Source organism: Schistocerca americana, chromosome 5 (genome assembly GCF_021461395.2).
Source record: "Schistocerca americana isolate TAMUIC-IGC-003095 chromosome 5, iqSchAmer2.1, whole genome shotgun sequence".
NCBI lineage: Eukaryota > Metazoa > Arthropoda > Insecta > Orthoptera > Acrididae > Schistocerca > Schistocerca americana.
This window is the reverse complement of record NC_060123.1, coordinates 718,896,920-718,969,008: the sequence shown is the minus strand read 5'-3', so window position 1 is coordinate 718,969,008 and position 72,089 is coordinate 718,896,920. Positions and strand designations below refer to the sequence as shown.

At 44.7% G+C, this 72,089-nt stretch overlaps 1 protein-coding gene across 1 annotated transcript; it reads left to right on the top strand.

The window, feature by feature from the left end:
- Positions 1-29,507: 29,507 nt before the first annotated feature.
- LOC124616198 (bursicon) lies at positions 29,508-54,017 on the top strand (the record flags this gene model as incomplete). The annotated part of the gene is made up of 3 exons (XM_047144498.1): positions 29,508-29,654; positions 44,575-44,700; positions 53,806-54,017. Coding segments are annotated over 3 exons (408 nt in total), but the record flags the coding sequence as incomplete, so codon positions are not given.
- Between the last annotated feature and the right edge of the window lie 18,072 nt (positions 54,018-72,089).

The window sequence follows — 72,089 nt, the reverse complement described above, 5'->3', positions numbered from 1 at the left end:
AGAATGTCGAAGATCTCTGGTAAACTTCCCTACATGCAGAAAACATGCATTTGAAAACTAGACATCGGTACATTGATCTAAGCATGAAAACTAAATAATCTCACAAAAGAAATCGACCAACAAAAAATTCTCATCCTTGCTCTTCACGAACCACGACTAACTGACAGTGAAACCTTGCATTACGGAAACCATTGCATCTTCAAAATACAACAAAAGGTAGCGAAAGGAGTACCAATCGTCGGCATTGCTTTTCTCGAACACAGATCTATCATCAACTCTGTCAAAGAAATCACACCCATCAACAATCGACTTATGACTAGGCTCATTCAGAGCCCCAGTAAAAAATATACACTCATCAATGCAAATGGCCCCACCAACATCGAAAATAAGAAAAACAACAAAAATGTCGAAAAATTCTGGAACACACTCGAAAATACTATGAGCATAATTCACCAAGATGACGTGAAAATACTAATGGAAGACTTCAACTCTGTATTTGGAACAGAAAAAAAAATGTAGAAAAATCATTGGTACAAATTCAACATACCGAAACGCTTAGACCAACGGCACACGTCTGACTGACATTTGCCAACAATTCAACTACAAAAGGATGTCTTCCCACTTTAGGAAAAACCAGTTCCCAGGTAACCAAGCTGCTGTCGTTCGCCTTTCGAGACTCGCTGAAAGCCAGATTTTTAATTCTTTTGTAGCTGAGCTACAAGCAGGCAGATACAAACTCAATAAGGGAATCGTAAGATAACGCTCGAGCAAAATTCGGCTTGCTCCTTACAGTAACCCTTAGTGTCAGAGCGGAAACCTTACGGTACTGTCAATTTCATAATGCCAGTTTTGTTTTCTACCAACATATTTTTTGTTGTTGTGTATACATAATTTTACCTATGAAATGCCATATTGTCATAATAGTTGCGATTGATACAGGAAATGAAGTAAATACAAATCTTTTCAAAGTCAAAATTCGGTAATATCCCACTAATTCGTGTTAAAATAGGATCAATCGTCTTACAGACACATAATGCTTTGCTACAGTCTGGAACCGCGCGACCAGGAGGGTTGCAGGTTCGAATCTTGCCTCAGGCATGGATGTGTGTGATGTCTTTAGGTTAGTTAGGTTTAAATAGTTCTAAGTTCTAGGGGACTGATGACCTCAGAACTTAAGTCGCGTAGTGGTCAGAGACCTTTGAACCATTTTTGAACTTAATGCTTTATTAAGATAGACTGCCGTCGGATGTTTCTGTAGTAAGCTGAATTTAATTTGTATTAGTAAAGTGAATATTTTATTTGCATTTTCCTTTAGTTTACAAAACGCAACAGTAATCATCAAAGAGAAATTTAACAGCAGCTGAATTTTCTTTCACGATACCTACAACAATGTGACAATGCAACAGTTGTTTACAAATTCTACGCCCGTAGAAACCTACTTGTTTTAACGATGTCATTAAACCATAATAATTTTAAAGAGTGTTTTCGTCTAGAAATGAATTGCCTTGACGGTTGATCGATCAAGAGCGGGAAAGGTAATATTTTACGAATATATGACGAGAGGGACAAGTGCTTGAGAGAGGACTTCCCTATCAATACAGGTGTCTGAGAGACGATTTTCCTATCAATCTCCTGGATAGTTTTGTTTTTCAAATCAACAGAGTGAGTTATCATGGAGTATCACAGGTGATGTAGTTTTGTTGCTCGACTTTCTTACACTGCGACCGAAAGGTGTCTCAGTTGTTGACAACAAATTCCAGCTGTGTTGCACAGATACAGGCCCCCCGGCAGATGCCATTTTCCTTGACTTCCGGAAGGCGTTCGATACAGTTCCGCACTGTCACCTGATAAACAAAGTAAGAGCCTAGGGAATATCAGACCAGCTGTGTGGCTGGATTGAAGAGTTTTTAGCAAACAGAACACAGCATGTTGTTCTCAATGGAGAGACGTTTACAGACGTTAGAGTAATCTCTGGCGTGCCACAGGGGAGTGTTATGGGAGCATTGCTTTTCACAATATATATAAATGACCTAGTAGATAGTGTCGGAAGTTCCATGCGGCTTTTCGCGGATGATGCTGTAGTATACAGAGAAGTTGCAGCATTAGAAAATTGTTGCGAAATGCAGGAAGATCTGCAGCGGATAGGCACTTGGTGCAGGGAGTGGCAACTGAGCCTTAACATAGACAAATGTAATATATTGCGAATACATAGAAAGAAGGATCCTTTATTGTATGATTATATGATAGCGGAACAAACACTGGTAGCAGTTACTTCTGTAAAACATCTGGGAGTATGCGTGCGGAACGATTTGAAGTGGAATGATCATATAAAATTAATTGTTGGTAGGGCGGGTACCAGGCTGAGATTCATTGGGAGAGTGCTTAGAAAATGTAGTCCATCAACAAAGGAGGTGGCTTACAAAACACTCGTTCGACCTATACTTGAGTATTGCTCATCAGTGCGGGATCCGTACCAGATCGGGTTGACGGAGGAGATAGAGAAGATCCAAAGAAGAGCGGCGCGTTTCGTCACAGGGTTATTTGGTAAGCGAGATAGCGTTACGGAGATGTTTAACAAACTCAAGTGGCAGACTCTGCAAGAGAGGCGCTCTGCATCGCGGTGTAGCTTGCTCGGCAGGTTTCGAGAGGGTGCGTTTCTGGATGAGGTATCGAATATATTGCTTCCCCCTACTTATACCTCCCGAGGAGGTCATGAATGTAAAATTAGAGAGATTCGAGGAAGCACGGAGGCTTTCAGACAGTCGTTCTTCCCGCGAACCATACGCGACTCGAACAGAAAAGGGAGGTAATGACAGTGGCACGTAAAGTGCCTTTCGCCACACACCGTTGGGTGGCTTGCGGAGTATAAATGTAGATGTAGATGTAGACCCCTTGGGGCAGAATTTGTAGCCCAAAAGAAACTTTTGGCGTTATCAGATGTAAAATACTATGTTCACACTACACTTTACTCTAGTCTACGTCTTTTGGTGGGGCTCAGCCTTTCATTTCTTCTTATGAAGTTAACGATAAAGGCATCGTAACACGTCACCAGTAACAGTACTGCATAGGAATGCTCAATGAGCGACCTGATGACGTTCAATAATAGTCACTCTGTTAATTTTTGTTGTTTCGAATTAGAGCATGCAGTGCTCCTACACCAGACATCTGAACTTTGCCTGTTGAATGCAAATGTTGCATGATGGTAAAATGGTAATCTGTCACATATATCAGTAGTCGAGACTTCCTTAATGTGGATAATCATTCATGCAAGAACGATCTTTGTTGAAACAAGAAAATCTTTTTTTGGCGTATTTTTCCCAAAAACACTCGCTCCACGCACAGTTCAAATCTTTCTAGCTGCCTCCTCTACAATCACCCCTCTGTTATACCAAAAGTAAACGTCGTGTTTCAGATGTTATACCTTTTTCCACTTCCGACTCAATTTTACAGTGCTTAACCGTAGTTTATGATTTTCAAGTATGCAAAATGCAATGCTTAACTGCAAGATGATAACTAGAACTTCAAAATCGAAAATGGCATTGATACATACAGTAACAGCGTGGCGCCGCGTTCACATGTGAACGCGGCGCCAGATTTCAGGCGGCGGGTGGCGTCTGGCCGCTGGCCGGTGGCCGGTAGCTGCTGCAGCGCGAGGAAACGCTCGAGCGTAAGCTGTTATGATCGCGACGCAGCCACGAGCTGTCCTACGGATTTTTTTCTGGAATACTTGTTATTGCGGGTGGTAGAATGTTAAGCGAATTGTCTTCTATGTTCAATCAGACTCATAACTTTAGACCGAAATGTGGTTAAAAAAAAAAAAAAAAAAAAAAACAGTTGGACGCGAACATGCGACTCTAAATTTAGAATGCAAGCTGATTACCGCAAGACCACGGGCTCACTCCATCCATACCAGCTCGGAAGTAGACAACACTTCCTCCTAACACTTCCCCATCTTACAGTGTTGCCAGATTGTGCAGATGGCCGGACTTAGAGTTGTCAGGGGCGGTCAGTTTTATTGGCCACATTAAGTGAAAGACTCGGACTTCGTCTCTGTGGCGGCCGGCTGGCGGTCAGGTTTTATGTCTAAGACTGTACATTGTATGGCGCCCAGTACCCTGTACCACCACTAGTCATTTCCTTACCTATTCCACTCGCAAATGGAGAGATGGAAAAGGGGCTATGCGTATGCCTCCGTATAGCGCTAATTTCTAGTGTCTTGTCTTCGTGTTACGTAGGCAAAATTATGTTGGTGGCAGTAGGATCCTTCTGAGGTCAATTTCAAATGTGTAAATTTTGTTGCTCGAGGAGAACGTCGTCTCATCTTCAGTGATTTCCATTTGATCTCTCGAAGCTTTCGCCCACTAATTTGGCAGGAGACAACAGGAATGCTTCTGCAGGTCTGCATGCCGGTGGCGGCGGCGTGGGCTTGGTTGGGGGGGGGGGGGGGGGGGTGGGGGCATCGCGGCGGTGGGTGGGGGTGCAGCGCATCCTGCTGCGCGGTAGACTGGCGGGTCTCAGCGGAGCTGACGCACAGGGCGTGATTGGCGGAGGATACCGTCAGTTATTTGACTACAGTTGCCAGCGATTTTGCTATCCTAGCCTGTAGGAAGCCCTCATAGACGTTACAGAAGTGTCTGTAAAAGTTACCTGGCAGGTGTAATCTGACTGCAGGAAAAAAAAAAAAGTGAAGCAAAGGACTCTCATGATCAATATAATTAATTACTCAATCAATTTGATATCAGTGACGTGCCACAAGGAGGGTAGATGTGAGGGCGAGAGTAGCACGGATATGATTCGTGAGTTGGAGCGGTAATCGAGCGTTTTTTCGTTGTGGCGGGATCGTTTAACGAGATTTCAGATTTCCGCCTATACAGGGAGAAGTGAGCATCGTAACAAAAAAAGAACAGCTGTACTACCGAATTTTATAAAGTGATGTAGAGTAGCAGCCTGATATTTACAACTCCTGTGTGCTGCTACCTTAAGAGACTTTGTGGGTGATGAGCCGTTTAGCTGCTTTATGAGAGTTCGAAAGCGATGAGGTGTCCTGTGACAGAGGTAGAGAATGCTGTTAGCACTTCATCGTGAGCCAAAAATGAGTCCAGTGATGCAGGGCGTAACATACACTCCTGGAAATGGAAAAAAGAACACATTGACACCGGTGTGTCAGACCCACCATACTTGCTCCGGACACTGCGAGAGGGCTGTACAAGCAATGATCACACGCACGGCACAGCGGACACACCAGGAACCGCGGTGTTGGCCGTCGAATGGCGCTAGCTGCGCAGCATTTGTGCACCGCCGCCGTCAGTGTCAGCCAGTTTGCCGTGGCATACGGAGCTCCATCGCAGTCTTTAACACTGGTAGCATGCCGCGACAGCGTGGACGTGAACCGTATGTGCAGTTGACGGACTTTGAGCGAGGGCGTATAGTGGGCATGCGGGAGGCCGGGTGGACGTACCGCCGAATTGCTCAACACGTGGGGCGTGAGGTCTCCACAGTACATCGATGTTGTCGCCAGTGGTCGGCGGAAGGTGCACGTGCCCGTCGACCTGGGACCGGACCGCAGCGACGCACGGATGCACGCCAAGACCGTAGGATCCTACGCAGTGCCGTAGGGGACCGCACCGCCACTTCCCAGCAAATTAGGGACACTGTTGCTCCTGGGGTATCGGCGAGGACCATTCGCAACCGTCTCCATGAAGCTGGGCTACGGTCCCGCACACCGTTAGGCCGTCTTCCGCTCACGCCCCAACATCGTGCAGCCCGCCTCCAGTGGTGTCGCGACAGGCGTGAATGGAGGGACGAATGGAGACGTGTCGTCTTCAGCGATGAGAGTCGCTCCTGCCTTGGTGCCAATGATGGTCGTATGCGTGTTTGGCGCCGTGCAGGTGAGCGCCACAATCAGGACTGCATACGACCGAGGCACACAGGGCCAACACCCGGCATCATGGTGTGGGGAGCGATCTCCTACACTGGCCGTACACCACTGGTGATCGTTGAGGGGACACTGAATAGTGCACGGTACATCCAAACCGTCATCGAACCCATCGTTCTACCATTCCTAGACCGACAAGGGAACGTGCTGTTCCAACAGGACAATGCACGTCCGCATGTATCCCGTGCCACCCAACGTGCTCTAGAAGGTGTAAGTCAACTACCCTGGCCAACAAGATCTCCAGATCTGTCCCCCATTGAGCATGTTTGGGACTGGATGAAGCGTCGTCTCACGCGGTCTGCACGTCCAGCGCGAACGCTGGTCCAACTGAGGCGCCAGGTGGAAATGGCATGGCAAGCCGTTCCACAGGACTACATCCAGCATCTCTACGATCGTCTCCATGGGAGAATAGCAGCCTGCATTGTTGCAAAAGGTGGATATACACTGTACTAGTGCCGACATTGTGCATGCTCTGTTGCCTGTGTCTATGTGCCTGTGGTTCTGTCAGTGTGATCATGTGATGTATCTGACCCCAGGAATGTGTCAATAAAGTTTCCCCTTCCTGGGACAATGAACTCACGGTGTTCTTATTTCAATTTCCAGGAGTGTAGTTAAGCTGATGAGAACGAATTTTTTTTTTTTTTTTTTTTTTTTACCAGATGAGAGAATACATACAGGAAATATACTAAATATACCCTATCCCAAACTGTTGTACATGATTTTTACAAGAAGTAATGATACTTTAGTGATGTGAAAATGCATGTAGGATCCGATTTCTTCTGTGTTTGAAAATAATTCATATAAACGGGAGGAATGTACGTTTTGCGTGGGACATTCGAGCTGTATCGACAATATGCCCATTTCAGACTGGTAAAATGGATTTTAAAAAATCCATACACTGTCTAGTTTAAAAAACTAGGCAGTGCCGTCGGGCGTGGATCTGCAGTTAAACCTACGTGACCACTGCTCGACTCTCAGCGTGCCACGGCCAGCGGCAGGAGTGGGCACGAGCCTCGGGCTCGGGCCCACCGGAGACTGCAGGAGCAGCGGGTGCGCAGGACGCTCCCACCTGGTGGTTCTCGGCCGTAGCCACGGGGGCGTGCGCCGGCGGCAGCGGTCGCGGCGTCAGCCGAGCAGCCGGTGCGCTGGCTGTGCAGCGGCGGACGTGTGTGTTGCACGAGAGGACTCGTCGTGGCGAGTGTCTGCGCAGGACGATTATTCCGTCACCCCCCCCCCCCCACCCCCCCCCCCCTGCCCCCCCCTCGCCCCGCACGTAAATTGATCTGTTGACTGCCCGGTGGTCACCATTACGGTTTCTCCGGGCTCTGAGAGTCTGGTCTGGCCAGTGTTTGGATACCTGGGGATTTTCACACGGCTGCTGGCGTAATCGATACGGATGCGGCTCTCTAGTCCTCTGACAGGCGTCACAGCCACGGCTCGCTTCGTGATTGTTAGTGTGTGCGATCGAAAGGCTTTTCTTCCGCTCGGTGTGTTTAGTGTGAGGTGGAGGAGGGTGCTTCTGCTCTCAAATGTGGGTGCGTACGAGACCTCAGATATCTTTAGCGCTGTGATATATTTGTGACAGAAATTTAATTACTTTAGTCACAAAATGGTTGTATGTAACTCTCAAACAGTGGAAATATGTTTTATTACGAAGAAATATCATCGCAAGATGGTAGTGAGTGTTTTAAGTGATCTATTTGACTCCTGTAAACAATTAATTTGATAGACTAGTGAAAATGGAGTATTTCCTGAGATTTTTGATATCGCAATTGCGACAGCGCTCCCTTTGTCCCCAGCATTATCTAATAGGAACACAATATTCTGAGGAGGAATGGAAACCTCCATCCGCATGTTTGTACACGTCGGTTTACAAACTCTAGACCGAGACAAACGGGAATTTCTCGATCGAAGGAAAGCCCCCACCTGTTGGAGCCCTAGGGATGGTTACGCATCTCACTTGGTCTATGGGTGTTCCAACAGGAGGTAGCCACTTGAGAGAGTGGAGGTGATTTCCCTGCTTACGAATATGAAAGTACGGTGACTCCTGGTTCACAGTCAGTAGTATTTAATCCCACAATCTGTAATTAGGGCATTAGGCGGTTTACGACCTCTGTGGCATGCAGATGTGTGCGCTCATACACGTACGTGGGTGACCCATAACTGTGGCTCATATACTGCACTTCATTCTATTCCTCAGAGCTTGCAGTTACTGCATCGTGGGAAGTCGAGGTGGGTGTGCAGACGTGAGCTCTACCTGTGTGCAGGAGCCCTGACTCCCACAAACTGACTGCCAATAATGTATTATTCAATACAGTTTGCATATTCTTTATTCATTGATTTGAATTTGGTGACACGAGACTCTTCCTCTCCAGGACAGACTGGGTCTTTTTCCGACGAATTTGCAGGCACGAGAGTGGTGGGGGGAAGTGAGGAAAGTGTGGGGAGGGCTGGGGGTTTTACCAGGAGAGGGAAAGGGTCTCAGAATTGGGAAAGGGTGACAAAAAGTGCTCTATTCCCAGAGGGGTGGGGGGATTAGGAGGGGGAGGATAGATGTTTGGGGGGAGGGATGTTCTCAGAAGCTCAGGGCATCATAGATCGACCCCCCATGGGATCATAAACCACTTAGTAGAAAAGTAAGTTAAGGGGGAGGGGTAGTTTAATTGACCAATTTAATTAATTAGGATATCAATTTACTATCAAAAGTATGCCATAACCCCTTTTATTCTACTACTTAAAACCTGGACTTGGCACAACTTGAAGAAAGCCATTTAGTCGGATGAGTTCTGTTTCACACCGTTTCCAACTTGTGCTCTTGTGACGTAAACTTGGCAACAACATCACAGGGCTTCGGCGGTGATTTGGGCAGTGATATCGTGGTGCTCCGACGCTCCAAAGGTTGCTGTGTAAGGCTGCATTATTGCCGAGTAATGGTTGATCAGGGCCGTCCCATGGTAAGATGTTTGTTCATCAAATGTGACACCGTGTTCCAAGATGACGGGGCCGCTGTTCACAGAACCTGCATCGTCCAGGACTGGTTTTCTGTGTACGAGGATAAATTATCGCAACTCTGCTGGCCGCCACAGATCTTAATGTTTTGGAGAGACGGTGTGCGGTCGTTATCCACCGCCATCACCCTTACCTGAACCTGCTGTACTTGGCTTGAAAACCGTGCAGAAGCTGTACTCACCCATTCTGAGGTCACTGCAAGCTGTTTTGGATGACAACGGTCTTTGTGCGCCGCATCAGGCTTGGTAATGTGTTCTGTTCGCGGCGCACCCCCTGCATATCACTAAACGGGTATCGCGGTTGGCGGCTCGTGAGTGACGTTCCCAGTTGCAGGTTGCTTATCTAACGGCGTCCAGATTGAACAAAATTTTCATTTTCAATATGTCGTATAATTGTTGAGCAAGTATAAAATGCTGTCATAATCTACTCATAAAGAGGTTTTATTGCGTTAAACCTTTAACATGAGGGTGTAACAAGTACTACAGTTAGAAACTGTGTGTTTGTCTCGCCGGAGCATGAGTTAGCATACCGAAAAATCCAGGTTATGTTTATTCAATATTTAAGAATGAAAGAACTTAGTAAATGTAACGAACTTTACACATAGATTCACATCCTTGCGAAACTTTTCCTCGTTGAAAAAACGATGAAAGGAAAAAAAAGTGTCAGTTACAATATTTTTGCTGTTCATGCAGTAAAACTTCAACGTCAGGAACTACACTTAAAAATTTAAGTAGGCTAACATTTTTGGGAAACAGCGATCTCGTAAGCTATATAAATTTTATATTACGCTTTAATTTATAACTTCTTTACTATGAATCCTACCTGCAACATATTTTGCTGACCGTATCTATATATACCTCTGACTGTAGCTGCATAATTATAGCATTTACAACACATAGTTCGGGAGAAATTACGGCATAAACATTGAGGTGCATGGAAAACTGGCTTTTGTTTAAAACAGATCCCATAATGAGGGCATTTAGGGGCTTCCAACAAATATTAAACATAATTCCAACCCTTCTCTGAATTTTTCTCTCTTACATGCTATAATGTCAAATATTTAACACTTTCAGTCTTTTGCAAAATGATCACACGTTGACTTTTTTCCTTTATAGCATCGGGGCTTTCGTCACAAGACATTGTCCTCATAGCTGAGCGTTGTGACACCATGAAGCAACCATCTCTGTCTCGGACAGCTGCCAGATACTCTTAGAGCCTCTTGAAGAAGTAGGCCGGAGATCATCTTGATGTGATCTATTCACCTGTTCGCTGCTCTTCTCATCTACCTCACGCCATCGATATTTCCTTCAAAGATTATTTTTCCTCGATTTTCTCCACCTCTTCTAAAAAATAAGTTTTTCGATTGACACGAGAAGAAAGGATCCTGGAGATACTGAGTTACTGTTTGAGTCCATTTTATGTGCACCATCATCCATTAAGAGTCCACGTTTCGCTAACATAAAAGAAGAACCACAGACCTTGCCGTTGGTGGGGAGGCTTGCGCGCCTCAGCGATACAGATAGCAATACCGTAGGTACAGCCTCAACGATGGGGTATCTGTTGAGAGGCCAGAAAAACGTGTGGTTGCTGAAGAGGGCCAGCAGCCTTCCCAGTGGGTGCAGGGGCAACAGTCTGGATGATTCACTGAACTGGCTTTGTCGCAGCAACAAAAATGATCTCACTGTGTTGGTACTGTGAATACATGCAAGCAAGGGGAAACGACAGCCATAATTTATCCTGAGGGCATGCAGCTCTGCTGTGTGGTTAAATGATGATAGAATCCTCTTGACTAAAATATTCCGAAGGTAAGATAGTCTCACGTTTAGATTTCCGGGCAAGGCTATTCAGCAGAATGTCACCATCAGGAGAAACAAACTGGCGTTCTACGGATTGGAGGGTGGAATATTAGGCAGTTAGGTAAGAATGTAAGAAAAGAAATGTATAGGTTAAACTTAGATATAGTGGGAATTAGTGAAGGTTGATGGCAGGAGGAACAGGACATCTACTCAGGTTATAAATGCCAAATGAAAGAAGGATAATGAAGGTGTTGGTTAAATACTTAGATAATAGGAACACGGGTAAGGTACTACTTTGGGGGATATGGTTCACGACTAACTTGGCTACGAAAATGCATTCACCTTGCTGTTCATAGTAAAAGTTTATTAGCCAAATTGCTCCACAGATGATGAAGTGATAGTTAAATTTTCATCTCCCTTAAGTTCCTGAATAATTTCTTTTATCTCATCATACATTTCTTCTGTGCTGGGAGACTGGGATTCGATAGTAGGAAAAGGAAGAGAGACAAAATAGTAGGTGAATATGGACCGTGGGAAGGTTTCAGATAGATTATATGTTGGTAAGAGAGAGATTTCGGAATCAGAATTTAAATTGTAATAATTGCCAGGGGCAGATGTGAACTTTGAACACCGTTTATTGGTTATGAACTGTAGATTAAAACTAAAGAATTTGCAACAAGGCAGGAAATTAAGCAGTCGGGACTGTGAAACTCTCAGCAACCTCTGGTTCTTTCAATTTTCTGAGGGAGTATTAGGCATCGATTGACTAGAACTGGGAAAAAATACAGTAGAAGACCACTATTTCATCTCTCACAGCTACCCTTTGAAGGCAGCAGAGGATCAAATAGGAAAAAGACAAGGCTTAGTAGAAACACTTGGATAGTTCAGGATACGTATATTGAATTTAACTGATGAAGAGAGAAAATACAAAAATTCAATAAATGAAGGAGGCGAAAAGAAATACAAACATTTAAAAAAGGAGACTGACAGGTAGTTCAAAATGGCTAAGCAGGAATCGCTAGAGAACATACGTAAGGATTTAGAAACGTATATCACTAGAGGAAAGATAGACATCACTATAGAAAAATTAAAGAGGCCTTTGGAAAAAGAGAAGCAGCTGTATGAATATCAAGAGCTGGGATGGAAAAACAGTCATAAGGAAAGAAGGTGAAGCCAAAAGCTGGAAGGAATGAATATAGAGGGTCGAACCCTTTACAAATCACATTTAAGTGCCTCTCAGAGTATCCATGTAGAGGTCTCTAGAAGGCAGATGAACTTGAAGACAATATTATAGAAGGGTAGAGAAAATAGATGAAGATGAGATGGGAGATATGATAGTGTGAGAAGAACTTAACGCACTGAAAATGTTAAGTCGAAACAAGGCCCTGGGAGTAGATGACGCTCTGTCAGAACTACTAACAGCTTTTGGAGAGCCAGCCATCAAAAAACTCTTGCTATGCAAAGATGTATGAGAGAGTCCAAATACCCTCAGACTGCGAGAAGAATGTAATAATTCCAGTTCCAAAGAAAGCAGGTGGAGACAAGTGTGAATATTATTGAACTATCAATTTAATAAGTCATGGCTGCATAATGATAACACAATTTCTTTACAGAAGAATGTAAAAACTGGTAGAAGTCGACCTCAGAGAAGATCAGTTGGTATTAACGAGAAATGTAGGAACATGCGAGGCAATAGTGACTTATTTTAGAATACAGGTTTTAGTCTTAGACAATGCTTTTGATAATGTTGATTGTAAAAGTTCCTTTCAAATTCTGAAGGTAGCAGGGATAAAATGCAGGGACAAAAAGGCTATTTATAACTTGAACAGAAACAGGACGGCAGTTTTAAGAGTCGACGAGCAGAAAGGGAAGCAGTGGTTGAGAAGGGAGTGAGACAGGGTAGTAGACTATCCCCAATGTTGTTCAATCTATACACTGAACAAGCAGTAAAGGAAAGCAAAGAAAAATTTGAAGTGGGTATTGCAGTTCAGGGAGAAGAAATAAAAACTTTTAGGTTTGACAACGACATTTCAATTCCGTCAGAGACAGCAAAGGACTTGGAAGAGCAGCTGAACGGAATGAACAGTCTCTTTAAAGAGGTTATAAGAAGAGCAAAAGCAAAACAACTTTAATCGATTGCAGTCGAATTCCATCAGGTGATGTTAGGGGAACTAGATTAGGAAATTAGGCACTTAATGTAGAAGATTGAGGCAGCAAAATAACCGATTTCTGAAAGTATTTGTATGGAGAGAAGTCATGTATGGAAGTGAAACATAGACGATAAAAATGTTAGACAAGAAGAGAACAGGGGCTTTTGCATTTTGGTCTTACGGAAGAATGCTGAACATTAGATGGGTTGATCGTGTAAATAGTGAGAAGGTACTGAATAGAATTGGGGAAAAAAGAAATTTGTTGCACAACATGAGTAGAAGGGACACGTGGGACATCAAGGGATCACCAATTTCGTAATGGAGGGAATGATGGGGAGTAAAAATCGTAGAGGAAACCAAGAGATGAATACAATAAGCAGATTCAGTAGCATGCAGGTCGCAGGAGTTATTCGAAGATGGAAATGAAATGAGCGTTTGGCGTCATTGGCTGGGAGGCCCCTTGCGTGGCAGGTCCAGCCACCTTGGTGCAGGTCTTATTACATTCGACGCCACATTGGGCGGCCTGCGCTCCGAATTGGAATGAAATGATGATGAAGACAACACACTACCCAGTCCCTGAGCGGAGAAAATCTCCGACCCAGCCGGGAATCGAACCCGGGCGCGTAGGACGGCAATCCGTCAAGCTGACCACTCAGCTATCGGGGCAGACATTCGAAGACGAAGAGGCTCGAATGGGATAGAGTAGCACGGAGAGCCGCATCAAACCAGTTTTCTCACTGAATAACACAACAACAACAACAATAACAAAATAAGACGGAAAATGCGAATGTTTCAACAAGTCATTTCTTTGTGGCGTTCGTTATTGGTCTGTTCTGGCAGATCTAATGGGCTTTTCATGGACGCTTCTTATCTCATCTTCACAGCTTCCCCTAGTAGCAGATGGTTGGCCCGAGATAGATGAAAGAATGCACAACTTCAGTTCCTTTAATCGACCTATGAGTTGAACGTGTGGCCTTAGATGAATTACCCCGTGGCTTTGCTCACTTCTAAATTCTTGTGAGCTTCAGTCGTGGGTTTGCTGGGCTGTAAACATAATGCAGGCTGTGAAATACGCATTTTCAACGGCTCTTGCCTGAGCAGGTATTGATCGCCGGTCGTATAAGTATAGTGACGTTTCTTGTAGTTTTGGCGAATAGTGCTTCGTGCAAGAATATGTGACACATTTCTTGTGAATCCTGAATAACTGCCACACTTAGTGATTATTGAGTTGAAGGAAATTCCATGAAGTGAGGATAATATTGACTTTGTCTCTCTCTCTCTCTCTGCTGTGCCACTTGTCCCTCTCCCTCCCCCACTTCCACTGTCTGTTCCACCAAACGCGATCGTCGCTGGGGGCCGGGAGGGGGGGGGGGGAGTCGGTGGTTAGCCGCGGCCCCCGTTGGCAGGAGCAGCCCAGCTAGAGGGGAGGGGAGGGGAGGGGAGCAGCCTCTCCTCCGCTGCTATAAAAACGCCAGCCCGCCCCGCACGGGTGGGACACGCCGGACTCGCAGTCGAGCAGACGCCACATCGACTCGACGTCTTCTGCGGGCCGCAGCTCACACCAACACACCCACACACTCGCAATGGTTCACCGTAGCATACGAGTCGCCTCAGGTAAGTTAGAGCGACTTCACGCGACGAGGTAGTCTGGTCTGCGCAACAGGAGAGGCATGGTACATTGTAGAAATGTTAACTGTTGAAATTCCGAGGGAGTTAGTTCCAGGAATCGTCAAGCAGTGTAATCCCTCTACATCCACAAGCACAGGGCAGTCGATTTAAGCAGTTATTCCAGAACTATTTAAATTAATATAATTCTGTTTTCTCAAAAACGAATTCAGAAAAAGCCCTCACTAAATATTACGCGAAAATGTATATTAGCGGCAGCAGTATCGTTTTGCAGTGTGATGCCAATTCCCTAAATTTCCTCAATACTTACGAATTCGCAAGTACCAGGCCTTCGACTCTGTATAAAATAAACGCTTCCTTAATGGACGGGAAAATCGTAACGGACGAGCACAGGTTGTGAGCCAAAGAACGACTTGCTGGCTCCGACTCCCGGTCCGGCATAACTTTTCTTTGCCGTCATTATAATATGTAGCCGAAAGTGGTTCACATTCGCAACTGTGTGTGAAAAGAACTTGCACATCCATCCACGGATTCCCTTTTGAGTTCACAAAGCATCTGCGTAACACTCGAGCGTCGTTCCAACACGCTGGCACCAAAGGCAGCGTTGCTTCGGTGTGTCTGTTTTATCTGACGTGCTGGACATCCGAAACACTCCAGCAGCAAACAGGGTGGGTTTTATTCGAGGTCTCCTTTACATGTGGATCATACTTTCCTAGAATTCTGCGAACAAACTCAAGTCGACCATTCGTCTTGCGTACTATCGAATTTCGTGCTCGTACCATTTCCTACAGAGCTATTGGCATCTACTTCGTTTTCTCCAATGGAACTATAGTAATTTATGGTGCCAGTACCAGACGAATTCAACGGTGTTTCACTGTTCAAAATACTACCATTAGTTCTGGAGTAATTAAGTATTTAGAACTCAGAGTATGAAGCGAAGTGCTGTATTATATAGAGGTTGTTGTACGAAAGTGTCGCGACGGACCGATGGAGTTCTCCAACAGGACTCAACTCTGTCAAGTGAAACAGAAAAGAAGTAGCTTAATGTAAAGCTGATACTGACCACTCGTATCTCATGTGGTTGGACCAACACACCAACTGGAAGGCAAAGCGCGCGACATACAAAGGGGTTGGTTGGTTGGTTTGGGGAAGGAGACCAGACAGCGTGGTCATCGGTCTCATCGGATTAGGGAAGGATGGGGAAGGAAGTCGGCCGTGCCCTTTCAGAGGAACCATCCCGGCATTTGCCTGGAGCGATTTAGGGAAATCACGGAAAACCTAAATCAGGATGGCCGGACGCGGGATTGAACCGTCGTCCTTCCGAATACAAAGGGGGATTCACCAACTAAGTACTGTAACAGTTCAGCCATTATTTCTGCACAAACCTCGAAACAAAAATGATTGTGGAACATTGAATGGATTAAGAAATGTGGACGTCAAACACTAAACGGATTTGTAAGAGTATTGTCATGTAATGAGTGTTAAATAATAACTTCACTTCACCAGTTTAATGTCAAAATAGACACTGGCACTGCAAAATTACAACAGCAATAGCAGTAAAAAGAAAATCACAAAGCAACGTACTCACAAACTTTCCTTAAAAGTCCGTTTATGTCTTCTAGTGTTCGAAATTTGTTATTATTCTGAAACTAGCAATCGAATTTTGCAGAGTCGAACGCCACTGAATTCGTCTTTTTAGAAATACGTCACTGTCAGCACAAATTACGGTAATTTCATCTGAAAAAGAGACGTTGATTGCAATATTTGTGTAATCAAGAATAGCGGTAAAAATTTGCTTAGGTCGCTTAGTGTGGAGTTCCTCACAATTCGGTTGGGTAAAACAGAGTTACATCGTAAACGCTTTAGGAAAATCTGAATCCGCCAGTACGGTAGTCGGCGAAGTGTATAGTAAACTTGTGCAAGATGGCGCACTTCAGGTTTAATTGGCTATTTACTGAAGTAAACTTAGCAAATTAAAGTGATATTTCAAGATATTTCGTCTGACTTTTGGATATTATTTAACAGAGTCCCAAAGGGTTATCTGAAATTTAAACTGTAATGCACACATAGTGACAGGAGTGTCGCAAATCCTCAGACTCAAATGACTGGCGGTGTAGTAATCCTGACAGGTGCACTTTGCAGAACATCTCGACTTGAGGAACGATTGCTGCTCTGAAACATCACCGTCTGTAGGCCCTAAAAGTCGGGACACAAAAAATAAAGACCCAAGTTTTCCATCATTCGATAACTACCAACTTCCGCCAACCGCGAATTTTTAAACAACGGTACTCCCGTGTACAAAAAGAAACAGCATCTTCTAAGAAAAGCTATGTTTCCACACATCTTAGTATTTATGACTTTATGTCACCGTACAGCGTAACGTTGAGGAGATATCATTTTACAGGCCCATTCAGTGGTATTCGCGGACACTGCCCGAAAACTGTGTTGCGTATACAGTTAGCAGTAAACGAGTAATAAATTGAGACGCCGTGCGTGCTCCTGAAGGAGCGAAAATGTAGTGATTGATAAACTTTTTTCCTTCCGTCATTTTTCGGTGGTTGTCAGCGAAGAGGAGTTCCGCAGACTTTTGAAATTACGTTTGAAGGTTGTTGAAAGTAGCTAAATGCTCTCGTTCTCTGACACTGAATGAAATGAGATACGCGAGTTGAGCCGCCTCGCAGTTTCTGAGTCTCGTACGCGCCTCACTGCGTCGCGCAGGATTATACCTCTCAATGAGTAGATTACCACAGTATTTCAGTTTCATAAATTCTGTCGACAACTACGGAAAATGTTGACAAGCGAATTCTTGTCGCCCCTACACTGCAATTCGTACCGGGTTCCGGGATAGCATTTTACCTCATATGCTACACAGATAGCACGTATCGTCCTAGTGGTTTATTACATTTTAATTATTTACCCACTGTCTGGCCACATTACTCAGCTGCAACACTTGAAACAGCAAGTGTCTGCACGAGAACGAACAGGCCGAGATTTGTGCGCGTCGCGTCGCGTCGCGTCAGTCAGACAGTGAGTGCGTGAAGGCTGGCGCCGCTTCGCCAACGTTGACAGCATTTCGTTAATAGTCTGTGCTCTTGAAATCTCCTTGTTCAACGATTCGTATAACCTCGTTGTCTTTTGTATTGTCGTCTAAAGCAGTTTATGTGAAAGAATAGTTGAATTACCACAGAGAAAGGAGCCTACCGGAAAGATAAACGTGGCTACTATTCAGTTGTCTCCCTGGTGCTGAATTGTCGTGGTATCAGGTTTTAATTTTGTACAGGTGGCAGTCAGTGAGCGGGTACGTAGGCGTGGCAGCTCCGAGCCGGGCGCTGCACCCCCGCAAGCCGCCCCTCCGCCGCCGCACCCGTGGAGAAGGTTTCGGTTGCAGGGGCCGAGTTCGAAGATACCGCCGTGAGAAGGGAGCGTCGTGCCGGTGAACATCTTACGAGAACTCGGTAGAGTAGCTGCAAATCGTGTGCCGAGGTGGCCGACAGTGAGCAGGACGTTCTAGAATGTTCCAAAATGTTGGGGAATGTTGCAGAATCTTACATAGTGTTACACGAACCTTCTGAAAGATTCTGTATGTTCTGCAATACAGCAAACTGTTCTACTCCCTTTCAGAAAGTTCTTAAATGTTCCATAATGTTCTAGAATTTGTCAGGACGTTCGAGTATGTTCCGGAATGTCACTATTATTTTGGAAATCGATTACAGCGAATCAAGGAAGGGAGAAAATGTCCTCGAATAGTTTTGAATTATTGAATCTCCTCGAATGATTTGGAATGTTCTGATTTTCTAGACAGAAATCACGATCAATCACAGTCGTTTATTTCACAGTGCACTTGAGAGCATTTCTGAGCAATCTAGAGTATTTTTGAGCGTGAAACACTAACATTTATTACGATTTTTTTGAAGTTCGTATTTTAGATATAAGTGATCAAGGATGTTCTCAGAAAACAAAGAGCAAGAGAAGTGTGTTTTTTTCAACTAGTCTCTGTGCAAAATAAACACACTGCTTTATTTAACGCTTTTTAAAACTTGGGAAATCGACTCTCTCTCTTCTTCTTCTCCTCTCTGTCTCTCTCTCTCTCTCTCTCTCTCTCTCTCTCTCTCTCTCTCTCTCTCTCTCTCATTCCATTAGATTTTAGAAATGGACATGGGGAGATCGGAGCCTATGCCGAGTATCTAGTCATTCATCAAAGATAAGTGTCGATACTTTAAGGTATCGATACTTTTGCGATTACGGTGGACTAAAGTATAGACAGTTTTCGTTCGATAGCGAGTGCCTAGTAGTGGCGACTAGCGTACCGTAGCTCGGGGGTTCGGGTCCTGCGTCTGATGACGTTTATCTCCAAGTCGACTAGAAGGGAACGTTCTGTGGATCTTTAGAAACGAATACAACTCTTCAGAATCTTCCATAATGAACGAAAGTACAACACTTTTTTATCCTATTAGGTTTTAAGAGATTATTAATCTTCCTACATCGCTTTGCACACGCAGCTACACGATCGTGTCGGTCAGGTTTCCTTTCCTTTCCTTTGCTGTCGCGCGTCGCCTGCTCTCTATGGCGGCGGGAACGCTCTTCACAGCACACCACAACCCTGTTGACGAGGACGAGGACGGCTCGCGACTTCCGCAATCTGAGCTGCTCCGCCGCTTCCTGCGCGTCGTCGTTTTCAGAGGAGTGTTTAAAATTGCACTATCTAGAATTACTTGTAGTCCCACGTACATACGTAGTAATTGTGCGTTAAATTTCCACTGGCACGACAGTGCGGGCTGGATTTCTCCCACACAGCTTTGGCCTCGGACGGACACGGCGGTGAGCCCGCACCGCCACAGCTTTTTGTGTGATACATCTGTTAGTGGGGAAGGTCTGGTGCACATCAGCTTTGTTGTGTGCAGTTATAACAGAAAATCAGGTTCGTTGCCTGTTAGAGGGTTCTCATTTGGTTGGCTATTCGCCAGCTGTTGGAATCCTGCAGGGCTGTCCATAAATCCGTAAGAGTACGAGTGGGTGGAGATCCCTTCTGAACAGCACAGCATGTTGCAACGCATCCCAGATACGCTCAATAATATTCATCTCTGGGGAGTTTGGTGGTAAGCGGAAGTGTTTAAACTCAGCAGAGTGTTTCTGGAGCCATTCTCTGGCAATTCTGGACATGTGGGGCGTTGCATTGTCCTGCTGGAATCGCCCAAGTCCGTCGGAATGCACAATGGACATTAATGGATACAACTGATCAGACGGGATGGTTACGGACGTGTTACCTGTCAGAGTCGTATGTAGACATATGAAGGGTCCCGCATCACTCCAACTCGACACTCCCCGCACCATTGCAGAGCCACCACCAGCTTGAACAGTCTCCTCCTGCTGACACGCAGGGTCCATGCATTCAGGCTTCGTCTCCATACCCGTACACATCCATCCGATCGAAACAATTTGAAACGAAACCCGTCCGTCGAGGCAACATGTTTTCAGTCATCAACAGTCCAACGTCGGTGTTGACGGGCCCAGGCGAGCTGTAAAGTTATCTGTCGTGCTATCATCAAGATAACACGAGTAGGCCTTCGGGTCCCAAAGCCCGTATCGATGATGTTTCGTGGAATGGTTCGCAGGCTGACTCTTGTTGATCGTCCAGCACTGAAATCTGCAGCGTTTTGCGGAAGGGTTGCACTTTTGTCGTCGCTGGTCCCGTTCTTGTAGGATCTTTTTCCAGCCGTAGCGATGTCTAAGATTTGATGTTTTACCGGATTCCTGATATTCATGGTACACTCGTGAAGTGGTCGTACGGGAAAATCCCCACTTCATCGCTCCCTCGGAGATGCTGTGCCCCATCGCTCGTGAGCCGACTATAACGCCACGTTCAAACTCACTTAAAAGTTGATAACATGCCATTGTAGCAGTAGTAACCGATCTAACAACTGCACCAGACACCTGTTTTCTTATATAGGCGATTCCGACTGCAGCGCCGTATTCTGCCTGTTTACATATCTCTGTGCCTATAGCAGTTTCTTTGGCGCTTCAGTGTATATTCAACTTGTCTAGCAACATTCCACGCACGATCTCCAGTTTGTTGGGTGAGAGTGATTACAGAGAATTACTTGCAATTTGTGGACAGTGCACTTCACAATTTCGATGGTGAAGGTAGCATAATCGCTCTGCAAACATGTAATTTCGAATGTGAAAGCTTCGACAGTAGTCTTAATTGTAAAGCATATTAAAGATACAGGGTACTTATAAAAACATCGATTTCTCCGACGTTTATAGCTTTATTTTGTTCTATAGTCTTTCTTGATTACATTGGCATATACATTATAGGGATTCAAATGAAAAATGACATATATACCAAATTTTAAGGTTACAGTCATGTATGCCGCCAAGCCCCCTTTAGTTCTGTTACAGTAACCAGCATTATTTCGAAAAGAACTATGAACTATCTGTTTCCAGCGATTATACGTATGATACATTGTATATGTTGGTAACAGTGCAGATTTCTAGAGTCTGTAAATGATCAGCTTTGCTAGTATTTACTTTCGTTTTGTTTGTTCACGTGTTACTGGAAGTTTGCATTTATTGCACACTGAAGGATATGTACTTCCACAAATATATGTAGCACTTGGGCAACAAACTATGCCACGTATCAAGAAATTCAATAAAAGGAAATTCCGTGGTAACAAGTTCACAAAGCAAGCCACGCTGTTGAAAGTAACCTATGCATCAGTTCTTCAGGGAAGAAACTCCCACATGGCTCGCCTCCTGCTGAATGAAATTTTTGCGTTAACAATGACGCTGTTTGTAGTGGATTTATTGTTATTGATGTGATGGTGGAGGCTGTCTGGAAGTAACTGAACAACAAAATAGCAGGAAATTAGTTGTTCTGTGTAGATCCTGCAACAAATCTACCTCGAAAATGACTTCAAATTCACATAATACGAACTATGCAAAATTTTCGAAGTTAATGTATGCAATCCGTGCAATAGGTAAAGGAAAAAAGGCTGCTCAAACGTTTTGTTGTTTGATGGACCTTTTTCCTCCTCCCAGTAGGTTCAGCATGTACATAAAAATACTTTTAGGTGCCTTGATGGTTGTATCTCAAGCATCTATGAAACGTGCAGCAGAAGAAACCGTAAATATTTGTGGAGCCAGGGACATTGCTGTTGCACTCAAGCACGTCAGAGTAAGTGTTTTGCATCAGTGTAATAAATATAGTTTGTCAAATCCGTCACTAAATAAATAGTTCCAAAAATAAGTAAAGTACACTCCTTCCTCTCTCCAGTAGCCCATCGCAGGCTGAGTCCTTTTCCCGCCATTTTTCCCCTCCAGACCACCATCTTGGATTACGTCACAGAAGGGACGAGGCGCCCTCTCATGGCAGTAGTGTGTACTAGGTCAGTTGGTCTTTTTCCCGCCAATTCCTAGGAAGAGGTGGCGGTCAGATGACGTAGGTTAGTGGAGGTATCCCAAGTGACCTATTATCCCGCCATTTTCTTAGGTTAGTGGAGGTAGCTGTGGTGTGTTGCAGTGTCCTGCTGGAATTTGAGCTTCCCGCCGTTTTCTTGGGGAAAGGTGGGAAGGGCAGAGGGGAGGGGATTACGTTAGTGGAGGTAGCCCAGTTGCCCTATCTTCCCGCCAAAATTTGAACTTCTCGCCATGACGTCATTGCGATGTTTCCATATCTATCGCCGCCATCTTGGATCCGCCATCTTGAATAAATTTGGCATCAATGGAGAGAGGGGTGATGCACAGTTTGTTCTACTACTGGTGTGCTTTCCTATCTATGAAAGAATCGATTACTTCATCAAAGTTTGTCAAACATATGGCTACATGAAAAATCAAATTGTCATTGTCAAATACTGTAAATGCTTCTAATACGAATAGTACCCAATATTAGTGTTCAAATGGTTCTGAACACTATGGGACTTAACTTCTGAGGTCATCAGTTCCCTAGAACTTAGAGGTACTTAAACCTAACTAACATAAGGATATCACACACACACCCATGCCCGAGGCAGTATTCGAATCTGCGACCGTAGCGGTCGCGCGGTTCCAGCCAATATTGGTGTGGTTCCTCGATTCGATCATGTCTATTTTGTTAGTGTCTGCTAGAGAAAACGAAATATCCCTTTCTAATGTCAGCAGTTATAACACATGGTAAATAAGCGAGTGTGTTTTGGCACAAATGGTCATTTATTTGTACCTCATTTACGTAAGTAACACGACTGAATATAAGGCACGAAGTACCAATATGAAATGCGTATTAGGCCTACTACAAGAAAAAAGCATTAAGTTAGTAAATAGTTTCACATTTGATTCGTATGGTCCAGTTTCTCAAGCATGAGATAGAAAATATCAGTACGAAATTTTTATGTAAATTTGGAATCGTCATTTTCTTCCCTACTATTTATGTCTTGTCCCCGTTTCTTCTCCTTCCTCGTCCTCCCACACACTCCTGTCATTACTAATTATGTAACTATTCCTGCCACTGTCAAAACTTATTCTCCAGTTAACTTCGGTAACCGTGCCACAATCAGCGGTTCAGTTATCTCGCATCTGGATAGGCATTATTACATGTTCGTACAACGTGTTTTTAGCGCTTTTCCGACTTATTCTGGAAATAGAAGCGGTTACTAACCGAGGCTCTTAATAGCATAGCCTTCTGCAAACATTTTCTATCAAATTTTCATTTTTTCAGATACGCCTAGAAGATGATTGTAATCTTAAGTACCTGTTATTCTTTTTAGTCGTTTATTTCCACTTCGGTAGTCTGAATTTATGGATTTCGCTAATAATTACAACAAAGCTGCTCATTCGCACACCCAGTCAACCACATAAACCAACAGCGATTGGCATTTATCTGGTCGGGTGTATTCGGCTCAGCTCATATAGCCCCATCCCCTTTAATCTCTGGGAAAGTTTTTTATTTCTAGATGCAACGGGGATTTCGCTCGGAGAAACATCACGTAAGCTATGCAAGCGTTCGAAAATGACCTTATTATTCGTTCAGAAATCAACTAAGAATTTGTTCAAAAATATTCAAAAACAAACTGGGATGCTGTTCAGAACCATATGAATAATCGGTAGACCAACGTGTGCTGGATGCTAGGCCTTCCTGAAACAAGGTTTTTTTCTTGAAGAATATGATTTGGCGCCCCCTGAAACTATCGCCCGGGGCAGATACCATGGTTTGCCAACCCCCCCCCCCCTCCCCCTCTCCCGTCACCAGCCCTAGATCCGGGCCTGCGTGATGACAAGATTGTTTGAACTAAATATAGTGTGCACAGAGACGTTTAGTCTTTTACTGCGCTTCAGACGTGAATGGCACAGAAGGGAGCCCTAACAACTGGTGCAGTGGAGTGTACTCTCTGCAAACGAGCGTGAAGTGCGTGGCAGAGTGTGGATGTAGATGTCGTCGAAGATGTAACAGAGACTAGGGCACATGCAGTTGAATGGAGTTATTTTTCCCTCGTTCATTACGAGCATCGAATGGTACAGAGAATTAATAAATTCGTTACGTAGCAGGCTAGAGCAGAGCCGTGCGGCCAGCAGGACTGGGAGTCACTGTCAGTTCTAATAAGCCAGCAGTTGGCTACACTGCGGCGCACGCAACAGCTGCTGCGGACGAATCTGCGCGGCGGTGTCGTCGCTGAGCGGTGCCCTACCAACGACCATGCGTTATTTTCGTGTGAAATTTTGTAAGGCAGTAATAAGCTCAGGAAGTTGAACCTTATACTGCCACGTACTGCGATACACTGTCGTTCTTATGAAGCCTCGTCTACCCTGGAGAGGCGTTCAGTTTTTCACCGAACTGTTCGGTGTGGTAGACATAGATTGATCGTTGTCCGTCTACATCTGCATTGTTTGCGATATTTCTTATATGTACGTAACCTGTTCGTGAATTAAAAAACCGTAATAAAAACGAAGATTCCTACTGATTTGGTAAGCTAGTATTACGGTAGTATATTACTAGATCACTTTAATCGTATCGTTGCTTTATGGCCCACAATTCCTTTAGGTAAACCCGTTTCCTTTGCAACATGTCGTATCGTTCTTTATGCATTATTATTTTGATTGTTACAGGAATGCTGCAAAGAGCATTATGTACTTAAGGGAAAAAATAGATTCACTAGGAAAATGTCCTGGTGGTTCTTGTAGCCACTACACTTTAAAAGCACAAAATGAAAAATCCTGCAGTTGGGTCAAGGAAGCAGCCGACGACCACCAGGCCGGAGGAGCGGGCTGCTCGCACTCTTCTAGTGTAAAGAATGGTGGGGTGAAGGCTGTGCTGTGGCAGGAAACGCCTTTAATCGGTGCGATCAAAAAATGTTTCGAGCAGCATTAGTAAATTCATTGTTCCACTTGTGGTGATTTAAAAGAGAAAATAGCTGCAACTGAACTCACTAAAGCGTGTAACGCGATGCAGCATGGACACAGTTACAAGTTCTCTGACCGTTGGCGACCGCCGGCATTCTTCCAGAGGGGGCAACATTCCGAAATATACATTTCATTTTACCTAACTAATGCGGTGATTCACTAAATGCGTTGTGCGCCGGTAATTAAATTTGACCTGACATACACAAAATTTATTGTACTTCAAACGATTGATAGTTATCTAATTAGTGATCTCGAGGCAGATTGCTTTAATATCTCAACGATAAGCATAATCGGTTGTATATATAAAGAGCTTTTTATCTTATTAATGTGAATATGTATGCCACTTTTCTCGTTCAACGATCTAAAATTTCATGCTCATGAAAAAATGTGTATACAGGGTGGTCGATTGATCGTGACCGGGCCAAATATCTCACGAAATAAGCGTCAAACGAAAAAACAGAGTCTGCTAACAGCACGGTACCGCCTGCAGCGCCTCTCCTGGTTTGGCGGCAGCCTCGGCACCTCTCCACAGTCAGTGTGGGCGCGGAGCCTTACCCCACAACAGCCTCTCCCCTGTCTCTTCCTCGTACATCTTTTCGGAGATGCAGGGAGGCACTGCAGAAAGGCACCCTGAAGCGCACGTATCTGCCATTCTTCCCAAATATCCTGAAAAATGCATCCTCCCCTTGCTGCACAACGGCATCTCAGTACAGGTTTACCGTTCCTCTGTGGACAAACAAGACACACGACGGTGCGTAAATTCCGCATCCGGTATTACATGGCAGTGCTATTGCAGCAGACTCTAGAAAACACAACCAGGTCGGAAAGTGATCGTTTTTTCATTTTTTGTTATACCACTCAGTATCAAAAATTAGAAATCACGGAAGTCACGAAATACAGCCACTAACGTGAAGTGTTTTCAATTAAAATCAGATCTAACAAACCTTTTTTCAAAGTTTACAGCACGTTCCTCCACTTTGAGGAGTATTACTGCTTGTTGCTTTTGTTGATGATCAACAGGATTTTTTCAGTCATCCTCAGTTTTCCTGTTTCAGATTTTTAATTTTCGTTCCGTGCCGCATTATGGACCCATACAGGGTGGTCCATTGATAGTGACCGGGCCAAATATCTCACGAAATAAGCATCAAACGAAAAAACTACAAAGAACGAAACTTGTCTAGCTTGAAGGGGGAAACCAGATGGCGCTATGGTTGGCCCGCTTGATGGCGCTGCCATAGGTCAAACGGATATCAACCCCCATTTTTTTAATTACATATTCGTGTAGTACGTAAAGAAATATGAATGTTTTAGTTGGACCACTTTTTTCGCTTTGTGATATACGTTTGTGATTATTACTGCGCCGTCTAAGTACGTGGTATCACGTAACATTCCGCCAGTGCGGACGGTATTTGCTTCGTGATACATTACCCGTGTTAAATTGGACCGTTCAGCAATTGTGGAAAAGGTCGATATCGTGTTGATGTATGGTTATTGTGATCAAAATGGCCAACGGGCGTGTGCTATGTATGCTGCTCGGTATCCTGGACGACATCATCCAAGTGTCCGGACCGTTCGCCGGATAGTTACGTTATTTAAGGAAACAGGCCGCGTTCAGCCACATGTGAAACGTCAACCACCGTCTATTCAGATGTTTTACGTTTTTCATGTTACACTTTCTGACATGTTCCACACCCACGAGAATCATCTCATTTTTGAATCTACAGAACGAACACTGAATCTAATCTAATCGAAGCTGATCACGTTCAGGTGTAGAGCAATAATCTATTATACAGTGAGGTAACAAAAGTCTTGGGGCAGCGATATGCACACTTACAGATGGCGGCAGTATTGCGGACACAAGGTGTTACCGGGCGCTGGCACCAGGTGGCCTCTGCTTAGCAGATTTTGTCACAGCCGGCTCTGCCAAGGCTATCAATAGCTCTAATGGAATGTTATCTACTTCCGAGGCCTTGTTTCGACTTAGGTCTTTCAGTGCTCTGTCAGATTCTTCACCCAGTATCATATCTCCCTTCTCATCTACATCTACATCTACGTCTTCTTCCATTTCCATGATACTGCTCTCAAGTACACGTCCCTTGTACAGATCCCGTATACACTTCTTCCACCTTTCTGCTTTAATTTCTTTGTTTAGGACTGGTTTTCTATCTGAGCTGTTGATATTCATACAGGTGGTTCTCTTTTCTCCAAAGGTCTTTTTAATTTTCGTGTAGGCGGTATCTGTCTTACCCATAGTGATATATGCTTTTGCATACTTATATTTGTCCTCTAGCCATTCCTGCTTAGCCGTTTTGCACTTCCTGACTATCTCATGTTTTAAACATTTGTATTCCTCTTCACCCGCTTAATAGTGGAAAGTATAGAAAAATAGAAAGTAGAAAATATAAAAATGCAAAAAAATTAAGTTCAATATCTCTTGTGTTACCCAAGGATATCTACTAGCCCTCGTCTTTTTACCTACTTGATACTCTGCTGCCTTTATAATTTCATCTCTCAAAGCAACCCATTCTTCTTCTACTATATTCCTTTCCCCTGTATTTGTCAATCGTTCCCTAATGCTCCATCTGAAAATCTCTTACATCCTCTGGTTCTTTCAGTCTATCCAGGTCCCATTTCGTTATACTCTTGCCTTCTGGCATTTTTTTAGTTTTAGTGTACAGTTCATAACCAATGAACTGTGATCAGTGTCCACATTGACACCTGGAAGTGTCTTACAATTTAAAACCCAGTTCCGAAATCTCTGTCTTACCATTATATAATCTATCTGAAACGTTCTGGTGTCTCCAGGTCTCTTCACTTGTACAACCTTCTTTCATGATTCTTGAGCCAAGTGTTACCTATGACTAAAGTATGCTGTGCGCAAAATTCTACCAGGTGCCTTCCTCTTTCATTCCTTTCGCCCACTCCTGCTACTTTTCCTTCTCTTTATTTTTCTACTATTGGGTTCCAGTGACTCTTACATTTTCGTCTCCCTTAACTATCTGAATAATTCCTACTATCGCATCGCACATTTCTTCAATGTCTTTATCATCTACGGAGCTTCGACAACGGTACAGTTGTGGCCTACAGAGAGTACGGTTTACCGTTCCGCGGTACTGCCGCCCACGTGGGTCGGGATGCCACGGTTGTCACGCCAGTGTGGAAGCGACGCGTTCAGAAGGGTGCCGTTCTGCGTTCTGCGTTCTGCTCCGTGCTGGATCTCGGCAACCCCACGTGATTAGCGCCGCAGACGGCAGCACAGCCAGCCAATACGACGTGGCGCACCTCGTCTGCAGGAGAACAGGTATCCACAGGGCCAGCGCGATAGTATTTGGAGCACCACAGATGTCGGCACGGTGACAGTGGGTCCTGTTTGCGTTGATACGCCAGCAGACACAGGAGCCACTTATACAAAATGACAGTCACAATCTCATTATTTATTTTGCCGGCAACTGGTTGGCGATTGTGACTGTAATTTTGAATAATTGATTATAAGTAAATTAATCGCTGCTATCTCCACACAACTATGTTGTCTAAAAATTTAGACACAGGGGCATTGCCGGTGGTATGCCTGACGACAACACTGTGCACCGCACTGTCTTTTCAGAAGAGCTCCTGTTCTGCCTACAGAATCGTCACAGGGATATCCATCTACTGAGGGTCCGAGGGGAACGAACATTGCGATATTACATTCATTACCATCGTACGAGCCCGTCACCTCTAATTACACAGGGTACCACTGGGGACACGATGCAGTCACCTCTGGTTCACATAACCAGTAATCTGGACAGCAGCCATTCTATATTCGCCTTTTGCCTTATCTTTGACGTCTCTGTGAAGAAATGTTTCAACAAGATGACATAAGAACAGAGGTAGCCTTTCTGTCCTTAACTATGTCGGTACAGGGATTGCACTGGCCAGCATGTCCTCCAGATCTTTGAGGTATTGAACCTGCTGGTCACAGGTTGCCGAGAGACTGCCACTCCACTCCTTTCCAGGCACTAAGATTAGTGATTTGGCACGGAGTCGGAGCGCCACAGAACTATGTACTCCCATCTGTTTCTCGAGGTCAGTGTGACGCAATGCCAAAGCGGGTCGGAGCTGTTGCTCTTGCGAGAGGTGACAATTCTCTGTATTAAGTTTAACACTCCTTATTCTCCCAAATCACCTACAACTTGATGATGTATTCTTCCTTCTATACCGTGTGTGCGCAATAAGTAAAATTTTATTTGCCGTTCTTCCCGATATTGCAATTTTAAGGCTCGAGAACGTGAATCGGCGCTGTTCAGACCATAAAGATCGAGTCGTTTTGGAACATCACAGAAAATGTAAATCTGGACAGCTCTCGGAGTGCGGTCGAGTTTGACAGAGAAGAAAGGCATTAGTACAGTCGAGGTGTCACCCCCGTACCAGGGCTGATGCCTGGCAGTGTTAGGGTCTGAACTGCCCTAGCCCACTTCCAGGGTGGTGGTGGAGACGCTGGAAGCTGGTCCCCCAGTTGGCGGTCGAGTTCCAGAGCCGGCGTCTGCAGGGGCGGGGGCGGCGGCGGCGCCGCGGTGGTGGCTGGGCGTGGCGGCCGCGCTGCTGGCGGCGCCGGCGCCGGCGCTCGCCGTCGTGCGTCCCGACGCCTCGGAGGCGTCGCAGGCGCCGGAGCGCAGCCCCACGGACGAGTGCCAGCTGACGCCGGTCATCCACGTGCTGCAGTACCCCGGCTGCGTGCCCAAGCCCATCCCCAGCTTCGCCTGCACCGGCCGCTGCTCCAGCTACTTGCAGGTCCGTGCACTACACAGTTCTAAAAGTACTCGCGTAGAATCGTGCAGCCAGTAACTGTGCCCAGCGGTTGGAGACGGCAGGTTGTTCCAGGGCAGCGCCAGCTTGCCGAGCAGCCCTGCCTGCCCACCTGGGCTCGGCTGAGCGCCAGCTGCTCGGCCGCCGCTGCCCGCCTCTGCCCGTGGGCGCGCCGCCTCGCCTCGCCTCGTGCAGCTGGCTGCAACACTCTGGTTTACGAGGAGGAAACTTCCGTCCAGTGTCTGTTGTGAAATCTTACAACATATTGGTTTTCTTCTTCTGGCCCATTGCAGCTACGTTCGGTCCTTCCATCTCTTCCCATGCATCTTTTACCTTGCTGAACATATTGCCAAAAATATAGTGGTAGTCTTAAATCTTCCACTTGCAACAGATTGAATATCCGTTTTCGCCACTTTTCTTCAGCCTTTTCGTTTACATCAAATGTTTTCAATTCCTTCCTAATACTTGTTCTTCTTTCATTAACTCATTTTGTGAATACTGCTGTGTTTTTGAGGAAGTTTCACTGTGTTAGCTCATAGGCTTCCTTTACCTTTCTGTTTCACTAACCAAGATTCACACCCACACAGCAAATGTGGTACTGACGTAACTTCATAAAATTTAAGATTAATTTCTGTCCTACATTTTTTAATCTTCCAGTTGTAACGTTAGGTAACACAAATTCTCAGTTGTGTGTTTTTAATGTCCATCTCCTCTGTGTGTTACCACGATCACTAAAAACTGAAATCCTGTGATTTTCTTCTCTGTTATTATTCTTCCCCTTATTTTGTTCCTCCCTTAGGAAACCGTCACTGTTGTTTTCTGTACTGATGTCGACATGTTATATGTCTAATGTTTTTTTGTGTAATTCATAGTCAGCTGTTGTATGTTTGAACGTAATGAGCTGCAGGAAACGAATAACCTCTTCTCGGTCAACCCAACTGGATTTTGTAAGCATCAGTCGCGCAGAACCTAAATTGTGCGTTCTTCACACGATATCCTGAGAGACGTGGATAACGGAAGACATGTACATGCAGTAACTCTTGTCTTCCAGAAAAGCATTAGTCGGTGCCACCCAAACACTTCTTACCGAAAGCGCAATCGAGAAATTTTGGGCTTGTTTGAAAATTTGGTAGGCAGAACGCAGCATATTATCTCGGATGGAGAGTCATCGATAGAAGTAGGACTAACTATGAGCGTTTCCCAGGAGACTGTGTGCTGTTCGTACATTTATTACTGACCTGATAGACATTATTAATACCAATCTCAGAGTATTTGCAGATGATGTAGCTATCTAAAATTAAGATGCATTTGAAAAATGCTGCAGAAAAATATCCATTCAGATCTATTTCGTAGCAGTGCAAAGATTCGTAATTTGCTTTAAATGCTCATAGATGTAAAACTGTGTGCTTCAAAAAAACGCAAAACCATAGTATCTACATTATAAAGAACCTGCAATTTGCGTCAAGAAATTCATTCAGTCTGTACGAATATAACTTGGAACGATCATACAGGCTCATTCGTATGTTAGGCAGGTGGCAGACTTAGGCTAATTGCCAAGCTAGTGGGGAAAAGGCAGACATCTGCAAAGGAAATTGATTACAAATCATTTCTGCGTCTCATCTTTGTGCCAAATGGTAGTGACAGACGAAGTTGGACGTGTACAAAGAAAGAAAGCGTGAATGGTCACAGACGTGACTTGACTAATGACGGAGCGTCATGGAAATCCTGGAAAAACTGAACTGGCAGGCTTCTGAAGAAAGATGCCATCTAATCCATGAAGGCCTATGTACAGAATTCATAAATTAGTATTATGCGAGGAATGCAGGGATATACTACAACGCCTTATGTATCGTGTAAGCAGGATTAGATTAGTTACAGAGTATACAGAGGCACTTAAGCAGTCAGTCTCCCTTGAATAGAGAATGCTCACAGCCAGAAGGCTCAGTGGGGTGAAAATGTGTGTAGCTAGCAGGCAACCATGCCACAAAGAGACACTCGCGCTTCCAGCAGCCAGATTGTGAGCAGGAGGAGGAGGAGGAGGAGGAGGAGATTAGTGTTATCATGCCGTCGGCAACGAGGTCATTAGCGATGGAGCACAAGCTCGGATTAGGGAAGGATGAAAAGGGAAGTCAGCCGTGCCCTTTCAAAGGAACCATTTGCCCAAAGCGATTTAGAGAAATGACGGAAAGCCTAAATCGGGATGGTCACAAAAGGGTTTGACCTGACATCCTCACGAATGGCCCAACTGTGGCCTCCTGAGTGGCGTGATGGTCCTCTGGGAGAATTTCAACACAAGTTGGAGGTGTTGCATCAGTTGTGCAACGGTGCCGGTATCAGTGGTCACGCGACGATTCTCACACCTGTAGACGATGTTCTGGATGTCCAGGGAACACAGACGCCCGCCACAGCCGTCGTAATGGCAGCAGTGGAAGATGGCACAGGTACCATAATTCAGACACGAGTGCTTGTGAGCCCAGATACAACACGAACTGTTACAAACCGGTTGTTAGCAGTGGGACTAAGGGCACGCACACCTCTAGCCTGTCTGCCACTCGCGCCACAGCGTCGACGTGCACAGCTCAACTGGTGCCATCAAAGGGTCACTCAGAAGACGGGACAGCGCAATGTGGTCTTCAGCCATGAAAGCAGATTCAGCTTCCACCGAAGTGATGGTCGTTTGTGGCTAAGACGTGGACCTAGTGGGCACAGTCACATAGAGAGAGACAAATTGGGTTTGTGGTCTGGGATGTGATAAGCTACGACGCTCATTCGTCTTTGGTGTTTCTGTAGGGGAAGCTAACTAGCGCTCGATATATGCAGAATGTTGTTAGAACCGTACTTTGCCATTCTTACAACAGAAAGGCCACGTGTTGTTCCAATAGGGACACACTACTCGTGAAATCCGATGTGTTCTGCAAGACATGTACCAACTTCTCTGGCCAGCACGATCTCCACACTTGTGGGATACAACGTTACAATGTGCCAAAAAGTGACTTGTGCGACTTGCCAACGGGCAACTGTTGGAGAACTTGGTGAACAGGTCGAGTAGGCGTGACATAGCATATGCCGGGATAGTACCTGCCTTCTTCGCGAACGATCGGATGTGAGAATCAGCATCTGCGTTGCTGCCTGTGGAGGTGACAGCATGTACTAATGTGGTCGATATCGGGTACCTCAGACTTGCTTGTGTTATTGATTTGTAATCATTTCATATACTCCACATACACTGTTGCAGCAATAAATCTCGAGTGGATTGGAAACCTCTAAAAGGGTGTACTAATTCTTTTCTGGTAGTGTAAGTGTATAACACTGAGTCATAGGTTAGTTTCTACGAAGCAACCATTTCAGTAAGTTCTACCTACTTTTGTGCAGACTGAAAAAGAGCAAAAACTTTTTTCCCCTTGGTGTTTGGTTTAGAATGGGAAAACGTGTAACATGACAGAAGCTAAATTCAATGCTGCTTACGGTGATGTTAGTAGGAGGAGAAGAGGGGTGCTACCCCTCATTACATTGTTGCCAGATGTATCCAAGATGATGGCGATGAGGTCATCCAAGATGGCGGCATGTAGACTTGGCAACAGCGAATGGTATCATCCAATATGGCGGCCATGACGTTATTCGAGATGGCGGATTCTGGTGGGAAGTTTGAGTTTTGGTGGGAAGAAGGTCAATTGGGCTACCTCCACCAACCTAAACCCCCTCCCCTCCCAACCCCCAGAAAAATGGCGGGAGGTTCAAATTCCATAAGCATAATGCATCACACCGAGGTTATCTCAACTAACCTAAGAAAAGCGAGGGAAAACATGTCCCTTGGGCTACTCCTACTAACCTAAGTCATCCAACCACGACTTCTTCCTAGGAACTAGTGCCAAGTTTGCATTTTGGAGGGAAGATAGGTCAATTGGGCTACCTCTGATACCCTAAGAAAATGGCTCGAAAGAAAGGACACTTTGACTACTTCCACTAAGCTAGGGAGTCGTGGGAGGAGGACTCAGCCTGCACTGGGCTGGTGGGGAGAGGAAGGAGTGTACTTTATTTATTTTGGAACAATTTATTTAGGGATGGAGTATATTTATTACACTGATACCACACACACGCTCTGACATGCTTGGGGTCTTGTCACACAGCCTACAGACATGTGAACCACTAAAAGACTCTGGTGCACGATTTCAACAGTTGACAATTAGCAAGCATGTTTGCAGTCTTTATTTAAACAATTAGAGCGACTACTGCCACCCACTGTGTTCGTCACGAGGTCCAGAGCACAACTGCCCTTGTGCACAGCACCACCACCAGAGTGTGCTATCATCCCTCTCATCTCTTCGACCGCTTTCTAGTGCCATTCTAATGGGACACCTCTGACGTGCAGATACCGATATCACAGATCGTATTGTCCCACCGTTTGTGATGTGTGTGTGATGCCCATACTGAAATTACAGATCATGCTGTTCCACTGCTCGTGACTTGTGTATGAGTGACGTGAATATGGACGTCACAGATCATGTTATATAAAAATTGTTCCACTACGGACGTCACAGATCATGCTATACAAAAATAGTTCCACCACTCTTAAATAATTCAGTACACTGATGTGCAGGCCCGAAATCAACTTGTAAACTGTCCAAATAACACATAGCATGGCCTACAGACCTGTTCGCAAAATAACCCAACAGACACCCTGTCCACTACACCGCACTGGAGGCTACCAGTGAAGTGACGCAACTGTCAGCTGCAAAGTCATGCACAGCTGCCCGCAATCATGAGCCAGTGACATCCTATTCATACTCCGCACCTTAGAATTCCTCTCAAAATACGTGTTCACCTGGACACAGTTGCTGATGTGGCAGGACGAGAGTGAACACAGCGTGCTGTAAACAACTGAGTAACTAGAAACAAATAGAGGAAACCTCATATTTCCACTCTCAAATACTGATGTCGGTGGTGTAAATTATAGCGATGATTTGGAATCTGCTACAAGCCAACTAAGGTTTTCCCTTGTCTAGAGAACAGGGAAACATGTCTTCAACATGCTAGATGCACAAACCACAATCGATCTTCTCTCAACTAAATAAAGGCGTGAAATGTGCAAAAGCAGTAAAATGAACAATTTACATGAGAGTCAATAACGCTCCAGCGCAATCGCACCTCCATACACAGTCTTCTCAAACTTCCACATGATCACGAAAGCTACTCAACACATACTGAGTATTAGTTCACTATTCGGTTGTCTAGACGACGACAAAGTTGACTCAGATACATTCCTACACTCCAACAGGCCTCTGTATTCGAACGGCTGCTGCCGTTGTCACGAAATGTGAATCGTTACCACCACAGGTCCATACATGGAATCATTCTAGATAACTGGTCAAATATATGTTTCATAATTATACTTACAATTAAATGTTACAATCGTGGTCTCAACTGAACAGCATTTGCCAATGAGTGAAGTATCGGAAATACACCCTGCTGAAGACTGGCTCTGGAAATGGAAATATTTGTACCTTCCTTACAACTGGACACAGTTTTCAGCAGGGTGTATTTCCAATCCATCGCTCATTGTCCAATGACGTTCAGTTGAGATCATGATCATAACATTTAATTGTAAGTATAATGATAAAACATATATGTGACCAGTTTTCTACAATGATTCCATGTATGCATGGCCTGTGGTGCTAATGATTCTCGTTTCCCGACAATGGCAGCAGCCATCTGAATGCAGAGGTCTGTTGGAGTGTAGGAATGTTAACTTTGCCGCCATCTAGACGAGCGAATAGTGAAGTAATACTGTGTGTTGGGCGGCTTTTGTGGTCAGGTAGAAATTTGGGAAGATTGTGTATGGGGGTGCGATTGCGCCGGAGAGTTATTGACTCCCATGTAAATTGTTCTGTAGACTGCTTCTGCACATTTCGCGCCTTTATTTAGTTGAGAGGCGATCGATTGTGGTTTGTGCATATAGCATGTGGAAGACATGTTTGCCTGTTCTCTAGACATGGGAAAAACCTTAGTTGGCTTGTAAATTTGAGGGATGATTTGGAATCTGCTACATCACCGACATCGGTATTCGAGAGCAGAAATATCAGTTTCCTCAATTTTTTTTCTACTTAGTCAGTGGTTTACAGCACGCTGCATCTCACTAAAGTTTGAGGTTTGTAGAGAAATATATTTCCAGTCTATATCTTGGGAATTATGTTGCGCTAGCGATCGGTAGGATGCTGCCTAGAGCTTGATATCGGGAAGTACCGCAAAAATGGTATAATAGTATGGAAAACGATGCAAAAATACATGTTTTCTTGTAATCTCCCAGTCTGGAGATGTGCATGGAAAAGCGAGCAAGCAAGGAAGCAGGTTCGGATCAGAAACAGTAATGCATTTGTGCTGAGGGATGACAATCCCGAATTTGTAGAACAGTTCTGAGTGTGACTTCGGTCCGCTGAGGGTGCTCTGATGTAAAAGGGATTATTTTGTATAGTGGAGAATATGAATTGTATGTTTACTAGATCGGCATGGTACGCGGTGATATATTGGTGGGATGGAGATCGGTTTCACGCTCTAATATTCAAGCTTCTGTCCTCAGTTAGAGAGCAGTGTAATTGAGTAAGAATCTTTCCGCATTTGACGATATGTATGGCACTTTGTGAGGTTTAGTTGGCGGTGCAATATGGTGATAAGTGTAAAACAGTTTATTGCCACTGAATGTCACGTTTATAGAAAGAAAGAAAAGGTTGACAATTCTTCCCTAGGGCTGAGGAGCATCATGACATATAGCCGGTGTGAGTGTAGGCATGCCCTAATTTTTTTGGGTGCTGTACAGATATAAAAGATAACTACACTGTTTATATAAAATGTGTATATATTGTATTGTTAAGTTGCTGTGGCTTATGTTGTAGCCAGACTAGAGAAGATGAGTGTGGGATGTATTGATTCAGCACATAGATAACCACGAGGGTATGAGAGAGATTTTTTATGTGGAAAATTATGCGTTATAGATATGAATATTCGTTCCCGAACCACAAGTGTCAAGAGCAGAAATTACATGTACATAGATCGGTGTCAGACTGCAATCATAATAATATTTAAGTGTAGTTAGCTTGGTAAATATGTTCCTGGCTTCTGATTTTCTTCTGAGTCTAGTATGTATGTATTTGATGATCAGTAGACAGGTTTTGTGGGTTTAACTGTGAGTGCAATTTAGCGATCTGTGGAAAACAATTTTAGTGCTGAAAGTCTCCTCTGCAGAAAACAATGGTGAACGGTGTTCCCACTGGACCCATACAGCAGGTATAGTGTGAACACACCTTCAATGTTAAAAAAACACATGAGCGCACGGTCCAGAGTCGGGGTGAGTGTGCCCCGAAAAAAGAGGTGTTCACTCTCACCTGGTCGTGTCAACAACTGTGTCCAGTTAAACACATATTTTGAATTTCTGAGGTTCGGAGTATGAATAGGATGTCACTGCCTCATGACTGTGGGCAGCTGTGCACGACTTTGCAGCTGACAGTCGTGTTACTTCACTGGTACCCTCCAGTGCGGTGCAGGGGATAGGGGGCTGTAGGTGGTGCTTGCGTGTGTCTCTTGGATTATTTTGCAAACAGGTCTGCATGCCGTTCTGTGTGTTATTTGGACAGTTTACGAGTTGATTTTGTGTCGGCACATCAGTGTCCTGAATTATTTAGGAGTGGTGGAACAATTTTTGTATAGCACAATCTGTTATGTCCGTATTCACGTCCTGTACACACACACGGCACGAGCAGTGGAACAGCATGATCTGTAACATCAGTATGGGCATCAGACACACATCACAAACAGTGGAACAATACGGTCTGTGACATCGGTATCAGCGAGTCAGAGGTGTCCCATTAGAACAGCGATAGAAAGCGGTCGAAGAGATGAGAGGGATGATAGCACACTGTGGTGGTGGTGCTGTGCACTAGGTCAGTTGGGCTCTGGACCTCGTGGCGAACACACCGGATGGTGGCAGTGGCTGAAATTGTTTAAATAAAGACTGGTGCATGATTTCGACAGTTGACAATTAGCAAGGATGTTTGCAGAGTCTTTTAGTGGTTCACATGTCTTTAGGCTGTGTGACGTGACCCCAAGCATGTCAGAGCATGGGTTTTGCATCAGTATAATCCCTAATTAAACTGTTCCAAAATAAATAAAGTACACTCCTTCCTCTCTCCACCAGTCCAGTACAGGCCGAGTCCTTCTCCTACGAATCCCTAGGAGGAGGTGGCGGTCGGGTGACTTAGATTAGTGGAGGTAGTCAAAGTCTTCTTTGTTTCACACCATTTTCTTAGGGTAGTAGAGGTAGGTGAATTGACCTATCTTCCTGCCAAAATTCAAACTTGGTGCCAGTTCCTAGGATGAGGTGGCAGTCGGATGACTTAGGTAAGTGGAGGTAGTCTGAGTGTCCTTTCTTTCACACCATTTTCTTAGCTTAGTAGAGATATGCAAATTGATCTTTCTTTACCACCAAACTCGGTGCCAGTTGCTAGGAAGAGGTGGCGGCCGGATGATTTGGTTAGTACGTGTAGCGCAAGTGACATATTTTCACTCTATTTTCTTAGGTTATTGGAGATAAACGTGGTGTGATGCATTGTGCTGTTCGAATTTGAACTTCCCTCCCCTCCCCTACCCCAGAAAAACAGTGGGGAGTTAGGTTAGTGGAGGTAGCCCAATTGACCTCGTTCCCACCAAAATTCGAACTTCCCGCCAAAATCCACCATCTGGAATGACGTCACGGCCGCAAACTCGGATGTCGTCATTGCTGTTGCCAAGTCTACACGCCGGCATCTTCGATGACGTCATAGCCGCCATCTCGGATACATCTGGCAACAACGGAATGTGGGATAGCACTGCCCTCGTCCCCCTACCGACGATTCGCAGTGAACGATACAGGTCAGATACCGCTCCGAGCTTCTTATACGTGGTCGTGCTTTGTGATTTGGTAAATCTGTTAACAATTTTCGTCGATTACCGCACGGAAGTTTCGACACGGGTCGTAGTATACTGATGAGAATGGTAGTTGACATTTTACACAGTGTGGTGGCTTATAATAAATGGCTGGAATCCGTTCGAATAACTTGTAGAGTGCTGTGCCGATTTAGTATTCGCTAACTGGTCGCCACGGTGACGAGCTACAGAACAGCGTGGAAAACTGAAAGCTGTCTGCACGTGCCGGTTGCAGTGACCGACTCGACAGTGTATAGTGTTAGTAAACGAGTAAGTTATTTTATACTACCCAGTGTTGTGTAGTGACAAATTTCAAATTTTGGGAAAAGCTCAAAACGTATCGAAAAGTGAGACATAAAGGTGGACAGAGCACCTCTGCAGGTTTCGGTGAGTGCAACAGTAGTCGTCAGGCGCGTCAAAAGGTGGCGCGTGACGGAGTGGTGCGCGGGTTTTGCTTCTTCGAATCCACTAAATGCGTTAGTGTCGAGCGGCAGTTCCGCATCGAATATCAGGTAGAAGCTCCAGCAGACAAGCTGGTGTAACACATTTCGCGGGACCGGCTGCCAACGCTGTGCGGAGCAGCCAGTCGGCAGGCAGGTGCCGCAGTCGGCTGTTTGGCGCGTCCCTCGCCAACTTGTGCCGTTCTGTCGCGACGCTCAGCTGTTCTCACTCTGGCAGGGACCTGCGACGGCTGTTGCAGCGAGAAGCAAAGGCGGGCTTCAGTGACGAAGCCACGTTTCGTGTGTCCGAATCGTCATAAAGCGCGTGTTCGGGACACAGAAAATCCGCACGAGGCTGTGGAACACAGGTGACGCCTTCCGCACCGCGTCCCACGGAGCGCGTGTCATTCCAGGCAGCAGGGCGCGCGGGCCGGACGCGGCTCTCCGCTCCTCCTGCGCAGCCACCCCGGGACTCCGTGTGATTTCTTATTACGAGCTCGCGTCAAAGACCGAGCGCTCGTGCGTACACTGCCACGTAATTTGAAAGAGTTGCAAGGAGGTACAGTTAATGTGTTCGCTTATATCGAACTGACGCGTCGGAACACGTACCGCAAGATTCTGACCTCCGTACTGACATTTACCGTGTCACAAACTACGCCCGTAACGACCGCCTGTAATTTGAGTTAAAAATTTGGAGAGGTGGTCTGTGCACTGATACCTGTCGTTTTTCTGTTTATCGTCGTGTTTTCCACAGTCGTCTTACGAAACCCTGGAGGTACTTCTGAATAATCCTGTACATTACATGTGTTTATCCTTAGTAGTTTCAGTCAGTTACCTTAGACTTCAATGCAATCTTTGCTAAACCTGTGGAATGTGGGGAGGTCTGTTTGTTTAGTCTTTGTGTATTTCAAAACTGCGTCACGATGAAAACTACGTTTCCTCGATTGCCTTCATTTTCCTGACCGACACCTAATAAACAAATAAATGGCGTGTGACTAGGGCCTCCCGTCGGGTAGCCCGTTCGCCGAGTGCGAGTCTTTCGATTTGACGGCACTTGGGCGACTTGCGCGTCGATGGCATTGAAATGATTATTAGGACAACACAACACCCAGTCCATGAGCGGAGAAAAATCTCCGACCCAGGCGGGAATCGAACCCGTGCCGTTGGGATTGAGATTTTGTCGCGCTGACCACTCAGCTACCGGGGCCGGACACCGACACCTAATAGAGGATACGGACGAAGCTAGTTACTGTGATTTAAGCACATAAAATTCCACAAACACTTCCTGGTATGAAAGACTAAAAAGAAAAGAGATTCCGCTTTGTACTTTACACATAGCTTCCTTTATTCTTCACAGTATCTACTTCTTTAATAGGAAACAAATAATAAATTTCAGCTTTGACACTTTTTTCCGAACTACAAATGTTAGCATCTAAAAAATATTTTCTTATCGTTGTTTTTGTTTCTTCGAGGGCTGTAGCCGTGTGGGACAAATCCATGCGGCGACGGTGGCAGGGGACAGTCGTACCCAAGGTTTCTTTTTATTATTTTTAAATCATCAGATGATTATTACTATATAAAATTATTAATTAAGTGACTAATTATTACAGATTTTAAATTATTTCTTTTTATTAATCACATTTGCAACGCCTGATGGTTCATGCCTAAGAGACAATACTGCTTTGACAAGTAGATGATACCTCCAGTTTTTTATGCTTTATATCTCCGTAATATGCTGCCCATTGTTGGTCTTTGGTGGGTTAGTCTACTCAAAGAATACAAATCACATGTGACAAATTCCAAAGAAGGCTAAACTTTTTTTCATTTAATACTCTATGCGAGGGCCGTAGTTTTTTTAGCACAGACACATCATCCAGAACTGTTAAGTCTACCGTTACATCAACGTACACCCATACTGAGCAAACAGCTGTTAAATGCATGGCAAAGGGTACTTCCCATTGTACCAGATAGTAGGTCTCCTTCCGAAACCCTTCACGTTTGGAGGGATGGAAGAATTATTGTGTAAAGGTCTCCGTGTGTGGTGGAGTGTGTGTGGTCACTCTGGGAGCAGTATGCAGGGGGTTGTACTGTACTCCTACATTCCCGATGTAATACCATTTCTCGGCACTACAATGGAGTGCATAACTTACGGACGAGAGTCACTTTCGCATAATGTGTCTCCGCTAAGCAACAGCAGCTCCGCGAAACTTGGATCGTACATAGAAAGCGCTACTACAGCGTAGTACAGTGCAGTACAACAGACAGGGTAACCGAAAGAAATGCGCAATGAAACGAGCAGGAAGGAGACTTGTATTCGAAGACAGTTCGTACACTGAGGTCAAGGCGAGTCGTGATGATTGGCTGAACATTAGGCAGGGTAGGGCTCGGTTCTCATCAGAGTGTGTGACCACCGCGGGAGGCGCTGCATGCTCTGCGACCGGGTGACCGCGAGCCCGGCGAGGAGTGGGTGCGGCGCGCCGCCGCTCACAGCTGCTGCACGCTGCAGTAAGTGCTCGATGGGGGGCGAGCTCATTATCAGTCGAATACCTCTGCGTTCTGAGAACTCTTACTCCTGGGCTGTTCAGTGAGATCTCGTGCTGTCGTCTGTAAAAGTGAAGTCAGAGCAGAATACATCCCTGAAGAAAGCCACACGGGGAAGGAGTAGAGTCTCGGAATGACGGCACACTTGCTGGTCAGTGTGTTCAGAGTCTCGGAGGTCAGTGCGGCCGTGCAACATTATGCTCCTCACACCGTAACACCTCGACCACCGAAACGATTACTGAGCCGTGGTAGGGGAACAAGGGGGACACAAATAGTAGCACCAAAAATTTTTCTTCAGCAGGATGGCTTTATTGGAGTGAACAGTAGACAATGAAATTTAAATAACAACTCTCCACAAATATGGCTTCACAAGTAAGATTAATTTTATGATAGTTAAACTTTTTTTTAAAAAAAAGCTTTGAACAAATATCTCTTAATGCCTTTAGTAAAACAATAAATGACAGGCCTAACGAGAAAGTGCAATCCACCCCAACATTTCCATAGGTCATAAATTGTGCAACTTGTGTCTAACCCCAAGGATTTGCCAAGATAAAATTTCCCCAAAACGTAAAAGATAAATAATTACACTAAAATGCTGTATCAGTTATCAACATAAAAACTCACAAGGAGCCAAAGGCTAGATTTTAACATTTCTGACATCGCAGCAGTAGGCAAGATAAAATTAACTCAGTCAACGAAATACATTTACACCAAAGCTCAAATACAAGTTAAATTTTAACACACATGGCGACAACCGCCAGCTTACAATAGTTCAAACATTATTCAATCTCATAGGTGCGCAGATGTCATTACCAAGGTGAATGTGCGAACCAACTTGACGCAACTATATCACGGCATAGACCAAATTACAGATTCGGCAGTCTATGCAGGGAAGTCGGCAAGAAACGGTAAACAAGTCAGGAAACGATCACCGTCGCCCACTTACACACTAGCGCACAGGCACAGATGAGTACAGGGAGATAGGACAGGCAGGGGGCCGGCCCAAGTGGCCGAGCGGTTCTAGGCGCTGCAGTCTGGAACCGCAGGACCGCTACGGTCGCAGGTTCGAATCCTGCCTCGGGCATGGATGTTCGTGATGTCCTTAGGTTAGTTAGGTTTAACTAGTTCTAACTTCTAGGGGACGAATGACCTCAGCAGTTGAGTCCCATAGTGCGCAGAGCCATTTGAACCATTTTTTTTTGACAGGCAGAGTGTAAAAAAAAAAAAAAAAAAAAAAAAAAAAAAAAAAAAAAAATCGTCACGGGGCCCACCGAACCACAGGACGGGAACTACCAAAATTAACTTACCTTAAACTTCAAGCACGAGCCCGGGCGAGGAAACGGGAGATCGTACGGGCACAGGCCAGCAAAAACCCCGGACAAACACACAGAATACCGTAAATTGCAAAACATAATTTAATCAATTATCCCCCAAAACCCCGGAACTTGGCACAAGCGAAATTACAGGCCACAGGATCCGAGGCACTCTGTTTAACCTTTTCCCTCCTTACACTTCTGCAAAGTTCTGCAACGGCACAATAAAAGGCCAAGAGAAACACACTTAGTAAGGTACATCACCGCACTGAATGCCGAGAAACACGAACACTGGGGTTTGCCCACGATTCAAACACAATCATAACAACGAAGATAATCTTCTTAGGCATAGCACGCTGAAACACACAAACAGCACCAAACTTCCGAGGACGGAAAAGTACTCCCGTGTAACCCATATCCGGGAGCAGAACAGCCACAAGCTCCTGCCGAGGTGCGGTCCAGGGAAATCGCCGCGAGAAAGATGATCCGGCACGAGTATGGTGACCCAGACCTCAGCGAGGCGCAGTCAGGCAGGGCAGGAAGGCTGGCAGTCGGGCGACGACCGACCCGGGGAGCAGCGAGTGACGCCAGGCCCGGCCAGCGACAGCGCGCAGGGACCCACCGTCCGACGCAGACGGCAATGCTCGCGCCCAAACTCGACTGGCCGCGCACACAACACGCCACCGGCCAGAGGCGGCGCCTCCCGCCGCCAGGAGGCGCCGCGCAACGGAGACACAAACACCACTCGGAGGCCCAACGATCGAGAATCGATCAGGAATGCCGCCGCCAAGGCACAGTTACGTTTGGCAGTGCTGCCGGGTGCATCACGTAGCCTCATATTGCGAGAGTGCGAACAGATATTGCACACAGGCACATTCGTAGAGCTACGCTAGTCGGCAGTGATTCATTACGCAAAAGTTACTTTCCTCCTTAAGTTATACACGCCAGCGTAGGTTTTCAGGTGTATTTCGTGTCTGTCTTCGAGCAGCTGCGAGTTTGTGTCCTTCTGCATTTGCACGGCTAGCCCGCATCTCGTGGTCGTGCGGTAGCGTTCTCGCTTCCCACGCCCGGGTTCCCGGGTTCGATTCCCGGCGGGGTCAGGGATTTTCTGTGCCTCGTGATGGCTGGGTGTTGTGTGCTGTCCTTAGGTTAGTTAGGTTTAAGTAGTTCTAAGTTCTAGGGGACTGATGACCATAGCTGTTAAGTCCCATAGTGCTCAGAGCCATTCCATTCAGCCATTTGCACGGCTCTCTCTCGTCGGTCGAAAAAAATCTGTAAACAGTATTAGCTGTTAGTTCTATTTAGTACGGGCAATGAACAATATTCGAGGACGGTATGACTGTTTTGCAAGCGTTCTTATTTGTAGAGTGATTGCTTTTCCCCAGTATCCCGCCACCTGCCGTACCTGAAGCTGAGCCTACGTCATAGTGTGAGGTTGCCCCCACCTCATTCGATAACTCCATCTGAGAAAAAGTTGTGTGTCCTCCAACTACGAAATTGTCAGTCCAATCGAGAATTCCGCTCGATTAAGTGGTGCCATTGTCAATGTGCTTCGGTGTGGTTCTGATGGAAATCGAGAAATATTGCATAAAAGCGCGACGATTGTTATAAGGTGCGCCGACTGAGTGTGCTGGTGACGGGCGGCGCGTGTGCCCGCAGGTGTCGGGGTCCAAGATCTGGCAGATGGAGCGGTCGTGCATGTGCTGCCAGGAGAGCGGCGAGCGCGAGGCCGGCGTCTCGCTCTTCTGCCCCAAGGCCAAGCCCGGCGAGCGCAAGTTCCGCAAGGTACGTAGCGCGGCTGCCCGGCTGCCCGCCGACCCCACGCACCACAGCGCCGGCCCGACGCGCTGGCCAGCCGCTAGGGCGGCGGCAGCACATTTCTCAAGTCCTGCAAGGTTCGAGCGCCACCACCAGCGTCTCCTCTGCCACTCAAGCTGATTGTGCAACGCTGGCGCAGTCCGGCGCAGAGGGAGGGAGGGAACTTCCACGTCCGAAATCTGTGGGATCTCCAGGGAGAAAGCGAACCTATGATATTGGTGATGACGACAATGATGGTGCTGAGGACGAAGTGGAATAGGAGGAGGACACTATTTTCCAAGTTCTGCAAGATAGATACCACTTGTCTCATCTCTCGTGCTGGGGTCAATTGCGAGCACACGACACGAACACGATCCCAGTGCGGTGGAAGGCCATCTTGCACATCCAGTAGAACTGTAATCCTCCTGGGGAACGAGAAGGGGAGAAGTTCACGTGTTTTGCAGGTGGTACACATACATAACTTGTGGTGGTCGGGCGTCACGACAGGAATGCCGGACCATCGAGTTGCCGGGGGCCGTGTCCCACAGTCGAGACAACTGGCGTCCTCAGCTGTCTTCACACCCGAGCGGAGCTTGTGGGCTTTCAAAAAAATTAATGGTTGCCCTCAACTACGTACCCTCAGACTCAGAGTTGAAACATTAAAAGTTTGTGCTGGTTTCGTTGTATAGGGGCTGGGATACACAGTTGCCGCATTACATGCCAAATACTGCTGACTCTACAGTATACAATATGAATACAAACGTGAATCGAATGGTCGAAGGTTCCTATCACCCAACAATTGCGAATTTTGAATGTAACATAGAAATTTATAAATGAAAGATCTGCAGGTACTATTTCAACGACTTTAAATGATGAGTACGATAGCAGAAGTACCTTTAAGAATGCCATTCATTACTGTAAAGCACTTATTGGTCTCGATGGTCCAGCACAAGTCGAATAACAAGGAAACAGTAGATTCCTACTTCACGTAATTAGTTATGAGCAACAACGTAGCTCGTGAGATATTCACTTCCAAACGCATACTACATCTTCAGTGCAGAAGCCACGGAAATCTCACAGGTGCACGAGTCGTCACTACGAAACATCTCTGTCTCCCGCAAGCACGTGCAAACTGCTCGTCGTTCTCCAAGATTTGCCGCGACCGTCCGTCGCGCCTTCCCGTCCAGCACTCCCCCGTGTCCTGTGCCACCCGATGCTCCTCCCCCACTTCCATACAGTCTCCCCGTTGACCTCGGCAATCGCCTACCGTAGTAACGAGCGCTGTGATTGGCCAGAGCGCTTCCTCCACGTCTCCAAGTCAACGCACACTCACAAACTTCTTGAAACACATACGAAATACTGGATTTACATTTAAATACTTGAAATTAAATAAATATTCCTACGGCTGCACCATAAACACGCTCTAACACACATTATTAAATACATAAACAAATCAAATAAACATATATCAAAGGAACAGAAACAAAATTAGGCCAGTAGTCTAATGTCTCTGTGCTTTCTAAAACACAGTAAAAATTTGACCAATTTCTTCATGACTAGTATACATCGAATATAAACAAAGACATAGACGAATAAATACACTCCTGGAAATTGAAATAAGAACACCGTGAATTCATTGTCCCAGGAAGGGGAAACTTTATTGACACATTCCTGGGGTCAGATACATCACATGATCACACTGACAGAACCACAGGCACATAGACACAGGCAACAGAGCATGCACAATGTCGGCACTAGTACAGTGTATATCCACCTTTCGCAGCAATGCAGGCTGCTATTCTCCCATGGAGACGATCGTAGAGATGCTGGATGTAGTCCTGTGGAACGGTTTGCCATGCCGTTTCCACCTGGCGCCTCAGTTGGACCAGCGGTCGTGCTGGACGTGCAGACCGCGTGAGACGACGCTTCATCCAGTCCCAAACATGCTCAATGGGGGACAGATCCGGAGATCTTGCTGGCCAGGGTAGTTGACTTACACCTTCTAGAGCATGTTGGGTGGCACGGGATACATGCGGACGTGCATTGTCCTGTTGGAACAGCAAGTTCCCTTGCCGGTCTAGGAATGGTAGAACGATGGGTTCGATGACGGTTTGGATGAACCGTGCACTATTCAGTGTCCCCTCGACGATCACCAGTGGTGTACGGCCAGTGTAGGAGATTGCTCCCCACACCATGATGCCGGGTGTTGGCCCTGTGTGCCTCGGTCGTATGCAGTCCTGATTGTGGCGCTCACCTGCACGGCGCCAAACACGCATACGACCATCATTGGCACCAAGGCAGAAGCGACTCTCATCGCTGAAGACGACACGTCTCCATTCGTCCCTCCATTCACGCCTGTCGCGACACCACTGGAGGCGGGCTGCACGATGTTGGGGCGTGAGCGGAAGACGGCCTAACGGTGTGCGGGACCGTAGCCCAGCTTCATGGAGACGGTTGCGAATGGTCCTCGCCGATACCCCAGGAGCAACAGTGTGCTTAATTTGCTGGGAAGTGGCGGTGCGGTCCCCTACGGCACTGCGTAGGATCCTACGGTCTTGGCGTGCATCCGTGCGTCGCTGCGGTCCAGTCCCAGGTCGACGGGCACGTGCACCTTCCGCCGACCACTGGCGACAACATCGATGTACTGTGGAGACCTCACGCCCCACGTGTTGAGCAATTCGGCAGTACGTCCACCCGGCCTCCCGCATGCCCACTATACGCCCTCGCTCAAAGTCCGTCAACTGCACATACGGTTCACGTCCACGCTGTCGCGGCATGCTACCAGTGTTAAAGACTGCGATGGAGCTCCGTATGCCACGGCAAACTGGCTGACACTGACGGCGGCGGTGCACAAATGCTGCGCAGCTAGCGCCATTCGACGGCCAACACCGCGGTTCCTGGTGTGTCCGCTGTGCCGTGCGTGTGATCATTGCTTGTACAGCCCTCTCACAGTGTCCGGAGCAAATATGGTGGGTCTGACACACCGGTGTCAATGTGTTCTTTTTTCCATTTCCAGGAGTGTATATTTGTAAGCATGCTGCTACCGTTTCTTCGTGTAACTGTGGCGTACTTATGTCCTGACGCGATCAAAAGTAATTGGCCACTTTGACCTCCAATAACATATCTACTATTCAAGTTAGGTAGGCGTATAATTCGTACCAATTTAGGTTTACACTAATAGCTTTCTAAAGACATGTCGATCGACAAAATCGGATGAACCGTTTAGATTTTGGAAATTCGTTTCTGGGTGTTACTTGTATAATTTACAGCCAGATACTAAACTTTAAACTAACAAAGATATTGAAAATCGGATTAGACCGTCAGAATCGTCGTGCAAATGATGATGTACATGTTTCTTTTTAAGGTACCATGATTCCTCTGGCGGTTATTAATTTCTACATTAACTGTGAAATATCTGGCATTACGGTTTCACAAAGTCCGCCGTCTTTGGCACTCCCGGCATACAAATCTCCTTCGTCAGCACAAAGCCCACTCCTCGACACAGCACAGCGTCAACACGGAGTCCCCGGCGCCCGGCGACGCGGCCGGCCTGTGCCACGCGCTGGGGCTGCCCCTCTCCCTCCAGCTCACAGTTCGGCTCCGCGCGGTTGCAGAGAAGCCGCGGCCTGCCGAGCGGCCCGTGCGGCCACGCCAGCTCCCAACTTAAGAGTGTTTCCAGGGCGCCACTGCTCGCCCGTCGCCGCACAGCCTGTTCCCATGTACCCTTTGTGAAAACTTGTGACACTTCTGTTTCGAAATCAGAGGTGGAAACAGACACCGTGGAAAGCCTGAGTGGGGCCTGCAACTATGCTCGGATACGTTATTGGTGAAGGTGGCTGTCTGCAATAAGCAAAGAATCTTGCTTCTATAGAACACTGGTTTTGTACAGTTTTTCGGTTTCACTACATATTGAGTCTCCATTTCAGTTTGTCTCTAGAATATTTGTCCTTTAATGTTTATGCGGTATTTCATTTCATATTCAAATTGGTATCAGCAAGAAACATCAATTTCTGTCTTTTGCCTTGTATTTCAATTAATCCTTTTTTGTCGAGCAAAAAACACACACATAGTAATCAATACCTTGGTAAGCTATAGGTACTGATACTTTTATTCCCATATTATCGAGATATTGATTCAGTTTTAGGTGCTGCACTAATACCCAATATTGTATTTGTACCGACTCTTTTTTTTTCGAATATTATTTCACATTCACTCATTGAGTATGTATACTTTTTTTCCAGTGTTATCCACACACAATACGTAAGACAGCAGTGATAGCTTTTATTAATATCAAAAAGATTAGTCAGTTTAAGGGATTTGACACCAAATATTATATTAGTGCTAATCTTTTTCTGATATGAGTGAGACACCAGTACTATTTTAAGTGTTGCAATCAATTAGAATTATTGTATTATTTTTTCTGATATTACTTAGGTGTCGTACAAGTTAACATGATGAAGTTAATATCAAATAACCTACCGTATCGGTATCAATACCCTTGTTCCATTATTACCAAAGTTACTGACACAATTTTTCGTCTCACTACTCGTATGACAATTGTGTTACTATCGTAACCTTTTTCTCATACTCTCTAGATGTTGTCGGACTCTAGCTTTAGCTGTCGATATCAAATAACAATATGAGTTCCACTACCATCAAGGTATCGACACCTTGATAATACCTTTCTCCTGTGCCTCTGGGACAGAAATATTTAATCTTCCAATCTGTCAGTTCTTAGCCGTACAGCCGACTAGAAGGCGATTCGGTGACAAGAGAGTCAGCACAGCAGCACGACTCGTGTCTGAGAATAAATCGAAGTAAATGACGATCCAGTAAATTGACAATGATTATAACTCACCTGTTGAACCGCCAAGCAGAGAAGACAGAGTACGGACGTGAAGCGACTAATGTCCTTTAACTGCAGCTGAGAAAGCTCGTCCCGGCTGGTCGCGTCCTCTGCCAGTCACCCTCCCGCGGCCTCCTTGGCCACTCCGTCGGCTCCTGCACGTCTGCTGAGCTGTCCGTTGCTCCGTCCTGTGACAGCGCAGTTTGTTGCGCTGTGCAATAAAGTTCACCCCCCTCTCGGTGGACTCTTGACTATGTGTCAACTGTAAGGAAAAATACCGTAGTTGCACTATACGTGCCGACAGGGAGCAAAAATGATTTCAAGTTTCATGTCTGACTAACTACCAAAAGAGTAATAGTCACTGAACGAAAAGACCGATACGTTATTACTTCGATGTACAAACATACGCCGTCGAGCCCTACGACTTCCGCACGTCCAACACTTTCAGTCTCTAGCAACCAGTTTATGGTTTTCACCCTAACTTGATACTATAGTTAGAACGCTCGTACAATGTCTGACAATGTTCATTTCGAACTATAAGTTCTCGTTTAAAATTGCACAGTACGCCACACGGAATTTTAATTATTCGAAATAAAGTCACATCTCGAATTTGCCGAATCGTCATTTGTGGTTTTAATCTCCTAAAATCGTACAATTACTCATTACTAGTACATTTTTGCACAGTTGAGGGCAACATGTCCGATCACAAGAGCTCGGCACTTATCCATCCGACTCCACATCTCTGACGCACTCACAAGCCTACTGTGCGCAAAGATCGTTCACTCCCGATTGGCTGAATCCCAAGGTTATATCAACACCGTTCCACGTACTCTCTCTCCAAACGATCACATTTCCAAAACACTATAGACACAATTATTAAATAATATGTTTGAGATAAACAAATGAAAGTAAATTAGTTCCATCTTTAAATGCCTGAACTACTGAAGTACATTTCATAATTTAAAACTACCGTAAATTGACTTCTTATAATTCACCATTTCCCCGATGCCTGTGACCGTCAGATGCAACACCCACGCACATTCTCAAGCTCTTGCGTGCTGAGTTACTTACTCGTGGAATCAGAAAGACTGACAGGCAACACACATTCCACATTTAGTCCTTCTCTCACTCAGACAATAATATTAAATAATGAGTTTCATTTTTTTAATCATAATTTCTGTAAATCTCAAAATTATTACGTAAAATAAATGGATCTACAGAAAACAATTCGAAGGGCTAGACACATCGTAAAACTTCCTCACTGACGTTTACCGAATACAATGAGGGGAAAAAACGAACGCAACACCGAGAAGCAGTTCTGCAACGTAGACCGAAGTTGCTGTGCATGTTGCTTCATACGCAGGGTGATGTCTGTTCAAATTTCGTGCCGGTGGCAAGAACCATTGCGAGGATGCAAATCATGTTTGTTTGAAATGCACGCTGTATCGGTCGTCGAGATTGAACGCGGTGAGTTGATGTTTGTCACATCTGAAGGTGACTTGACTAAGAGGTCATTATCAGCGCCTCGCTGAGTTCAGACGAGGCCGTGTAATAGGGCTACGGGGAGCCGGGTGTTCCTTGCGCCACAGTGCAGAGTGGCTCGGCAGGAATGCAGGCAGTGTACACGACCGCCGCGCCGGCAGCGGTGGCCACGGGAACGTAGGCTGCTGTCGTGAGGCGGCGGCGCCCTGGACGGCCGCCCGTCGCTACCCAGGGGGAAGACCACCGCGTGCGGCGTCGCACTGCATCTGCAGCAGCAGCAGCCGGCACCACACTGACACGACCGACTCTCACAAATCGGTTAATTCGAGGACAGCTCCGAGACACACGCCCTGTAGGGTGCACTCCACTGACGCCAAACCGCCGCCGTTTGCGACTTCAGGGATGGGTCTGCCGTATTTCCTGATAAAAGCTGGCTGGCTGCGTGCGGTGCCAGTGGAGGCAGGTCGAGGGCCTGCAGCCAGCCTGCCTGTGTGGAGTCACGGCCTGGGCAGCAGGGCGCTCTCCTTGCTATGCCACACACCACGGTTGCAAATCCGTTGTGCAGCCGTTGGTGAACAGCGTTCCACGGGCTGTTCTCCAACCGGACAGTGTCTGCCACATAACGCTGTAGTAGCCGACATGCTTTACAGCGTGTCGACGTGTTGCCACGGCCCGTTCCATGGCCAGAACTGTCTCCAATTGAGCACAATGGGACATCGCACGACAACTCCAACATCATCCACAACCAGCATTAACCGTGCCTGCATTGACCGACCGAGTGCAACAGACATACATCTCACAAACTGAGATCCGGCACCTGTACGACACAATGCATACACGTCTACACGTCTGCATGCTGGCGTTCAACATTCTGGCGTTTACACGGGTTGGTAATGTGACAGCATACACATTTGCTATGACTTGTCTCAAACTTACACTAACCTCTGATTTTGCATCCTTAATCACTTAAATATTACCTAGACAAAAGTATTCCGACAATCGCATTACACTAATTACTTTTTGGTTTCGCGACTTATTTTTTTTCTCGTCAGTGTACATTCGAACTCTGAATTCTGTGTTTAATGCTGTCGGTATGAGGCTGAAATTAACACCACAAACAACCCTATAAAGTTTTATTGCTCTGGTGTATGGCAAAAGTATAATTTAATTTACAACAGTGTACGCAATACTCGGTCACTGGTAAGGCGGCGACATGGCTCGTGTGACAACGCCTGCCGCGGTGCAGCCCTCGACTTGTTGCACGTGTGTCAGCCGCCGTCCGCCGTCCGCCGTCCGCCGTCCGCCGTCCGCCTCTGTGTGGGCGCCGAACACCGCCGTGCCGAGTGCTCGTACTGTGCGTGTACTCTGTCGTGTGCAACTTTCACCGCACTCGCGAGGAATCTCATAAACATCTGGCTTTTGCAAAAGCATATCACCTTTCACAGACCCCAGAACAACTGTCGTCTCGGTTATTCTGGCAATTTATGAAGAAACATTTCTCATATACAGGAGAAAGGCCATAGACTTTTCATCGACATTGCACGGGCTGCGCGACCTAAACTTTTCCGTACAGTCGTAGTCTGCATAGCATAGTGGTAGCTCGACACCTGCAAGTGGATGGATTGTGGTTCACGCAATGCTTTAAAAATCCACCAACCCTAGGTCAAATTAATACGTCCAAAACCCGTAGGCAATCATTCATTTCCTACTCTGTGATATTTTCGAGAGAAGAGCTAAGTTGTTCGTCAATAATTTATCCGTTCTGTGCGACCAAAATATGAATTGTCATCGATTTAACTTCGGACCACTGTCGGTTTGAAAATTGCAGCATTGAGGGCTGCTTCTTTTATACTGCTGCCACAGATGTATCTCCAAATGATGATGGAAAACAGTATTCACAGGGAAAACTTGAAGAATTACAATTCTAGCGGTTGGTTTCTATACGTAGTATTGTATCAGTGTCAATGTTTCTTTCCATTACGATCGAGGTAGCAGTAGTATTTTAGACGTTAATATTAATATCAAATATTGTATCTATTGAAATTTTTGTGACACTGTTGACGTTTTGTACAATTTCAGGTGTTGGTGTCATATACTGCATCGGTATCAATATCTTTTCCCGTTTCATCAATGTGTCCTACAATTTTAGATAGTATTGATGTATTTTCCGACGATATCAAGGAATCATATGATTGAACATGTTTGTGTCAGTACAAAATATTCTATTCCATTGAAATCCTTGTTTCGTTTTAATTAGGCATTGAGACAATATTGGTATCAATGTCTAACATAAATATCAGTATTTTTATGACATTACTGAAGTATTTTACAATTTAAGGTGTTGATATTGATCCCAAATATTGCACTGGTACCACTATTCTTTTACTGATATTATCGAGACCTTTAGATGTCGATATCACATACCGCACGATTACCGACACTTCTGTTGAAATATTATTGAGGTATTTACACTACTGTGAGAGGTGATACGAATACCAGTTATCAGAACCTACATTTTCTGCATTACTAAGGTATCGACACAATTTCAGATATTGATCCGATACCAAATATTATGTACCCATATCTTTGTTCCTATATCCGAGCTGTGGGTAGAATTTTAGGTGTCGGTATTGGTAGCAAGACCCGTGTCAACCCTGGTGTCGGTGGCCACACTGCCCTCTCCTACAGTCCCAGAGCCCCCCACCCCCCCTCACGACGTGAGCTGTGACGACGGCGCCTGACGCCCGCCGTTTGTTGTCCCGCAGGTGTCGACGAAGGCGCCGCTGGAGTGCATGTGCCGGCCGTGCACCGGCGTCGAGGAGTCGGCCGTCATCCCGCAGGAGATGGCCGGCTACCCGGACGACGGGCCGCTCGCCGCGCACTTCCGCAAGTCGCAGTAGGGCGCCGCTCCGCGCCGAGCCGCACTCCGCCCTCTCTGTACCGCCCATTTTCCTAATAAACTGACTTGCACTCTCAACACCGACCGCTGCTCATTTACCCACTCCTGTCCGTGCGTCAGCAATGCAGGTGGAGCACCACAGTAGCGAGTTCCCGGACACGCAGCTGTTGCCGCCTGCGCTGACTCGGTGTCAGGTGGAGCACCGCCTCCAGTAAATAGCCGCGGCGCATCGGTTCATCTTCACAGTTCACACCCGCGGCTGATCTAGCGGCAGTCCCATCCTAGACACCGAGGTGCGCACAGGGTTTCGTACCTCGAACTGACGCTACCCCCTCGGAGGAGCATCCGAGTTTTATTCTTCTGGACAAGTAGCCGGTCTCGTATGACGGCCGCAGGGGGCTCCAGCCTGACGCTGGACAGCGGCCGCGGCGCCTCCGAGCGGGCAGTATCAGCTGCCCGAGCAACAGAACTCACTTCCTTCGTTTAGTGTACCGTTTCCCTGTCTCATTCCCCCACCACCGCCTGAATGAGGATACAGTCCGTTATCCTTCGTTTATCTTTGTTCATTTTTACCTTATAACTTCTTTTCGTCTCATTATCTGTTAGATTAAGATGATCTTTCAACTCCTTTCCTGTGTCTGACATAATTACAATCTTTAGTCAACTTAAGCAGCTTTATTGCTTCTCCTCGAGTATCATTTCCTCTTACAGATGTGTCCTCGGTTATCTTCAGTGTACCGACAAATCGACACGGCGGCCACTGCCCTGTCAACAATGCTTATCAATGCAGATTGATTTTTTTACAAATTGTTCATAATTCCTTCGCTCTGTGTATTTTACCCCTGAGAAAACACAGGTGTGAATGTGCAAACATAGTTATGCAGAAAAAGTAGTACGTTTGCACCACGTTATCACTTTCCTACTATTACGAAAAAATCAACTGCCCTTAATTATCTGAAAGCAGTCGCAAGTTTGATGAGACAAGTCATCACAGCATCGGTATAAACATAATGTTTCCACTGCTCAGAGAACATTATGTCTAAACTGAAATGCTTATATCATCGCAGGTAACATTACAGGTAGAAAGCTATGTGCATAGTATTGAGGACTAACACAGAATGGACTGATAAAACAGCTCAGGCGCTGACACCATAAGGGCATAAGGCACACCATCGACAATTTTGCTACTGTGTTGTATATGGATACTCCTGAGATTTGTTGATCTTATGGTGAACCGGCTTTATCTTTATCTGTAGGCTCATATTGTATACAGGGTGTTACAAAAAGGTACGGCCAAACTTCCAGGAAACATTCCTCACACACAAATAAACAAAAGATGTTATGTGGACATGTGTCCGGAAACGCTTAGTTTCCATGTTAGAGCTCATTTTAGTTTCGTCAGTATGTACTGTACTTCCTCGATTCACCGCCAGTTGGCCCAATTGAAGGAAGGTAATGTTGACTTTGGTGCTTGTGTTGACATGCGACTCATTGCTCTACAGTACTAGCATCAAGCACATCAGTACGTACCATCAACAGGTTAGTGTTCATCACGAACGTGGTTTTGCAGATGCGAAGTTGGCAGATGCACATTTGATGTATGGATTAGCACGGGGCAATAGCCGTGGCGCGGTACGTTTGTATGGAGACAGGTTTCCAGAACGAAGGTGTCCCGACAGGAAGACGTTCGAAGCAATTGATCGGCGTCTTATGGCGCACGGAACATTCCAGCCTATGACTCGCGACTGGGGAAGACCTAGAACGACGAGGACACCTGCAATGGACGAGGCAATTCTTCGTGCAGTTGACGATAACCCTAATGTCAGCGTCAGAGAAGTTTCTGCTGTACAAGGTAACGTTGACCACGTCACTGTATGGAGAGTGCTACGGGAGAACCAGTTGTTTCCGTACCGTGTACAGCGTGTGCAGGTACTATTAGCAGCTGATTGGCCTCCACGGGTACACTTCTGCGAATGGTTCATCCGACAATGTGTCAGTCCTCATTTCAGTGCACATGTTCTCTTTACGGATGAGACTTCATTCCAACGTGATCAAATAGTAAATTTTCACAATCAACATGTGTGGGCTGACGAAAATCCGCATGCAATTGTTCAATCACGTCATCAACACAGATTTTCTGTGAACGCTTGGGCAGGCATTGTTGGTGATGTCTCGATTGGGCCCCGTGTTCTTCCACCTACGCTCAATGGAGCACGTTATCACGATTTCATACGGGATACTCTACCTGTGCTGCTAGAACATGTGCCTTTACAAGTACGACACAACATGTGGTTCATGCACGATGGAGCTCCTGCACATTTCAGTCGAAGTGTTCGTACGCTTCTCAACAACAGATTCGGTGACCGATGGATTGGTAGAGGCGGACCAATTCCGTGGCCTCCACGCTCTCCTGACCTCAACCCTCTTGACTTTCATTTATGCGGGCATTTGAAAGCTCTTGTCTACGCAACCCCGGTACCAAATGTGGAGACTCTTCGTGCTCGTATTGTGGACGGCTGTGATATAATACGCCATTCTCCAGGGCTGCATCAGCGCATCAGGGATTCCATGCGACGGAGGGTGGATGCATGTATCCTCGCTAACGGAGGACATTTTGAACATTTCCTGTAAAAAAGTGTTTGAAGTCACGCTGGTACGTTCTGTTGCTGTGTGTTTCCATCCCATGATTAATGTGATTTGAAGAGAAGTAATAAAATGAGCTCTAACATGGAAAGTAAGCGTTTCCGGACACATGTCCACATAACATATTTTCTTTCTTTGTGCGTGAGGAATGTTTCCTGAAAGTTTGGCCGTACCTTTCTGTAACACCCTGTATATGAACATTCGTGAAAGCTATCTCATCGACTACTCGGACATTCATTTCCATATGGGCTCAAAGCACAAAGCATAATTATGTTCCTCTGAACTGCTCAATTGATGTCCAGGGTTGCCAACATAATTTAGTGCGTATATCACGTAAGTGATACCAGTTCTTCGTAGTCAGAAGTATAGCGGCAGTATTATCTGAACCTCAAGCCAAAGAATACGCTTAATTAAAATTATAACGCGGATCATGAAATGTTGGAATAGCTCATAATTCTGTGTATGGTACATTTACATCGAAGCGCCGAAGAAACTCCTACGGATATGCACATTCAAATACAGAGAAATGTCTTATATAGGCGCTGCCGAGCGCTGCGCCTTATTCTAAATGTTTACAACACGTGTGTGGCGCAGTCGATAGATCGGTTACTGCTGCGACAACGGCACGTTATCACGATTTAACCCAGTTTGAACGTGGTGTTATAATCGGCGCACGAGCGATGGGACACAGCATCTCCGAGGTAGCGATGAAATGGGTATTTTCCCCTACCACCATTTCACGAGTGTATTAATATCAGGTATCCCGTAAAACATTAAACTTTCGACATCGCTGCGGCCGGAATCTTGCAAGAACGGGACCAACGGCGATTGAAGAGAAGCGTTCAACGTGACAGAAGTGCAACCCTTCCGCAATTTGCTGCTGATTTCAGTGCTGGGCCATCTAATGTCAGTGTGGGAACTATTCAACGAAATATCGTCGATATCAGCTTTTGGAGCTGAAGGCTCACTCTTGTATCCTTGATGACTGCATGATACAAAGCTTTACACCTCGCCTAGGCCTGTCAAAACCGACATTGGGCTGCTGATGAATGGAAACATGTTGCCTGATCGGATGAGTCTCGTTTCAAACTGTATCGTGAGGATGGGCGTGTACGGGTATGGAGACAACCTCATGAATCCATGGACCCTGCATGTCAGCAGGGAACTGTTCAAGGTGGTGCAGGTTCTGTAATGGTGTGGGGTGTGTGCAGCTGGAGTGATATGGGACCCCTGATACGTCTGGATACGACTCTGACAGGTGACACGTGCGGGAAGTGTCCTGTCTGAGCACCTGCATCCATTCGTGTCCATTGTGCATTTCGACGTACTTGGGGAATTCCAACAAGATAACCTCACAGTCCATAACTGGTACAGAGTGGCTCCATGAACACTCCTGAGTTTAAACACTTCCGCTGGCCGCCAAACTTCCCAGATATGAACATAATTGAGCTTATCTTTGATGCCTTGGAACTTCAGAAGGGATCTCCACCGCCTCGTACTCTTACGGATTTATGGACAGCACTGCAGGATTCATGGCGTCAGCTGCCCGCAGCACTACTTCAGATGTTAGTCGAGTCCATGCCGTGTCGTGTTGCAGCACTCCTGCGGGCTCACGAGGGCCGTACACGATATTAATCACGTGTACCAGGTTTTTTGGCTCTTCAGTGTAGTATCTTCTTTTTATTCTGATTCTAGTTTCACATTAATTGCAGACTTTACAATTGTCAAAAGACACTATCGACGCTAGATTGTAAATAAATAATTTGCGAATTAACATTAACAAATTGGTTTGTATTTATTGTTAGTTGATATTTCATTAAATGGGCACATTTTTTATTATGAAATACAGGATGTTGGTACTTCATTAAAAATGAATCAGTCCTATGACACTGGTTTTATGTTGACAAACAACTATTTTTCTCAAAATTTTGTGCTGTGCTTTAAGCCATTATAGTTTTCAGTGCGTCAATCATGAAAATCGTGTCACAATTGCGTTAGTCTAAAAAACGTTAGAATATCCACGAATTTTTGAGTAAAAATGAGGGCGTGATCGATTTTATGCAGAAGGTATCAAAGAATTTGTAAATTTTCGTTAACACAGCAGGTACTCTGACACACATCGTTTCAGCAAACATTCATTTCTCAGAAGAATATGAGAAATTTGCGTTAATAGTTATTAATTACGAAAAAGATTATCTTAGCATTCTTTGCAAATAGTAACATCCACACAAAAAGCTGTAGAGGTCAATTGAAATACCAGATAAACTGTTTATGTTTACAAATAAATATCTCTCTCTCGGGTTTATTATATTCTGCTGAAGTTCACTTTCAGTATGTTTCAGTAACGTTTCTTTTAACATCTGGTAATTCATTCTGCTCTTTTTTAGTTTTCAATTTTCTTTTTTTCGTCAAATCAGAAATTTTTGAAAGCTTAGGAAGCTATAATAATGAATGTGGTTGAGAATATAAAGAGAGTTTTTTCTGAAAAAAGTTTAGAAAACAAAGTTCATTCATTTAGAAAGCCTGCCTTCGCTGTGTCACCATATAAAAACAGTTGCACTGCCTTACATAGTTTTCCCACCAATGCTGCCATTCCTCATTTGTAAACTCACGTTGTCCTGTATTCCTAAAACAGCTGAGGTAACCAAAGTTATCGTCATGCTCCCACTTGCAGCTCAGACTGGAAGTTACTGCAGGATCTTTAGTGAAGACGTGTGACAGCCCACAGCAGTAGTCATTACTTGGAGCCTGCCCAATATTCGTTACGTTGGGCGGTCTGAAAAGACACGGAGGACAGAGGCCATTCAGTTGGGATGCGTGTTTCAAAACCTTCACCATAGTGGTACACAGTAGCACTCACTGGAGAGAGAACATATGAGAAGTCTGCCATCTCAGGTGGCAATCGCTGCTACATACTGGGGAGTACACATATACCCATCGCACCTGCAGTATGCCTTTCATCCAATCATCCAGTCTCACGAGGCATACCCAAGTGCGGACTGGCGAGAAGCCATAGAAATGTGGTGTGTGTTTCAAAGCTTTTGCTGACTGTTGCAGTTGGAGGGTGCATTCACTTGCTTGTCATCGAGGGAGAACTCACAAATGTCATATGTAAGAAACCTTTCATGAAACGTTGTGTCTTTACAACGTGTTGAAGTGTATATACTGTAGGGATTATTGTAGAAGCTTGCCGAAAAGCAAGAAGAGCGTGCCAGACTCAGAGGCAGAGCCTTGCTATTGACGAAAATACTTTACTGGAATTGACTCTCCGGGACCAACTCACTACCTACCCTCAAGGCTTAGATTCTTTCACTTCAGCTCCCGATCAGAAAGAATGCAATACTGTACTCAGTTTAGACGCCACACAGAGTCGAGGTTGGTGATAAATCTTTCTGTTGTGCAGGTAAAATGAAAGCACACATTTGTCTGTGTATGATGATAAATGTATGACATTGGTGGGTTGCCGCAATTGCTGGCCTATCTGTAGTGTACGACAAAGCGTGCTGCCTGAAATCGACAGGTGTCTTGCCACATCTACCACTAATGACATCTTTCGATGAGAAGCTGCGTGCTGGTGCTTAAAATATCTACCGCAATCGCTACACCTGTGTGAGAGGTCTACTGAATGGATTGCTTGCTGCACGTTGTTTCAGATGAGCAGGGAAAACTAATGACATGTCACTCTCGTGATTCGCATTTGTGCTTCCCATGTCTGTGACTGTTTGTTGACATCTGGGTAAGTCGACATCTTTTGAAATGGATCGATAGCATCTGTCGGCATCACCTCTTTCAGGCTGCTAAACATACTTTCCTGGAATTCGACAGTAGAAAAAGGAAGAGAAGGAAAAGTAGTAGGTGAATATAGACTGGGAGTAAGCAATGAAAGAGGAAGCCACCTGGTAGAATTTTCCACAGAGCATAACTTAATGATTGCTAACACTTGGTTTAAAAAAATCATCAAAGAAGATTGTGCATGTGGAAGAGACCTGGAGACATCTGGAGTTTTCACATTGATTATAAAATTGTAAGACAGAGATTTAGGAACCAGGTTTTAAATTGTAAGACATTTCCCAGGGCAGATGTGGATTTTGACCACAGTTTATTGGTCATGAAATATTGGTTAAAACTGAACAACCTGCGGAAAGGTAGGTGTTTAAGGAAATGGGACCTGGATAAGTTGAAAGAAGTAGAGGTTCTAGAGAGTTTCAGGGAGTGTAAGTAGGCTGTTTAGGTTTTTATATTGGTAACACCACGTAGCGCTCTGTATGAAAATCACTGCCTAGTTTGCATTGTTGTCTGCCATTGTAGTGTTGGGCAGTTGGCTGTTAACAGCGCATAGCGTTGCACAGTTGGAGGTGAGCCGCCAGCAGTGGTGGATGTGGGGAGAGAAATGGCGGAGTTTTGAAATTTGTAAGACTGGATGTCATGAACTGCTATGTATATTATGATTTTTCAACACTATTAAGGTAAATACATTGTTTGTTCTCTATCAAAATCTTTCATTTGCTAACTATGCGTATCAGTAGTTAGTGCCTTCAGTAGTTTGAATCTTTTATTTAGCTGGCAGTAGTGGCGCTCGCTGTATTGCAGTAGTTCGAGTAATGAAGATTTTTGGTGAGGTAAGTGATTTGTGAAACGTATAGGTTAATTTAGTCAGGGCCATTCTTTTGTAGGGATTATTGAAAGTCAGATTCCGTTGCACTAAAAATATTGTGTGTCACTTTAGTGAATGTTAGAGTACGTTCAGTTTTGCTCAGCTGTTTGAAAAGCAAATAATGTAAGAGGATTTCCAGCACAGCAATTCATAAATTTTTGTAAGGGAACGTTTCATATGGCGACCCTGCCTGGATACCTCACTGGAATCTTCTGATTTTTTTCTTGTAGTTTGTGCAATTAGTGCAGCCTTTGTTTATGGCTAGTGCATAATCGTAGAGAGAATTTCCTTTGCAGTTGCAGTCTTTCATTCTTGTATAGTAAAACAGTTGTGGCATGTATGTAGATTTGCACCAAGTATTTCGCAGCTGTGCTTGCAATTAACTACATATTATTTTCAGTGCTATGTTAATGTGTTCTCTTATTGTTGCTCTTCAAATTGTGCTTTTCTGTGTTGTCGTGTGAAATATTGTGACAATAATGGCGTGTGAAAAACGTAACACTAGGCTCCAAAGTAAACTGAGAAATAATAGTGACGACGAGTGCAGCTTATCAGCACCACTGTCTAATGAATTAATAGATATTCATAGTAGTAATTTGGTAATTGTGCATAGGGAAATGGAGCTGGTGGCAAATTATGGCGTAGACAGTGAAACAATTAGAGAACAGGGAAGCATTATCAATCGATCGGTCGGCATTAGCTCGCCTCAGGAATCCAGAATGACAGGACACACTCTCGCAAATACTGTAGATTCAGGTTTTAGGTCCTCACCGTTTTCTCAAACAAGTCAAGACACATTTTCTGCTTGTCAAAATGTGAATGTTGCCGGTGCAAATTCACTGCAGAAAAGCACTGAGGAACATGTTTCAGACACCAGTGCATTGTTATTACAATTAATACAACAAATGGGACAAACACAGCAAAAGCTTCAAAAGTTAGACACAATGGAACAAAATCCTAGGAAGTTAGACACCACGCTTGAACAAATGCGTGAAGATTTAACTACTGAGTTACAGAACATTGAATCGGAAAGTCAAAAGTCTGTAATGACGTAAAAACACAAATTTGTGAGCATTTTCAACCTATTTTTTCGCTGCATGGAAATGCATTACAGAATCACGAAGCAGCCATAAAAGAACTGCAAACTGTTGTTCATGAAAATCATGAGACCTTGCAAGCTAAAATTGACTCAGTTGCATCTACCGATTCGGTTACGCAACTTGCAAAAACTCAGGAAAGCTTAAAGGACACAGTAGATACTCTGAAAATTGGTTCAGAAAGACACATGGAAGAAATTAGTTCATTATCACAGGAAGTAATTGAACTTTCGGATCAGCTAAATAATTTATCTACGAAGGTAGATGATAATCTGAATGACACAAAACCGGTAGTCTTTAATGACACAGAAAAGTGCGAACAAATTAGGAAATTCAGACAAAATCAGAATCAAATTAATGTGCAACACCAAAGAGAAATCCGGGAAGTACAAGATCAGCTGACACAGATAATACAGGAATTACGTTTTTCAGAGGACACTCGCGCTCCAACACTGGAAGAGGGACTTAGAAATATGGAACAGCCACAAAATAATAGCACAGGGCATTTCGGAAATTATGAAATAAATTGGCAAGGTGCACCGAATTTTGAGATGGAACCGCCGACACGACGTAACAATGACCGATATGTGACTCGCCGACACGGTGATTTTGACTATAAGCTGTTCATTACTACACGTAAATTCAAAACATTTAAGAATTCCGGCAACGACATTCATCCACAAGCGTGGCTTCATCAATTCTATCATTGTTTTCCTCCCAACTGGTCATTAGAGCACAGATTAGAATTTATGTGTGGCTATTTAGAGAATGAACCAGCTGTAAGAATGCGATCGGTCATTCATGATTGTCACAGTGAAGGAGAATTTTACCATGCCTTCCTCTCAGCATATTGGTCTCAAGCTACACAAGACCGAGTAAAATATAGCATCATAATGATGAAACATTTCGAACAATCTGAATTTTACAGTCTTGTGAAATATTTTGAAGACATGTTGCACAAGAATCAGTACCTGTCAAACCCATAGAGCCCCTCAGAACTCATCTGCAAATGCTTAATCAAATTGCCTGAACATTTACGACATATTATTTTGGCAGGACGTTGCAAAGACGACATTGAAGCTTTTCAGGGACCCTTACAAGAATTAGAAATTGACACTGATAATCGCGGGACGCGAAAACAGGAGCACAACAATTACAGGTCACATCCGTCACAATTCCGCGATGAAAGAAATAATAACTGGACACGACAAGACTATTCTCACAACACAAATCGTCACCAAAACAGACACCACCGGTATTACAACCGTTGGCACAGTAGTAATAATTACAGAGAAAGATCGCATTTCCGTAGTAATGAATATAACAGAGACAATCATAGAAACAGACAATATGGCAACCAGAACTATTATTATCACGGGAGACAGAATAACTTCAGACGCAACGGTCCACCGTGCAGTGATAATTCAGGGAGAAATTCTCCACCACTTAACCGACAAGAAAGAAACTACAGGAATTATCAACATGACGACGGACGATATAATCGTAACGACAGACTTGAATTGCTTCAGAACTGGCGAGATTCAAACAGAGCAGGGCACTCTTGACAAGGTGAATTTGTAGAAGTTAGGTCTCCTAATCCTAATAACGACGCGCGCCAACAAAGAGACAGAGAATGACTCGCACCGCAGGCAGCCACGCGCGCCGGCTGGCTCAGAGAAAAATAACATATATGCTAACCTTGAAAAAATTTTAGCATTCCTTACCGATGTATACAACATGATAATTGCTTTGAAGTTAACTCTGAGCACTAGGAAGAGTAAAGGCTTGTACCACATTTCACATGTAACACCGTTTATTGAAAGATATCTGCTTTTTAACTTAGTCTTTGCCATAAAATTTTTCACTTCACACTACTAGTACAATTTGTCACACTGAGAAACTGTTAACATGCAACAATGTTTTGAAGGTAACTATCCAGTCTAGAACCTAGGGAACATACTTAGACAGTATTTACGAGTGCATTGTTATAGTGAACAGACGACACAGTGTTATTGTGTGTGTACATTCTTGTTTGTTAGATGCACAATTACGTAACGACTATAAGGCTCACATACTTAGAACATATACAGGTACTACTAATGAGATTTTACTACAACATTTTGGTTTACTTGAAAATACATTATGGATTTAAAGTGCTTTCTGAGAGATACCAGACGACACAGTGGTTAGTTTATTTGACATCTACATGACTATATCACGATGCTACTAATATGTGACACAATTTACATTGTTGCTTTTGCGGTGTATCTGTTTTATATCTGCACAGTTTTTCTGAACTCTTCTGGAAGGTAAAACATGTTTTAATAATAACTTTTGTGGAATAGCTACAATGAGACAGCCTTTTCCGTAGCACAACAATACATTACATTATAGTACTTTCTTGATCACGGCAAGGTACGTAATAACTACGATATCTATACGCAAAGAATCTCACTTTCGTTCATGATGAGGTAAGTACATTGACTTCAGCAGAACTTTGCTTACGGAGGATGATAACTACTACACTCCCACAGAATTATCTTACAGCAAGACGCACATTTAGCGCTACAGGACAAGCAGTTGAGTGATTAATTTTGTACTTGAACCATTTATTTTTCAAGGTTTTTGAATTACACAGAAAGCTTTCCGTGATACATTTCATTCCATTGCTGTAATCTGTAACACCTGAGGGTATAATTACATTAATCCTCAGGGGGGTACACGCTTACTTTGTGTACCATGTGTTTGGCAATCACAAGAAGCCCTAGCTAATATGGTATTTGCTTATACAACTTTACACATCGGTACCATATTTCTCTAACACTGAATTACACAGCTATCTGATTATTTGACAGAGAAACAAACATTCTTTTTACTACGTCAGTGACACATGTTTACGTAATTGCACAGTTGGATAACTTCACACTTATGAAATTGTATTTTGTCTGCACTGTGTTTTTGGAACCATTGTGATACTATGAGAGCTTCGAATGTCGTATTTGGTAAGGGAGCATGATTTTTAAAGTACGTTTGAGGTAGATGACACTATTGACATGAGCAGAGAATTTTTTAGGTTTTGACATTATTGCAGAAAGTTACGACGTTCGTGAGATTTGGCTGAGTTTTTATGTTATTATTATCATAACAATGTGTATTATGCTGTTGAGGTATGTTTATGATCAATAAGCTGATGTTATATGAGGAATTTGATTATGCTACATATTTATCATGGTGAAATATTGAAGAATGTCGACGAATATGTATATGTGTAATAAGGTAAGGAATAATGAGTAGTGGTTAGGGATGCTGATTTGTGAAAAAGGATGTTGGAAACCAAGAATCGTACTTTAAGAGTTATGAAATGTGTGTAAATGCATGAATGTATTACAATGCCGATGAAAAAATTTTTTTTTTTTTTTTGGCCGGCCGAAGTGGCCGTGCGGTTAAAGGCGCTGCAGTCTGGAACCGCAAGACCGCTATGGTCGCAGGTTCGAATCCTGCCTCGGGCATGGATGTTTGTGGTGTCCTTAGGTTAGTTAGGTTTAACTAGTTCTAAGTTCTAGGGGACTAATGACCTCAGCAGTTGAGTCCCATAGTGCTCAGAGCCATTTTGAAAATTTTTTGGACACTGTTATATTTATAGGATTTTGTTTCTACACATTTGTAACGCAAATTCTCGACCTGTGAAATTTTTTGTGTGAGACTGTCATTGTAGCACAAACTGCTGTCATAAATATTTTGGTAAGAAACCTAAGGGAACTTCACGTAATGCGTCGTGGGCACCCAGCTGCACGACAGTCGCCTGGAAAAAAGCCATTAGTGTGTGCCTTTCAGAGGCACAGGTGGAAAAAAAAGAGGCCATTATCCTCGCTATTGACATTTCTTTGTAGAAAGTGTCGCTAATACGACACGCTCAAACTTGAAAACATATGATTACACTGTGGAGCTCTTAATTTATGATATTTACTGAAATGCCTAGTGAAATGACGAGAAATATTTTATGTCTATAAACCTGATTATGACTACCGTCTTTCTAGTTGAGAGATTTTTTACTGCCTTATGAAATGCCATATGGCTAGCGAATGATGTTTCATGCTTTATTTTGTACATAGTTGCTTATTTTATTTGATATCTGTTTTCCAAGTGTGTTGCATCGTTGGTTTTATAAAATAAAATGAAATGCGTTTGGTAATGTGAACACTTTCTGTCGACAGATCTGTTAGATGATAATTTTATGATCCACATTCTTCGAAAAAGGAGCACTTTGAAAGGAAAGAACAATAAGAAGGGACTAATAACAGTAACTGTATACATAATTTTGTTTTCAAGTACTTGGTAATTTCTTTTGTAGAATAAATTGTGATACATCACTCTAGTATTAAGATGTGACATAGGTATTAAAAATGGCCATTTTAGTGTACTATTTTTTCTGCTTGAGCTTTGTCATGTTTAGGTATAAGTATTTGCATTTGCTGCTGCTGTGTACCAGGCATAGTGCTACTGAATTTCACTTTGCATTACTCTGTTAAGCCAGTTTTACTACTGATTTATTTTTCTTGTTGCTGCACATTGGCTCACATTAGTTGTAATGTTGCATTTTCTCTGTTAATTTAGATTTACAGCTGCTTGCTTTGCCAATTTGCATTTTTTGTCATTGCAGTTTGCATTAATTGTTTTGTGCTGCTGCATTGCCTCGTCCCTTAGTTTATGCATCTGAGCTCAGTAGATTTAAGTTAGCTTAAGATGGGGTAGGCCATCTAAGAGAACGAGTTGTGATGCATTGGAAGAAATGCATTGAGAAGCTATAAGAACATGGTTTGGCCAAAAAAGTATTTTTGAAAGAGGTTGTGAACAGAATACAGAAAGCATGCTTGGATAGGATTTTTTTTGGTGGAAACAAATGTTGAAATAAGAGGAAAGATATATGGAATGATGTTTTGTGTTGGACTGCAGTACCAAATGTTACACTGAAAACAAACCCTGTCCTTTCCTCCTGTGTGATCCCACTATGTGTTTGTGTACCCTTGTGTATTTGTTTTCTTCCTGTCTCTGTGTATGGTTTCATAGAATTTTTTTCTCTTCTAATACTAAGCTACATTCACTATGATGAGGAATACTGTTATCCTCAAATATAATTTGCATTAATAATATGTTATTTACTTTGTAAAGATGTTTAGACATTATTTATTCTGTTTTGTTTTAATGCTCATGTGTGAAGTTGATGTTTCAAAAGTTATTCTGATCTTTTATGTATGTACTCATGTCATAATTCCTGTAACACTGATGTATATGTTATTTCTATTCTTTTGTAAAGCCTGTTTTACTACAAATGTTATCTGTATTGTTATGTTCTTTAATGATGTATTTTGTACCTTTGTTATTGTATTCTTATGTTATAAAATTGTAATTGACACCAATTCATCAAATTAAGTAACTTGTAAGTTACATTTCACTGCACGCGTTTCTGTTGGTCATAGTATATGGACAATATGTGAGAAGTAGGGACTGATAGTGTTTGGACTTGTGTTAATAATTCAGCAAGGGACTGATTAACAGCATTGCTGGTTCTAAGGACAATTCCAAAAACTTTGTGCGTGCACAAGTGGTGGTTTATGGACTTACTATATTCTCCGCAAGACTCTTCGATGGTGATTGTGCACCTGCACAGTCACAACAGATGGTTGCTAGCCATCTCTACAAGAACTACAGTGGGTCTACACCTTTGATGACTCACCAATACCATTATCTCTACAAGAACTACAGTGGGTCTACACCTCTGGTGGCCCACCAATACCATACTCTCTACCAGGACTACAGTGGGTCTGCTCTGTGATGACCTACCTACCAATATTCTTCAAAACTTCGAATGACTCTGCTGTGGGTTTGCTCTGTTGTGGCCCATTATCTGTCTGCATGTCGAGAGTCAGCACTGTCTTTCCGTTGGAAGGACAACACTACTTCTTCAAGACTGCATGGAAATCCACTACTTCCGTGTGTATTTTCTTTTACTGCTCAGACTTTGAGAAAAACACTGCAATTTTACTGTGATGAATGATCAGGACTGTCTTTATGGACTGTGAGAAATTTTAGCTTTTGACCAACATTGTATCAATAAGTGTGTGCATTTGATTTCTTTGTTATTGTAATTATGAAAATTTTTTTCAAATCTATATTGGCCAGTGCCCAAAACAATTTGTAAAATTTTTGGTGGGGAGCATGGGGGCTATGTAAGTAGGCTGTTTAGGTTTTTATATTGGTAACGCCACGTAGCGCTCTGTATGAAAATCACTGGCTGTGCTGTGTGCAGTCTGTGGCTAGTTTGCATTGTTGTCTGCCATTGTAGTGTTGGGCAGTTGGCTGTTAACAGTGCGTAGCGTTGCACAGTTGGAGGTGAGCCGCCAGCAGTGGTGGATGTGTGGAGAGAAATGGCGGAGTTTTGAAATTTGTAAGACTGGATGTCATGAACTGCTATGTATATTATGATTTTTCAACACTATTAAGGTAAATACATTGTTTGTTCTCTATCAAAATCTTTCATTTGTTAACTATGCGTATCAGTAGTTAGTGCCTTCAGTAGTTTGAATCTTTTATTTAGCTGGCAGTAGTGGCGCTCGCTGTATTGCAGTAGTTCGAGTAATGAAGATTTTTGATGAGGTAAGTGATTTGTGAGACGTATAGGTTAATTTAGTCAGGGCCATTCTTTTGTAGGGATTATTGAAAGTCAGATTCCGTTGCGCTAAAAATATGTGTGTCACTTTAGTGAATGTTAGAGTACGTTCAGTTTTGCTCAGCTGTTTGAAAAGCAAATAATGTAAGAGGTTTACCAGCACAGCAATTCATAAATTTTTCTAAGGGGACGTTTCAGGAGAGCATTGGGAAACGTTTGACAAGAACAGAGGAAAAGAATACAGTAGAAGAAGAGTGGGTAGCTTTGAGAGATGAAATAGTGAAGGCAGCAGAGCATCGAGTAGATAAAATGACGAGGGCTAGTAGAAACCCTTGGGTACCACAATTGAATTTAATTGATGAAAGGAGAAAATATAAAAATGCAGTAAATGAAGTATGCGAAAAGGAATACAAACGTCTCAAGAATGAGGTCGACAGGAAGTGCAAAACGGATAAGCAGGAATGGCTAGAGGACAAACGTAAGAATGTAGAAGCATATATCGCTAGGGATAAGGTAGACACCGCCTACAAAAAAATTTAACAGATCTTTGGAGAAAAGAGAACCACTTGTATGAATACCAAGAGGTCAGATGGTAAACCAGCGCTAAGCAAAGAATGGAATGCCGAAAGGTGGAAGGAGTACATAGAGGATCTATCTATACAAGGGTGATATACACTCCTGGAAATGGAAAAAAGAACACATTGACACCGGTGTGTCAGACCCACCATACTTGCTCCGGACACTGCGAGAGGGCTGTACAAGCAATGATCACACGCACGGCACAGCGGACACACCAGGAACCGCGGTGTTGGCAGTCGAATGGCGCTAGCTGCGTAGCATTTGTGCACCGCCGCCGTCAGTGTCAGCCAGTTTGCCGTGGCATACGGAGCTCCATCGCAGTCTTTAACACTGGTAGCATGCCGCGACAGCGTGGACGTGAACCGTATGTGCAGTTGACGGACTTTGAGCGAGGGCGTATAGTGGGCATGCGGGAGGCCGGGTGGACGTACCGCCGAATTGCTCAACACGTAGGGCGTGAGGTCTCCACAGTACATCGATGTTGTCGCCAGTGGTCGGCGGAAGGTGCACGTGCCCGTCGACCTGGGACCGGACCGCAGCGACGCACGGATGCACGCCAAGACCGTAGGATGCTACACAGTGCCGTAGGGGACCGCACCGCCACTTCCCAGCAAATTAGGGACACTGTTGCTCCTGGGGTATCGGCGAGGACCATTCGCAACCGTCTCCATGAAGCTGGGCTACGGTCCCGCACACCGTTAGGCCGTCTTCCGCTCACGCCCCAACATCGTGCAGCCCGCCTCCAGTGGTGTCGCGACAGGCGTGAATGGAGGGACGAATGGAGACGTGTCGTCTTCAGCGATGAGAGTCGCTTCTGCCTTGGTGCCAATGATGGTCGTATGCGTGTTTGGCGCCGTGCAGGTGAGCGCCACAATCAGGACTGCATACGACCGAGGCACACAGGGCCAACACCCGGCATCATGGTGTGGGGAGCGATCTCCTACACTGGCTGTACACCACTGGTGATCGTCGAGGGGACACTGAATAGTGCACGGTACATCCAAACCGTCATCGAACCCATCGTTCTACCATTTCTAGACCGGCAAGGGAACTTGCTGTTCCAACAGGACAATGCACGTCCGCATGTATCCCGTGCCACCCAATGTGCTCTAGAAGGTGTAAGTCAACTACCCTGGCCAGCAAGATCTCCGGATCTGTCCCCCATTGAGCATGTTTGGGACTGGATGAAGCGTCGTCTCACGCGGTCTGCACGTCCAGCACGACCGCTGGTCCAACTGAGGCGCCAGGTGGAAACGGCATGGCAAGCCGTTCCACAGGACTACATCCAGCATCTCTACGATCGTCTCCATGGGAGAATAGCAGCCTGCATTGCTGCGAAAGGTGGATATACACTGTACTAGTGCCGACATTGTGCATGCTCTGTTGCCTGTGTCTATGTGCCTGTGGTTCTGTCAGTGTGATCATGTGATGTATCTGACCCCAGGAATGTGTCAATAAAGTTTCCCCTTCCTGGGACAATGTATTCACGGTGTTCTTATTTCAATTTCCAGGAGTGTATTTGAGGGAATTATTATGGAAATGGAAGATGAGATGTGAGATATGACACTGCGGTCAAGAACTTAATAGGGCATTGAAAGATGGAAGAAGAAACAAGGCCCTGGGTGTAGACAACATTCCGTTAGAGCTGCTGTTAGCCTCCGAAGAGCCAGCCATGACAAAGCTCTCCCATCTGGTTGGCAAGAAGTATGAGACAGGCGAAATACCCTCAGACCAAGAAGAATATAATAATTCCAATTCCAAAGAAACTAAGTGCTAATAGGTGTGAGAATTACCGAACTATCAGTTTAGTAAGTTATGGCTGCAAAATACTAACACGAAATCTTTACAGGCAGATGGAAAAACTGGTAGAAGCCGATCTTGGGGAATATCAGTTTGGATTCCATAGAAATGCAGGAACACGTGAGGCAATACTGACCCTACGACTTATCTTAGAAGAAAGATTAAGTCTACAAATTCTAAAAACGTAGAATTACCTTTCCTTAGAGAGTATTCTAGTCAACTTTGTCAAAGACATTCTCTTTCAAATTCTGAATGTGGTATGGACAAAATACAGGGAGCGAAAGGCAGTTATAAGAGTCGAGGGGCATGAAAGGGAAGCAATGATTGAGAGGGGGGGGGGGGGGAGACAGGGTTGTAGTGCAACCCCCAGTGTTGTTCAATCTGTACATTGAACAAGCAGTAATGGAAACCAAAGAAAAATTTGGAGTAGGAATTGAAATCCATGGAAAAGAAATAAAAACCTTGAGGTTTGCCGATGACATTGTAATCCTGTCAGAGACAGTAAAAGACTTGGAAGAACAGTTGAACGGAACGGACAGTGTATTGAATGGAGAATATAGAATGAACGTCAACAAAAGCAACACGAGTATAATGGAATATAAGTGATTTAAATCAGGTGACACTGAGGGAATTATATTAGGAAACGAGACGCTTAAAGTAGTAGATGAGTTTTGTTATTTGGGGAGCAAAATATCTGATTGTGGTCGAAG